Source organism: Desmodus rotundus, chromosome 12, assembly GCF_022682495.2.
Source record: "Desmodus rotundus isolate HL8 chromosome 12, HLdesRot8A.1, whole genome shotgun sequence".
NCBI lineage: Eukaryota > Metazoa > Chordata > Mammalia > Chiroptera > Phyllostomidae > Desmodus > Desmodus rotundus.
The window spans coordinates 39,018,324-39,089,508 of NC_071398.1; the positions used below are offsets into that span (position 1 = coordinate 39,018,324).

Below are 71,185 nucleotides of genomic sequence, written 5' to 3' on the forward strand. Positions count from 1 at the left end.
TAAATACAATGTAAAATTGTAAAACAAAGAAAAAAGAATATTAACATTCTGTTTTCCAGCTTCTGGTAAAGATGGAGAGGTAGGGAAACATGGCTCTCCTCATCACACAACCACAGCAAAAGTTCAGCTAAACTACAGAACAACTATCACTCACAACCATCAGAAAACGTGAGCTGTATGGAAGTCTGACAACTAAGAAATTAAAGAAACAACCTTCATACAGATGGATAGGAAGGGCGGAAGGGCAGAGACAGGGAGATATGGAATGGGGCTGGTCCCATTCCCATATGTGGTGGATATAAATTGGGGTGACATCTCAGGAGTGAGGCATCCCAGTCCCACACCAGACCAGCCAGCCCAGGGTTCCAGTGCCAGGAGCTAAGTCCACATAACTTCTGGCTGTAAAAACCGGTGGGGCTTGGGTCAGTGAGGTATTCAGGCTTCTCCTGTGGGAGGGCCGCAGACACGGACTTACTCAGACTCACTCCTTCCAGGCTCCACCATGGGGACAGCACCTTGAAGGGCACCAGTGATATATGAGGCAGAACTGAAGTGTCTGGCAACAGGACAAGAACTGGGGGAGAGTTTCTTCCCAGACAGAACTGCAGACAGCAGCCATGTTCCTTTTCCGAGCCCTCCTCCACACAGAGCCACTAGCAGGAGCCCAATATCTTAGACTCCATCACCTGGCTCACACGGTGAGCCTTCTCTGACAACTCTGCCCTGGCATATAAAATGTGCACGAATGAGCAAGAGCATAGGCGAATGTGTGGAAGCAGGTTGGCTGCCTGCCAGGACTCTGGGAAAATCCTTGGACAGAGCCGTTTATGTCCTATAATACTACACTAAGTTGTTGTTTCTTACTCGAGGAAGAGGTGCCTTTTAAGAACCTACCCAAAGTTCAATAGGCTAAGGGTAGCCATCCCTGCGCAGATCTGAGTTCAAGGAACTGCTGAGCATTTATTGTGTTCTGTCAGATCTCAGAGAGAGCCTTGCTGAGCATCAGCTGTATCTCTCATAACATGGGCATACACACAGTTGCCGTTTCATAGGTTTGTGACTATCAAGGGCAGCGAGTGTGTCATGATTTGAGCATAGAGCTGACACAGAGTACATGTCAATAGATACTAGCTGTTATTATTGTCATTTATAGTACTGCGTAAAGTTTCCCTTCCTTTCATCCCAGCTCTGAAAGCTCTCTCTCCAGCAAGGTGAACAGACAGCCCATCAGTTTTTTCTTCCTCTCCTATCCACCTTGCACCTTCCTTTCCTCCAGCCCATTGCCTAGCATTCTTAACCCCGCCCCTACTTCTAGCCCCACCCAGGCCACACCCCTCCCCAGTTTGCTCTCCCACTAGCCCTGTACATTTGTAGGGGAAGTGGCAGGTCTAGCTCAGCGGGGCAGGAAGCTCATGGTGTAGTTAGGAGGGATGGTGGCAAAGCCCACATGTTTGGGGGACACATTGATGTCCTGGGGTGGCTGCGGGGACTTGAAGTGGAAGTTCTGCATGATGGTGCTGAGGAAGAGAAAGAGCTCCATTCTAGCCAGGCCTTCTCCAAAACAGTACCGCTTTCCTGAAAAGACAGGGTGGGAGGAGGTGAGGCCCACTCTCTTGGCCACCTCTCTCCTCTCCCCATCCAGGCTGCATCCTCCCGGGGAGGAGGGGACTGAATGTCAAGGCCTGAGAGACTTTCAGAGAAGTCCCATAACCTCCCTTAACCTCAAGTTTCCCTTGTACATGGCATGGGGATGAGTCAAATCAGGATGTAGCAATAGGAATTTACATGACCCTTCCTCAGAAACACACTAATATGGCTACTGTGCTGCCATCTCCTTCTTAGGAATTTGAAGAATTTAAGTCACCTTGGAGAAGCCTCTGAGTCACTCTGGGCCTTGACTTTTCTCATGTCTGAAATGGGTACAATCATCCCTTTCTTTCTGCCTGGGCTTAGGTAGTTGGTAGTTATGAGGTTTGCAGTTGGTTGGCTGCAGGGTAGATCATAAGAAAGACTTCCAAGCTGGAGAAAGATACTAGGCTACACCTCAGAGAGGGGAACTGGGATGAAAGGGCCCCTTTTGGTGTGACTGGTGGCTTGGCATCACACGGTGGTCTCTTACCTATGGAGAAGGGCACAAAAGCATCATTCTTCTTAAACTGCCCCTTCTCATCTAGGAAGTGCTGAGGGTTGAAATCAAGAGGGTTGGAGAAAAACTTGGGGTCCCTCAGCACGGAGCCCAGCATCGGAAACACTTCGGTGCCCTGGTGGGGAGGTGGGAGGGATTTTGATAAGCAGGAGGGGAAAGTGTGTGCTGATAGCTCATGGAGTTAGAGGGGGTATTTGGGTGCCTAGGTGAGGAGAATGGAGGCATGGGAGTTGGGATCTTCCTTGGGGTAGGAAGTTTGGGGGACATGGGGTCAAGTATCTCAAGGCAGAATGTTTGGGGGCCATAAGAGTCATGTCCCAGAGATAGGCAAGCCTGGGGAAGTGAGGATAATGTCTCCACGACACAAAATTTGGGGGACATGGAGTTCATATGTACCTAAGATTTAAGGGAAGAGGTCTTAGGTACAAATGGGATTCAGGTGCCTCTGAGGGGGAAAGTTGAAGGGACATGTGATTGAGGAAGTCTACAGTTGAGGGAGTCAGACAGGCAATGGGAAGCCTGTAAGGAGTGTGGGGTGGTGGTCTCAGGGAGCAGGTTTGAGGTCCCTGAGAATACATGTCCTTGAGGTTACTTGTAGAGTAATACCTTGGGGAGCAGGAAGTTCCGAAACTTGGTGTCCTTGGTGACTCTACGGGCCAGGCCCATGGGGATCATGTCTCCAAATCTTTGGATCTCGTGGATTACTGCCTCTGTGTAGGGCATCTTGGCTCGGTCTTCGAACTTGGGCTGCCGGTTCTTGCCAATCACCCGGTCAATCTCTTCATGGACCTTGGCTGGGGATAGGGGAGAATATGTTTAGGGACCTAGGGGTCTCTGGGCAGGGAAGATAATCCAAATCTATACAGCTGGATATATGACAGGCATGACTTAGTGTGTGTCACGGACACAGATCATTCAAAACAGGTTGTCCATAGACATTGTTGGCACTGGGTCCTGATAACCTGGTTGTGCCAGAATCCTGGGGGAAGCTGGGAGGAAGAAGACTTGGGGAATGGTCTGGAGGGGCCGGTAGTGGGCCCTTGGTGGGCTCAGCACACGAACTATTTACTAAGCACTTCAGATTGTTTTAGCTGAATGTCATGACCTAGTGTCTGGTTAGCAGGATGTATTTGAGGGCCCAGGGATTTGAGGGGTGAGGAGGTACAGTGGGCTCAGAGGAATTATGAGAGTCTGTGGCCTTTGCTTCCTTGCACCGTCCAGCCTTACCTGCCACATCTGGGTGCTTCATGAGCAGGAGGAAGCCATAACGCAGGGTTGTGCTGACCGTCTCGGTGCCCGCAAAGAAAAGGTTCAGTGTGGTCATTACCAGGTTCTTCAAGTAGAACTCTGTGTTGGGGTTCTTCTGTTCCTGCAGGGAGGGACAGCTTCAGGCCTAGCCAACTCACCAGTGCTCTCAGATTCCAAAGGTGGGAAGAAGGACCCTAGTTGTGTCAGGCCTTTTCCCAGGCTGCTGTCTCTGCCCCGATGCTCTTCTAACACTCTTTACCCAGCTGACTTTCTGTCCTTTAATTACTAGCTGAGTTGCCACTTTTTAATTGTAGAAATATGTAGAAAGGATGGGTAGACACAGACTGAAAATGAGAAAGAGAGGTAGACAGATCATGATAGATTGCCTCACAGAGAGTTGAAGAGATATTTTCTGAAACACAGACAGATATTTAAGCAGCTGTACTCTATTCTTTCCCAAAAAACCTTGCAACTTATGAAGGAGAATCCACCCTTTGATCCTCTCACGTTGAACTTCAGACTCCATAAAGCCCCGTCTCCTTTCTTCACAGAATGGAGACTGACATCCAGCTAGGAGTGGGGACCCTGAGATGTCACATGGTAAAACCAGGTCACCTGTCCACACAGGTTACCTGATAACCAGGGAATGAAAGGTAAGAGCATGGTGGCCAAAAGCACCAGCCTTAGAGTCTGAGAAACCAGGGTTTGAGGTAGGTTCCACTGCTTCCTCACTGTGTGGCCTCAGGCATGGCACTTATACCCTCTGGGTCTCAGTTTCCTCATTCCTAAAATCGAGATCACATTAGAGCCTCTACAACAACTGGTGTGAGTGTTACATAGGTGAAAACCTTAAAGTTGTTAAACCAGTGCCTGTTGCATGACAGTGTTATAGATGTGATTGTGCTTATGATTTGCACACACAATTCCAGCCCATGGCTGAGGGCTCAGGGCTCAGTAGAGAGAGCAGTGATGGTTTTTTCATGGAGTTGTGGGGATTATTGTGATGTAATGGGCAAAATGAGTGGGCCTCTTTCTCTCCCACCTGCACTGTGACTTCTCTCTGCTTGGCTTTGGACCTCTCAGCACTGGCTGCTGACTTGTACCTCCTGCATGCGGATGAGGAAGGAGTCAATAAAGTCCCGCGGGGAGTTGGGATCCAGCGTGCGTTGGTTCTGCTCCACCTTCTTGGCTATAAAGTCCTCCAGCCCCTGAAGCTCCTTAAATGCCTGTTGCTGTGGCCCTGGCAGGTGTTTCATCACTGAGTAGAACATCTCATAGAGCTGAGGGAGGGGCATGGAGAAGGGCAGGAAAAGGAAGGACACGTGTTGATGGACATCATCAAATGGGAGTGGGACTTGTCCTAGGGCAAGGGAGGCACTGGTTTAAAGGCACCTGTCCTGATGTTTAGGTATTTACCTGGGGTTGGATGGAGTACATATCTAAGTGTTCATGTGAATTAAGTGTGAAGTCCCTTGTCCTAGAATTTAGGTCAGTTGGGTTGGGATACATATCTAGAATTCCTTCCTCCCTCCTTTTCTTCCTTTTTCCTTCTTCCCTTCAGTGCCTTTCTGTTTTTGCAGGGGAAGTATAGCTGAGATAGCCAGGTATTGGAGAATGGGTTTGGGGCACCTCTTCTGGGTTGGGTTGTGCAAGGGAGAAGACTGGATTTGAGGGGACCCTGCCTAGAAAGGATAGGATTTGGGGCACCTGAATCCATGTGGGAGAGCAGTTGGTTGGTTGTGGGGGGGTCAGCGATGAGCCAGGGTGGGACTGGTTACCTGCCCTGTAGATGTAGCTGTGAACTGGAAGCTTCCCAGCATCATGCGCAGCAGTGACAGGAACTCTTTGTCCTCATAGTCAAAGCGGTCCCCAAAGACAATGGAGCTGATGACATTGGAGACAGTTCGGCTCAGGAAGAAGGTGGGGTCTATGAAGGCGCCTGGGAGGTGGTGTGGGGTCGGTGAGTGAGAAGCGATTTGGGGGAGTGAACTTGGTGATCTGATGCCAGTCTGTGAATTCGAGGCACACCGTCCCCCAACCCAGTTCCCTTCCGAGGTGAGAAAGCGCCTGTCCACGCAGGGCGTTTTCTTCCTCTGTCCCCTGGGGTCTCCGGCTCACCGCCTGTGTCCCGAAAGGCCTGGAGGAGAAAGCCTGCCTCCTCCTGGATTCGCTCTTCGATGCCCCGCTTGCCCACTCCGAAGTCCCGCAGCGTTGTGATGGAGAAGCGCCGGAGCTGCTTGGCGCGCTCCCCATTTGCGAAAGCCACGCCTGGTGAGGGAGGGTAGGAGTCGGGAGTGGGCTTAGAGAGGGGCGGGGCCTGACAGGGGTGGGCAGAGAGAGAGAGACAGGTAGAGAATGGCAACAGAGAAATACCAAAAGAGACAGAGACCAAGTTGGAAGGAAATCAGAAGGAAAGGTGAAAGATGGTTGCCCATGGAAACAGTGCGATGCAGAGACACTGACGGGTAGAGAGAGAGCGAGAGTGGAGGGAAGTGGGAAAGTGAGATCTCCGGAGATCTGGGAGGTAGAAGTAAAAATTGAGAAGGATTCTAAAACTGAGGTGGGGAATGACGAAAAATATACACGGAGGAACAGAGAAGGTCTGGAGTCAAGAGATTATTACAAAGAAACGGAGGTATGAGGATCTTGAAACACATAATGTGAGTTTCTAGGACAGAAAAAAAGAGAGGCAGGAAGATGGAGATAGAATCATGGAGAAGCATAAAAAATGAGAAGGAGAATAGACAAGAAGGAACATGTGGATACCGGACCAGCTCTCCAAAGCAAAAACCCAGGGCTTCTAGGAGATACAGAGAAAAGAGACGTGTACTGAGAGAGCTGGGAGATGGGGCAGAGAGAAGCAGGGAGATGCAGACACACTGAGAAAGGTCAGAGGGGTCACAGGGATAAACAGTGATAGAGACAGGGATGGAGAGGAAGGGCTGTGATACAGCCCTGAGTGGCTGGGTCAGTTGGCAGAAGAACGCTGGGGAAATAGAGGCCATTAGTCTGCTTGACCACATTGCCCCCACACAGGATCCATCTCACCATAGCCTTTGAAGAGCCAGTTGAAGGTGGCCTGCTCGCCTCGCCCACTGAATTCGTCCGCCTGGTCCACCAGAGCCTCCTTCACAGCCTCGTGGCCACACAGCACCACAACACGCCGGGGGCCCAAGTGGACCGTGAACACGGGACCGTAGCGCTGGCTGATCTGATGGAGGGGGGCGGGAGCGGTGAGTGCACGCAGCCTCAAGTCTCAACTGGCTCTGTACCCAGCCCTCACAGAGTGGCATGCATTTTGCCCAAGTTCTGATAGTCAAGGGACTGGACATCCCAAGAGCTGGTCTTTCCTGGCTAGGACCCTGACACTAAACTTTCAAAACGCCCCGTTCCTAAGATTTCAGTCCACCCTTTCCAATCCCCTGCCACCAAGTCCCAGCCAGACTGCAGAGGGCCCCAGCCCCACCCTACCACCCATCTCCCTGCCTCCTGACACCTTCATGAGGGAGTTGTACATCTGCTCTGTGTTCAGCTGCAGGTAGTTGCCGATGAAGGGCAATGCAGGTGGGCCAGGAGGCAGCTTTCCCCAGAGCTTCCTTTGTTGCCAGACAGACATCAAGATCATTATAGTGAGGCAGGCCAGCAAAGCCACCAGGAGCAGCCCTGAGGCCAGCATGGTGGCACTGAGAGTGACAGTGAGATGGTGATGGCTGGGATACTTTGCCTTTATACTTCCTGGGACGGAGGGGTGGATTTTGTTTCTGATTATGTAACTGTCTCATGTCACGTTCCAACTACACTCCCCGCTGTGCTCCACTGCATTGCTTGGGATGCTGCCAACCTAAGAGGAGGCAGGTCCTCCTTGGGGGAATAACAGGGCGTGGGCCCAAGACTGAATCTGTGGCTCCTTGTGTGGTGTCTTGCCATGGCTGTTGACTTGGGGGGACAATAGACAAATTGAAGAAGGGAAGATTCTGGAGTATTTGCATGTGTGAGCCCCCGAGCTTGTGATTTTGGGTCTCAGAGTGAGATGGGACCCTAAAGTTGTGAAGTTTAGGTTCTGGAGAGAGAAGAATCAAAGATTTAAGGGTATTGGAATGAGAGAAAATGTGTGGCTGCAGATTTGGGTGTGTTTTGTTGAGGGATGATGTAGGTTTAAACATGTGAGGAGGAGAGAGAGAGAGAGATAGAAAGAGGGAGAGAGAGAGAAACAACTTCAGATACTGAGATCAGTACTTCTGAGAGTGGACTGCTTAACAGGAGCCTAATACGTGTATTTCTCTGCTGCTGCTGCCCATGCCTATCCTGCCACAAGATTCTGATCCCCATGGTTATAAGGAAAAACATTCATTGCACTCCTTGGGACAGTTAAGGTATTATATCAAAGTGGTAGTTTTATTTCAAACATTCTGCCATAACATAGCATGGACAGCCAGCGAAGCAGCAGGAGTATATATGGGTCCTGGTGGGTAGTCTGTTCCTAGAAGCACAGAGCTCAGCAGCTAAATGCAGTTGCTTTGTCTCTCCCACCCCCTTAGTTTCCTAAAGAAGGACCTTTCATGAGGGGCCACCCTAGGGGTCCATATGGCATACAGCATAGAGTGCTCCATAGACGAGGGTCAAAGTCTGTTTGGGACACCCAAGTGATTGATTGGTCACAGGCTATGGTCTTTGTCCTGAGCCCAGTGTGAGTCACAGCTTCATTCTAAGACACACAAATAGGTCCAGGCCAAGACAAATGACCCAAGCTCACATTGAGGAGGCCCCAAAGCCTATAGCCCTGTCCCTAAATGCTAATTAACTAGTAGAACTTTCACCTCAGGTCAGCCTAATGTACAACAGAAGCTCGGTAGGACTCAACAAGGCAACACAAGGCAGCTAAGCTCTGATTAACATCAGCTTACCTCCTTGGGGAGCCTGAGCCTGTATTCTAACTTAGTTAGCAAGGTTTAGATTACCTGGGCACGGATCAAAACTTCAATTGACCCAAGCACCAGTCTGGCACCTAGAATACCAAATCCCACCCTGGCAAGGATGAGAAAGACGGCAATTCCCTTCTAGGAACTTGCAACACCACATCAACCACCCGCAGTCCCTAGGGCGGCCTGTAAAAGGGTCATGATGAAATCCAGCATGTGGTTTGTTTATTCACCTCTGGGTCACTGATCTGAGCAGCAGAATCAAGGGATAGAAGCAGAATGGGGAGCTGATGAGGCAAGAGAAAAGTCAGGCCAGAGAAACAGGGTATTTGAACCATGGTGACTCAGAAAAAGCTGGATAAGCAGATCCCTCTCCACAGCACCTGGAGTGCGGACTCCCACGTGTATTCGTGCATGCCCATGGAGCAGTCAGCATGCCACCAGTGTGTAGTGGAGACGTGATGGCCGAATGGGATCATCAGCCCATCCGGAAATAGGTATCAGGAGAATTTGGGAAGAGGATGAGCCAAAAGAAGTAAAACAGGCAGATGCAAACAAACACAGTCTCTGAGGTGTGACTGAAAGACAGAGGAAGGGACTAAGCATGGACCAGAGACTCCCTAAGCACAGTCAAGTGGAGGAGTATGGATACAGCCACTGGGGCTACAGTCGAGGGATACGTGAAGTGAGGCCAGCCGAAGGCCGACTCTGGAACAGGGTGGGACAATTCGCAGAGATCTCCCAGAGAGAACTGGGTAAGGGATACTCATGGTGTGGGTTAAATTGTGTTCCCCAAGTGCTCACACGTGGAAGTCCTAACCTACAGTGCCTCACATGTAGACTTATTTGTTAACAGGGTCATTACAGTTGCAATTAGTTAAGACGAGGTCATACAGAATGGTGGGTCCCTAACCCAACATGTCTGATGTCCTTATGAAAAGGAGAAATTTGCAGGAAGTCACACACATACACAGATAGTGACACGTGAAGATGGAGGGAAAGATCAAGGTGATGTTTGTCAACACCAGGATTGCCAGCAAGCCACCAGAAGCTTGATCTGTGACTGGTAGCTGCCAGAACTGAGACAGCACATTTCTGTTGTTTGAGCCACTTAGTTGTACTTAGTTCCAGCAGCCCTAGCAAACTGGTACACCTAGCATGATGCCGGGGAGCAATAACTCAGTAGGAGGCCCCCAGACTTCCCTCCCTCATTGTCCCCCTGGGGCTGGTGCGAGCAGGCCTGGGAGCCACTGACGGTGGTGCTGAAAGAGGATGAAGCACCTGGGGACTGCTGTGTGTCTGACCCTTGTACTTGACTACTCATTTAATTCCGTTTGATCAGAAGCATGCTCTGCATGATTTCAGTCCTAACTTATTGAGATTTGTTTTACAAACTAGTGTATGGTCTGTCGGTGAATAAACCTAAGTCTTTTTTATGTGATTATAGTTTATGGTGTTTATGGTCTTTGCTGACCTTTTGTCTAGTTGTTTGTTCAATTACTAAAACTTGGATGTTAAAATCTCCAGCTATAATCATGGCTTGTCTATTTCTCACTTCATTTCCGTCAATTTTTTCTCATGTATTTTGAGGCAGCGTTGCTAGGCACATACACACTTATGAGTACTAAGTCTTCCTGATAACTTGCCCTTTTCACTGTTATAAAACACTCCTCTTTACACTTGGCCATACTCTTTGTTTTTATTCTGTTGACATAGCCACTCCAGTTTTCTCATGCCTATTATTTGTATGGTGGATCACTTTCCATCCATTCACTGTCAACCCTCCTGGGTCTTCATATTTGGGGAGTCTCTTGTAGACAGCATACAGCAGGGACTGCTTCTTAATACTTTCTGATTGTCTTTGACTTTTTATTGTGAGTGTTTAGGCTCTTAACTTTTAATGCAATTATTGATTCATCTGTATTTAGAGTTCCTAATTAAGTACTTATTTGTGTTTGAACCTGTTATTAATTGCTCTTCTCCCTTACTCACTTTCTCTTGGAGATTTAAAGTTTTATACCCATAAAACTTAAATGCATAAAATGACATTTTTATTTTTCAACTGCATTTTAGCTATACATCTCTTTTCTTTGTTTCTCAGTGGTTCTCTTGAGATTACAAAAACAGCTCCACTCTTTCCAACCTACTTGGAGTTAAGGTCACACCAGTTCTGGGTTCATAGAGTATTTTTTTCAGCGTGTTAAAGATGACTTTTCACTGTGTCGTGGCCTCTATGTTTTCTAATGAGAAAGACAGAGACATTCAAATCATAATGAACTCTATCATTTTTTAAATATTTATTTTTTTATTTGTTTGTTTGTTTCATTTTTAGGGAAAGGGGAAGGGAAGCGAGAAAGAGAGGGAGAGAAACATCAGTGTATGAGAGATATCTCAATCGGTTGCCTCTTGCATGCCTCCAGCCAGAGACCTGGCTTGCAACCCAGGCATGTGCCCTGACTGGGAATCAAACTGACAAACCTTTGGTTCCCAGTCCAGCACTCAGTCCACTGAGACACACCAGCCTGGGCATAAACTCTGGTTTTAATATGTCATTTTTTTTTCCTCTGGCTGCTTTCAGGATTTTTCTTTTTCTTTGGTTTTCTGAAGGTTGACCATAGGTGCCACATGTGAGTTCTTTATCTCGTTTGGTGTGTGCTAAGCTTCTGCTATCCATAAATGTGTGTCTTTCAACCAATTTGGGGAAACCTTAGGCTCTTATTTCTTCAAATATTTTTCTCTCCTGTTCCCCTTACCTGTACCTCTGAGATTTCCATTATGTTTGTTAGTGTGCTTGATGGTGTTCCACAGTTCTCTGAGGCTCTGTCCCCTTTTCTTCTTTCTTTTTTTTCTATTTTTCAGATTGGATAATCTGTATTGACCTATCTTCAAGTTCATTTATACTTCTTTCTTGCCATCATGAATCTGCTGTTGAGTCCCTCCACTACAGTTATTTCAGCCCTGACTGGTATAGCCCACTTGGTTGGGCATCGATCCACAAAGTGAATCATTGCTGGTTCAATTCCTGCTCAGGGCACATGCCTGGGTTGCGGGTTCGGTCTCTGCTTGGAACGCATACGAAAGGCAGCTGATCGATGTTTCTCTCTCACATCACTGTTTCTCTACCTCTCTCTCTCCCTCCCTTCCTCTCTTTCTAAAATAAATAAATAAATAAATAAATAAATAAATAAATAAATAATCTTCTAAAAATTTATATCAATTACTGTACTTTTCAACACTAGAATTTCCACTTGGTGTTTTTAAAATATTTTTTTATTTGTTGATGAGAGAGAGAGAGAGACCGAGAGACAGACAGACATCGATGTGCCCTGACTAGGGACTGAACCCAAACCTTGGCACCTGGCTAGGGCCTCATAATTTGTATTATCAATTTATATTGATAATGCCTATTGATATTATCTAGTTAAGGAATAATTACTATAATACTTTCCTTTCATTCTTTAAACATAAATATGTCTTTTATTTCTTTCAGTGGTTACTTCAAAGTCTTTGTCCCCTATGTCCAACCTCTGGACCCCTCAGAGACCATTTCTATTCCTGATCTGTTAGCCTTGCTATATCTCAAATTTTCCACTAATACAATATATTTAAAGTGTCTCAATGAGTTTTATGGCACCTCTAGGCCAAGAGAAATATATACGAGTTATTAAGTAGTTAGGTTCAAGCAACACAATAGTCATTTATGTTCTAACAACTTAATGGCTATTGGGGAAAAGACACATATATTAAATAAAAAATAATATTTTGAACTTCTGGACAAGATGGAGGTGTAGGTAGATATGCTTCACTTCCTTGCCCAACCAAAGGAAGGATAACCACCAATTTAAAAAGGAAAAAACAACCAGAACTGCCAGAAAATTGAACTGTATGGAAGTCCGACAACCAAAGAGTTAAAGAAGGAACATTCACCCAGACTTGTGGGAGGAGTGGAGATGCGCAGCTTGGGTGGAGAGGACACCCAGCAAGGTGGTGGGTGTGTGAGGCAGCAGCTGGCAGGACAGGAGGTCCCACATTCGTGTGTGGATAAGCTGGGAGGAACAACTGGGGAGTGAGTTGTTCCTCGCAACCCAGGGTTCCACCTGGGACAAGAAAGCTTCAAAACCTCTGGCTATAAAAATCTCTTGGGGTTGTGGTGATGGGAGAACCTGCTGGTGTCACAGGAGAGTCTGCTAGAGGGGCCCATGGAGCCCAAGAACATACACCAGCCCAACAACCTGTGAATCTGTGCCACTGCAGCACATGAAAGGGCTCAATTCACTTGTGAAAAGCAAGGGAAGTAACTGAAAGGGGGTGGTGAGCCAAGCAAGTGGCATTGTTCCCTTTCTGACCCCTCCCTCACATACAGCACCACAATGCAGAGATGTGGGTTGCCCCGCTCTGGCACATATATTGTAAGGCTTTGCCCCTTACAATATAACAGGTGCACCAAGAAAAATAAATATGGCCCAGATGAAAGAACACATCAAAACTCTAGAAAAAAGTAAGTGACAAGGAGAGAGCCAACCTATCAGTTGCACAGTTCAAAACACTGGTAATAAGGATGCTCACAAAAATGACTGAGTATTGTCACAAATTAAAGGAAGAAGCGAAGGCTATGCAAAGTGAAATAAAGAAAATTATACAGGGCACCAACAGTGAAGGGAAGGAAACCTGGACTCAAATCAACGGTTTGGAACACAAGGAAGAAATAAACATTCGACCAGAACAGAATGAAGAAACAAGAATTCAGAATACTGAGGAGATGCTTAGGAACCTCTGGGACAACTTTAAACCTGCCAATGTCAAAGTCATAGGGGTGCCAGAAGAAGAAGAAGAGCAAGAAATTGAAAACTTATTTCAAAAATAATGAAAGAAAACGTCCCCAGTCTGGAGAAGGAGTCATTCAAGTCTAGCTCAGAGAGTCCCAAAGCAGTTGGACTCAAAGAGGGTCCCACAAAGGCATATCATAATTAAAATGGCAAATATTAAAAATAAAGACAGAATCTTAAAAGCAGCAAGAGAAAAGCAGACAGTTACCTACAAAGGAGTTCCCATAAGACTGTCAGCTGATTTTTCAAAAGAAACCTTGCAGGCAAGAAGGGGCTGCAAAGAAATATTCAAAGTCATGAAAGGCAAGGACCTCCATCCAAGATTACTCTATCCAGCAAAGCTGTCATTTAGAATGGAAGGGCAGATAAAGTGCTTCCCAGGTAAGAAAAGCTAAAGGAGTTCATCATAGCCAAGGCCTTATAATATGAAATGAATAAAGGGACTTACCTAAGAAAAAGAAGATCAAAACTATGAACAATAAATAAATAAGAAACTCACAACTACCAACCACTGAACCTACACACACAAAAAAAAACCCAAACAAAAATGAACTAAGCAAACAACTAGAAGAGGAACAGAATCATGCAATTGGAGGTCACGTGGAAGGTTATCAGTGGGGAGAGGGAAGGAGAAGAATGAGGGAAAAGCTAGAAGGAATAAGAAGCATAATTGGTAGGTACAAAATAGACAGGTTAAGAATAGTATAGAAATGGAGAAGCCAAGGAGCTTAATATGTACGACCCATGCACAGGAACTAAAGGGGGGATGGGGGGAGAATGCTGGAGGGAATGGGGAAACTGGGCAGAGGACACAAAGGGGAGAAAAATGGGGCAAACGTAATGGCATAATCAGTAAAATATAGTAAAAAATAAACTAGTAAACAAGCAGTAAAAACAAAGAAGAAGAGAATAAAAGTATGAAAATAAAATGGCAAAAAATACATATCTATCAACAATTGAATCTAAAAAGCAAAATAATCAAGTAAAACATAATGACAGATACACAAAATGTTTTGATGATTTCCAGATGGGAGGGAGTTAGAGGGATGGGCAAAAATACAAATGAGTAGTTACAAAATAGACATGGGAACATAGAGTACAGCATAGGGAATACAGTAGCCAAAGAACACAGATGCATGACTCATGGATGTTGACAACAGTGTGGGGTAGCCTGAGGGAGTGGAGGGTGGTGGGTAGAGGAGAGCAAAGAGGAAAAATTGGAACAACTGAAATAGCAGAAACAATGAAATATAATTAAAGAAACAGAAATAAGGCAAGATCTGAACTCAATAACATAGTTGAAGAGGCAGCAGAATTTGTCAAACAGAACAGTGTGATATCCAGTGGACTGTGGGAAGCTTTTTGCTAGGCCTGGCATCTGAAGGATATGAACGTCCTACCACAGTGGAGTCACCTGTGAGAAGAGCAGTGGTGGTGACAAAGTGGCCTCTCAACATGACATGCCACCAGACTCTCCAGGGCGACAAGAAACAGCTAGCTGGACAATATCAAGCTCACAACTCAGTGTTTGCCATCTGAAGTGTGACCACCTAGATCTGCTGTAAAACCACCTATGTAGTATGTGTACAACAGTATTCCTGAGCAAAACATGGCTTTCATTTAAATCAGCTGTTCTGCATTGTGCGTCATAGTATAGTGCTAACAATTAAACGTTTGTATTATAGCTTCAACATTAGGGCTGACTTCTTTTAAAGCTATGTTTGCAGTAAACTGAAAAACTGCAGTGTCCTTTTGTGGAAGGATTTAGAAATAGTGGAATTATTAAAGCTATTAACCTGATTTTGCATCAATTTTCAGGTTGTTTTTCCCTGCAATTTTTACTTTGCTTATATAATAACTGTAGAAAACAATTTCAAGGAAGGCTCTTCTAAGAAAAATTACATGTTAATTTTTTAAAAGATTTTATATATTTATTTTTGGGGGGAGGGAGAAAAAAGGGGGAGAAACATCAATGTTCAAGAGACATCAATGAATCCTTTGCCTCTCTTACACGCCCAGCTGGGGACCTGGCCCGCAACCCAGGCATGTGCCCTGACTGGGAATCGAACCAGAGGCCTTTCAGTTCACAGGCCAGCACTCAATCCACTTAGCCACACCAGCCAGGGCAAAATATTACATGTTTTAAGCTCTTTTTCTTTTCTTTATTTTTTATGTCTGTAGTTGTAAAAATATATCTTCCTGTATAGAAGCTTCTAATTTTTTAATTAATTTATTTATCCTGGCAGCCTGAGCAGAAATAATTATTTGGAGGGTACATATAGTTGGGTCACTGATTCATTTTTATTAACTTTAAGTGAGCCTCCTTTCTAATTCCTAAAAGTCCTATTTATTATTCTGGCTTCCTCTTCACAAAGAGGTAAAAATCACCTTAACAATGCTTAGTAGTATAATATGAATTTACTGTCTGAAGAACAGTGACTTTCTATGTAGTTACAAAATTGTAGCTTAAAGAGAACTGTTTCCTTGCAGTAAATACTACAGCCTTCCTATTTTTGGCAGCATTATGTTGGCTGAACCCTAGGCTGTTTGACTTGATTCTCAGGGCCAACAACATACTGCCTCTGAGGCTCCTTAGCCCAGACAGCTGTATTGTTTGTTTTGTCCATAGAGCTCTAGGTTGGAATTGGGAGAAACACCAGAAGAACACATGTTGGAGACAGCAGATAGGAAAGACTTTGCAGATATTCAGACTCTCCTTTTGATAGAAAGATGACACAGTATATTTTGTGTATTATAAAAATAAAGCATTTGATGCTTTCAAGATTGGCTAAAATCTGTGTGCTCTCCTTATGGCAAGACTCCTTAAAATTGAATGTGGGTCTGATCTCCATGTTCTTTCTTTATTCTCAGAGTGCCTCAGATACAATGCTAAATAGGAAAAAAAGTAACAAAAAAGGCTTGGCCAGGTGGCTCAGTTGGCTAGAGCATCATCTTGTACACCAACGGCTGAGGGTTCAATTCCTGGTCAGGGCACATAACTGGGTTGTGGGTTCAATCCCTGGGTCAGGGTGAATAGGGGAGGCAACCGACCAATGTTTCTCTCTCACATCAATATTTGATTCATTCTCTCTCTCTCTCTCTCTCTCTTTCTCTTCCAGCCTCCTGGTCTCCCTCCCTCCCACCCTGTCCCTCTAAAATCAGTAAACATATCCTCAGGTGAAGATCTAAAACAATGGAAATAACAAAGAAGAGAACAACAAACACCAAAATGCTTAGAAAATTTGAAACGTACTGCTGTATAATGGATAGATCAAGGAAAAATCATAGTGGAAATTAAAAATATTTACTTGGGAGTCTTCGGGCCAAGATGTAGGTGTAGGTAGATATACTTTCCCTCCTTGCACAACCAGAAGAAGGACAAAAACAAATTTAAAAACAAAAAATATCCAGAACTGCCAGAAAAATCTAGTGGTATGGAAGTCGGATACCTAGGAGTGAAAGAAGAAACATTCATTTTTCCTGGCAGGAGGGGAAGTGTCGTGTAGGTGGGGCATAGAGGATACACGGCCAGGCGGTGGCTCCAAGAGCAGGCAGGTGAGGCAGCAGCTGGCAGACTGGGCAGTCCCACATTTGCATGCGCATAAACCGAGAGGAACAACTAGGGGTGAGACAGACTGTACAACCCAGGGTTCCAGCACAGTGCAATAGAGCCCCAAAACCTCTTGCTGCAAAAACCCTGTGACAACTGTGGCGGCAGGAGGAACTTTGTGCTTCATAGGAGAGTTCCTTCCAGAGACCCACAGGGTCCTAGAACATACACAAACACACCCACATGGGAATCAGCACCAGATGGGACCAATTTGCTTGAGGGTAGTGAGGGAAGTGACTGAAAGCCCACTGAGAGACGAGCTAGCAGCATTAATCCCTCTTGGACCCCTCCCCCACATACAGCAGTACATACAGTGACCTGGGTTGCCCCACCCTGGTGAACACCTGGGTCTCCACCCTTTACATTGTAACAGGCACGCCCAACAAAGGTATATGCTCCCATGAAAGAACAGATCAAGCACAAAAAATAGAACTAAGTGATGAAGGGATAGCCAACCTATCAGATGCACAGTTCAAAATACTGGTAATCAGGATGCTCACAGAAGTGGTTGGCTATGGTCGCAAAAGGAGAAAAAGTGAAGGCTATGCAAAATAAAATAAAGAAAAATATACAGGGAACCGACACGGAGGGGAGGAAACCAGGACTCAAATCAACGATTTGGAACATAAGGAAGAAATAAACTTCCAACCGGAACAGAATGAAGAAACAAGAATACAAAAATGAGTAGACGCTTAGGAACCTCAGGAACAACTTTACATTTTCCAACATGTGAATCATAGGGGTGCCAGAAGGAGAAGAGGAAGAGCAAGAAATGGAAAACTTATTTCAACAACTAATGAAGGAGAACTTCCCCAATCTGGAAAAGGAAATAGACTTCCAGGAAGCCCAGGAAGTTCAGAGAGTCCCAAAGAAGTTGGATCCAAGGAAGCACACACCAAGGCACATCATAACTACATTAGCCAAGATGAAAGATAAGGAGAGAATCTTAAAAGCTGCAAGAGAAAAGGAGAGATTGACCTAAAAAGGAGTTCCCATACAGTATGAGCTGATTTCTCAAAAGAAACCTTACAGGCAAGAAGTGGCTGCAAAGGAATATTCAAACTCACAAAAGGCAAGGACCTCCATCCAAGATGACTCTACCCAGCAAAGCTATCATTCAGAATGGAAGGGCAGATAAAGTGCTTCCCAAGATAAGATCAAGTCATCATCACCAAGCCCTTATTATGTGAAATGTTACAGAGACTTATCTAAGAAAAAGAAGATGATCAAATATATGAAGAGTAAAATGACAACAAACTCAAACTATCAACAACTGAACCTAAAACAAACAAAAAACCAAACTAAGCAAACAACTGGAAGAGGAAGAGAATCACAGAAACGGATATCACATGGAGGGTTATCAGCAGGGAGGGGGAGGGGGGAGAATGGGGGAAAAGGCACAGGGAATAAGAAGCATAAATGGTAGGTACAAAACAGACAAGGGGAGGTTAAGAATAGTATAGGAAATGGAAAAGCCAAAGAACTTATATGTTCTTCCCATGGGCATGAACTAAGAGGGGGTGGGGGAGGAATGCAGGTGAGACAGGTGGTGTATGGCAGAGTGGAATAAAGGGGAGAAACAAAATGCGACAACTGTAATTGCATAATCGATAAAATGTATTTAAAAATATTAACTTGGCCATAAAAAGAGTGAAATCTTAGCCATTTGCGACTACATGGGTGGACCTAGAGGATATTATGCTAAGGGAAATAAGTCAGAGAAAGCCAAACATCGTATGATTTCACTTATATGTGGAATCCAGTGAGCAAAATAAACAAACAAACAAAACAGAAAGATACTCATAGATGCAGAGAACAAGTGATGATTACCAGCGGGAAGGGGACTTGGGAGCTGGGTGAAAGGGTGAAGGGATTAAGAAGTACAAATTGGTAGTTACAGAACAGTCACAGGGACGTAAAGTACAGCATAGGGAATATGGTCAATAACAGTGTAATAACTATGTGCGGCGCCAGGGGGATACTTGAACTACCAGGGAGATCGCTTTGTAAAGTATGTGAATATCTAACCACTATGCTGTACACCTGGGACTAATATGAATAATACAGAACAGCAACGGTAATCAAAAAACAAAAACAAACAAAAACAGTTTAGAGCTGAGTACTAAGAGGATTCAGGTAAAGCATACTTGAGAAGGAAGTGGCCATATGTGAAACTAAGAAAACTGAAATTAGCTGGCTGGTGTGGCTCAGTGGATTGAGTGCCAGCCTGTGAGCCAAAGGGTCGCTGGTTTAATTCCCAGTCAGGACACATGCCTGGGTTGCAGGCTAGGACCCCAGTAGAGGGCATGCGAGAGGCAACCACAGATTGAAGTTTCTTTCCCTTTTTTATTTTCCTTTCCCCTCTCTCTAAATATAAATAAGGAAAATCTTTTTTGTAAAAAAAGAAATTGAGAATTAATGAGCACTGCACCTAAGCCAGGAAGCAGCCTAAGAAACAGCAGACCAAGCCATTTAAAAAGGTGAAAGTAGCTCTGGCTGGTGTGGCTCAGTGGATTGAGCACCAGCCTGCAAACCAAGGAGTCGCTGGTTCGATTCTTTGTAAGAGCATATGTGTGGTTTGCAAGCCAGGTCCCCCGTGGGGGGCGTGTGAGAGGCAACCATACACTGATGTGTCTCTCCCTCTCTTTCTCCCTCCCTCGCCCTCTCTAATAATAAAATAAATAACATCTTTAAAGAAAGTTAAAAGTAAAATTAATAAACATAGTAGCATAAATGATGGAAGCCCAAAACAACAGCAGGAAAAAAGTACGATCTATGTAAACAAAAACTGCTCCTTTGGGAAGAAATAAAACTGTTTACCTTTTTGCAATATTTGTGGTAGTCAGCATTCTAAAAACGAACCCCCATGACCATGCCCTTGTATAATCCCATTTCCCTGAGTAAGGGTGGGATGTGTAAATATGGTAGAATATACTCCCTTGACTGTGTGGCATTGCCTGACTAAGGGATTTTGCAGATGTACTTAGAGACCCAAATCAGTTGATACAGTCACTCCTAAGTGAGGTCATCTCTGGAGGTCCTGAGCCAGTCAGGTAAGATTGTAAAAGGGGCTGAGCCCTTCCAAAAAATGATTAGACTAAATAACAAACTTCTCTAAACAAGTAGAATAAAAACAAATATATTAAGAGGCAGCTCACAGAGGAGGAACTTAAATGGACTGACTACACACAGGAAATGTTCAACACAACAGCCATTTGGAGAAAAGTAAATAAAAATGAGATAACAATTTCCCACTCATCAGACTGGCAAAATTTTATAATTGATAGGATCAAGTATTGAAGGACAACAGAGGATCTTTGTACACGGTTGGTGGGAGTGTAAAGTACTTCAGCCACGTCGCAGAGCACTTTGCAATACCTAGCTGAGTCGAAGTTGCACACACACTGTGACCCAGCAATTCCACTTGGGCACTGACCCAGAAAATATTCTCACCTACACAGGGCATAGCCCAACTAGAATGTCGGCTCTGTGAAAGCAGGGCGTATTTTTCTGTTTCATTGTTTGCTGTATGGCCAGTGCTGTAGATAGTTGGTCCTCGATCAGTATCAGTTCACTTCATTAGTGAATGCATTAAAGACACAGTCATATTAGGAAAGCCTCCTCTGGCTTCATTGAGGAGGTGAAAACTAGAGGCAGGAGGAGGAGGTGTGCAGTGAAGCAGTGATGCAGTGATGCAGTGGTTCAGGAGGAAAGTGACAGGGTTGTGATCACGGAGCCCAGTTCAGACAGAGGAGCCGCCCCTCCCCTGTTGCACCTCTCACTTGCTTCCCAATAAACTCGGCTCTCCTGTCCTCTGATCACAGACAACCTGAGGGTTTCTGCCTCAATCTCAGCCAGGAGCTTCCTCAGCTCATCTCTACTAGTCACTGGAGAGTTGAACACTGAGCAATGAGACCCAATGCTCAGCAACCTTGTTCAGGGACCTAGGAAACAGATCTAGGCCCCACAGACTAGCATTCAAAGCCCTGTGATACCCAAGCCCCACACTTCAATTCTCCTGGGGACCTGACAGGTAGGTCAGCAGCAAGTGATTTGGGCTGGGAGGGGACTGGAGCTCAGAGCAGTGCCCCATCTAAAGTAGGCAGCACTGTCAGCTCCAGCAGACAATAGCCACGGCCTTGGCCGGTCCTCCTGACCATGGCTGTTGTCTCTCCTCTGGTTCCTGGGGCCCCCTTCTCCATCTGTCTTTCACTCCCACCTCTGGAACCTTCCACTTCCAGGAGCTTGAGTTTGCTGCCCATGTGTGATGTCTCCCTTCCTGATGTCTTCCAGCTGTGCTTCTCTCTTCACTGCCCCCACCCCCAGGCAGTTCTGCAAAGCTTCTGTGCTTATACCCAGGGTCTCTGGTGCTTCCTGCTATGCAAGCTGCCTTTACTCATAGTCCTTCAGTAATACTCCCTGACAGCCCTGGCTGGGTGGCTGGACTGAGTAGAGTGAAGTCCTATACACCAAAAGGCTTCAAGTTGACTCCCATCAGTGCATCTACCTAGGTTGAGAGTTCGAGCCCCCAGGCACATATGGACCTGTGGGAGACAACCAATTAATGTTTCTCTCTCTCTCTCTGTCAAATCAATAAACATACCCTTGGGTGAGGATTAATAATAATGGTAATAACAGTAATAATAATAATAACACTCTCTGTCAACTCTGCCACTGAGGTGCAATATCTGGAACTGTTCCATTTTGCCTATGACTTTCTTCCAAGTGTGCCCTCCCCCCAATTTCTCCTTTGTCTATTCTTCTCCAGTCCAGCATTGCTGAAACTAGGGGACCTGCTCAGTGGTGTCTTCTCACCCACGCTGATGTGCCCATGGGAGGAGGCTCCTCTCCTGCTCCACCAAAATCTCCAGCATCTTAAGTCTGCCTTCAGTTCCCCTATCTCTGCTTCCAGCCCCAGGTCAACTCTCCAGGTCTGTGATTGATAAAGAAGCCACTTTCCCAATGCCATGAACTGTTTGCATGTCAGCCCAAGTGTCTCTGAGTCCCCAGGGTTGTAATGGAGAAGGCTCGGGGCAATATGAGTGTTCTCTTCTGCATGGAGCTCCTTGTGCCCAGAAATGGAGGAGGAGAGAGGACCACCATTCATCCCAGCATGAGGACAGGTAGAAAGTGGACTCAGGAAAGGATTTGGAGGAGGTGGGGTAATTTCTTTGTTCTTTCTTCTGCAGGAATCCAGGTATATCAGTCTTAATAAGGTGGGTCTGGGATTCTCAGGTTCTAGAATGCAATGATTCTAACCCCTTCTAAACCTTTCATGGGTTAACAAGGGACTCTCAGAGTGGAGAGGCCCTTGGTAGACAGGAGCTCTCATTTCGATCCACCCAAACTCCTCTCCCTCACCTGTCACTAGCTTAGAGGAGACAGGACTCCTTGGAGAAGTGCTTGATTCCAGACTGGGGCAGGAAAAATGGAAGGTGATACAGGAACATATTGCAGTGCCAGAAAGTAAAGTGGTCAGAGTCTGCTGCCAACACTACCGCTGCCGCTGGCCCCAGGCAGTCTCGGTGCAGATGGAGGCCCCCTGCCAGGACAGCTGCACTGCCAAGCATCCTCAGGCGGCATATTGGAAGTCCTAGAATATTATATCCAATCCCTGCCAAATACATCCCACTGTGCACACATCTAGTGTGAGATCCCCCCTGGGGCTGGGTGAGCACCATGGCTGAGAAACTCGCCTGCCACCACCACAGGGACCCCCGGCAGGGGAAGAAGTGCTTGCAGAAGGATGCCCACCACTGTTGCTGAAGTGCTCGGACACATTCTGTGCCAGCACCTGCATGGAACATGGCAAGCCCACTGGTGCCCACTCCAAGGAGATGCATTATAACAACGGCTAGTGGCATGACACCTGCTACCACTGTGACAGGGGCCTGCACCCCTTGGCCAAAGTGACCTTTGTGTCCAAGGACAACAAAAGCCTGTGCAACAAGTGCACCATGCAAGAGGACTCCCCCAAGTCCAAGGGCTGCTTCAAGCCCCTTGTAGCAGCAGATTAGAGGCAGGGTCTAAGGGGACCATCTGGCACAAAGACTCCTTCACCAGCAGCAAGTGCAAGCCAGTCGTTGAGACTGGGAGCTTCTTCCCTAAAGGGGGGACTTCTATTGCATGACTTGCCATGAGGCCAAATTTGCCAAGCATTGCGTGAAATGCAACATGGCCATCACACCTGGAAGAGTCACTTACGAGGGTGAACGCTGGCATGCCGAGTGCTTTGTGTGTGTTACCTGCTCTAAGAAGCTGGCTGGGCAGTGTTTCACCACTGCGGAGGACCAGTATTACTGTGTGGATGTCTACATGGACCTTGTTTCCAAGAAGTGTGCTGGATGCAAGAACCCCATCACTGGGTTTGGTAAAGGCTCCAGTGTGGTGGCCCATGAAGGTCAATCCTGGCACTACTACTGCTTCCAGTGCAAAAGAAAAAAAATAAAAAAGCCCCATGAATCTGGCCAACAAGTGCTTTGTTTTCCATCAGGTGCAAGTGTGTTGCCGACTGTGCCAGAAAGCGGGAAAGTGACAGGAGCTCCTATCCTGTAAAATGGAATTAAGTCTCGTTCTCTGTGTCGTCACCCACTGCCCTACACCACCCATAGGGAAAGAGCACTTTTACCCTTTCAAAGTTGTTCCTTCTCTCTTTTCTCAAATAAGGGAATTATTACTCAATAAGGGAATACATTCATCGTAGTATAATTTAGCCAAATGCACGCTGCCTGGTGTGGCTCAGTGGATTGAGTGCTGCCCTGTGAACCAAAAGGTCGCTGGTTGGATTCTCAGGCCAGGTCCCCACAGGGCATGTGGGACAGTCAACTACACGTTGACCTTTCTCTCCCTCTCTTTCTCCCTCCCTTCCTCTCTCTCTAAAAATAAATAAATCTTTAGAAAAATGAAGTGTAGGAAAACACAACTCTGCAGCAAAGTTAACCTTTCAATGGCTGCAGTTAAAAATATCACTCTTAGAAATATTGACTTTTCTGCATGTTCATCATACAGCAGAAAAGAACTGACCATTTGGCTGCTTAGTGATGTAAGCAAGAAGCCTAACATAAAGCTCCCACTGAGATGCCCTTTGTGACTCAGCTGGGACCCACCGTGTCACAAGAGTTGCAGGGGCTACTCCAACTGGCTTCTCCAACCTGCGGCTCACCCTGTGTTCTGTGACCAGAAGAACTTACTGAAATGCATGGTTTAACTTCCTCATCAAAACTTTCCTTCTGTTCCTTTGTGCTTTTGATCAACTAACAGGAATTTCTAGAAAATTAACCTTTGAACATAGTTGTGATTGTAAACTCACCTTTTACCTGTACTAATGTTGGAGTTCCCCGTGTGCCGTATTTTCTGAACGCTCCCACTTTCAAGCATGAAACACGCAGGTGATTTGGAAAGTGTAGACAGGTCTGAGAGAATGAGCCTGATTCAGAGGAACATCATCACATTGAGTATTTCTGGAAGGTAACGAAACTAACCCAGCTTTTGTTTCTGTCTTTCAAATAATGATATTTTGTTTTGCCCTGGTGAGTGTGGCTCAGTGGATTGAAGCCAACCTTTGACCAAAAGTTTGCAGGTTCAATTCCCAGTCACAGGCACAGGCTTGGGTTGTGGACCAATTCCCCAGTGGGGGGCATTCCAGAGGTAACCGATCAGTGTTTCTCTCTCACATCAGTGTGTCTCTCTCTTTTCTCTTCCCTTCCCCTCTCTCTAAAAACTAATAAATACAATGCAATAATTTAAAGCAAACAAACAAGAATAATAACATTCTGTTTTCCAGCTTCTGGTAAAGATGGACAGGTAGGGAAACATGGCTCTCCTCATCACACAACCACAGCAAAAGTTCAGCTAAACTACAGAACAACTATCACTCACAACCATCAGAAAACGTGAGCTGTATGGAAGTCTGACAACTAAGAAATTAAAGAAACAACCTTCATACAGATGGATAGGAAGGGCGGAAGGGCAGAGACAGGGAGATATGGAATGGGGCTGGTCCCATTCCCATATGTGGTGGATATAAATTGGGGTGACATCTCAGGAGTGAGGCATCCCAGTCCCACACCAGACCAGCCAGCCCAGGGTTCCAGTGCCAGGAGCTAAGTCCACATAACTTCTGGCTGTAAAAACCGGTGGGGCTTGGGTCAGTGAGGTATTCAGGCTTCTCCTGTGGGAGGGCCGCAGACACGGACTTACTCAGACTCACTCCTTCCAGGCTCCACCATGGGGACAGCACCTTGAAGGGCACCAGTGATATATGAGGCAGAACTGAAGTGTCTGGCAACAGGACAAGAACTGGGGGAGAGTTTCTTCCCAGACAGAACTGCAGACAGCAGCCATGTTCCTTTTCCGAGCCCTCCTCCACACAGAGCCACTAGCAGGAGCCCAATATCTTAGACTCCATCACCTGGCTCACACGGTGAGCCTTCTCTGACAACTCTGCCCTGGCATATAAAATGTGCACGAATGAGCAAGAGCATAGGCGAATGTGTGGAAGCAGGTTGGCTGCCTGCCAGGACTCTGGGAAAATCCTTGGACAGAGCCGTTTATGTCCTATAATACTACACTAAGTTGTTGTTTCTTACTCGAGGAAGAGGTGCCTTTTAAGAACCTACCCAAAGTTCAATAGGCTAAGGGTAGCCATCCCTGCGCAGATCTGAGTTCAAGGAACTGCTGAGCATTTATTGTGTTCTGTCAGATCTCAGAGAGAGCCTTGCTGAGCATCAGCTGTATCTCTCATAACATGGGCATACACACAGTTGCCGTTTCATAGGTTTGTGACTATCAAGGGCAGCGAGTGTGTCATGATTTGAGCATAGAGCTGACACAGAGTACATGTCAATAGATACTAGCTGTTATTATTGTCATTTATAGTACTGCGTAAAGTTTCCCTTCCTTTCATCCCAGCTCTGAAAGCTCTCTCTCCAGCAAGGTGAACAGACAGCCCATCAGTTTTTTCTTCCTCTCCTATCCACCTTGCACCTTCCTTTCCTCCAGCCCATTGCCTAGCATTCTTAACCCCGCCCCTACTTCTAGCCCCACCCAGGCCACACCCCTCCCCAGTTTGCTCTCCCACTAGCCCTGTACATTTGTAGGGGAAGTGGCAGGTCTAGCTCAGCGGGGCAGGAAGCTCATGGTGTAGTTAGGAGGGATGGTGGCAAAGCCCACATGTTTGGGGGACACATTGATGTCCTGGGGTGGCTGCGGGGACTTGAAGTGGAAGTTCTGCATGATGGTGCTGAGGAAGAGAAAGAGCTCCATTCTAGCCAGGCCTTCTCCAAAACAGTACCGCTTTCCTGAAAAGACAGGGTGGGAGGAGGTGAGGCCCACTCTCTTGGCCACCTCTCTCCTCTCCCCATCCAGGCTGCATCCTCCCGGGGAGGAGGGGACTGAATGTCAAGGCCTGAGAGACTTTCAGAGAAGTCCCATAACCTCCCTTAACCTCAAGTTTCCCTTGTACATGGCATGGGGATGAGTCAAATCAGGATGTAGCAATAGGAATTTACATGACCCTTCCTCAGAAACACACTAATATGGCTACTGTGCTGCCATCTCCTTCTTAGGAATTTGAAGAATTTAAGTCACCTTGGAGAAGCCTCTGAGTCACTCTGGGCCTTGACTTTTCTCATGTCTGAAATGGGTACAATCATCCCTTTCTTTCTGCCTGGGCTTAGGTAGTTGGTAGTTATGAGGTTTGCAGTTGGTTGGCTGCAGGGTAGATCATAAGAAAGACTTCCAAGCTGGAGAAAGATACTAGGCTGCACCTCAGAGAGGGGAACTGGGATGAAGGGGCCCCTTTTGGTGTGACTGGTGGCTTGGCATCACACGGTGGTCTCTTACCTATGGAGAAGGGCACAAAAGCATCATTCTTCTTAAACTGCCCCTTCTCATCTAGGAAGTGCTGAGGGTTGAAATCAAGAGGGTTGGAGAAAAACTTGGGGTCCCTCAGCACGGAGCCCAGCATCGGAAACACTTCGGTGCCCTGGTGGGGAGGTGGGAGGGATTTTGATAAGCAGGAGGGGAAAGTGTGTGCTGATAGCTCATGGAGTTAGAGGGGGTATTTGGGTGCCTAGGTGAGGAGAATGGAGGCATGGGAGTTGGGATCTTCCTTGGGGTAGGAAGTTTGGGGGACATGGGGTCAAGTATCTCAAGGCAGAATGTTTGGGGGCCATAAGAGTCATGTCCCAGAGATAGGCAAGCCTGGGGAAGTGAGGATAATGTCTCCACGACACAAAATTTGGGGGACATGGAGTTCATATGTACCTAAGACTTAAGGGAAGAGGTCTTAGGTACAAACGGGATTCAGGTGCCTCTGAGGGGGAAAGTTGAAGGGACATGTGATTGAGGAAGTCTACAGTTGAGGGAGTCAGACAGGCAATGGGAAGCCTGTAAGGAGTGTGGGGTGGTGGTCTCAGGGAGCAGGTTTGAGGTCCCTGAGAATACATGTCCTTGAGGTTACTTGTAGAGTAATACCTTGGGGAGCAGGAAGTTCCGAAACTTGGTGTCCTTGGTGACTCTACGGGCCAGGCCCATGGGGATCATGTCTCCAAATCTTTGGATCTCGTGGATTACTGCCTCTGTGTAGGGCATCTTGGCTCGGTCTTCGAACTTGGGCTGCCGGTTCTTGCCAATCACCCGGTCAATCTCTTCATGGACCTTGGCTGGGGATAGGGGAGAATATGTTTAGGGACCTAGGGGTCTCTGGGCAGGGAAGATAATCCAAATCTATACAGCTGGATATATGACAGGCATGACTTAGTGTGTGTCACGGACACAGATCATTCAAAACAGGTTGTCCATAGACATTGTTGGCACTGGGTCCTGATAACCTGGTTGTGCCAGAATCCTGGGGGAAGCTGGGAGGAAGAAGACTTGGGGAATGGTCTGGAGGGGCCGGTAGTGGGCCCTTGGTGGGCTCAGCACACGAACTATTTACTAAGCACTTCAGATTGTTTTAGCTGAATGTCATGACCTAGTGTCTGGTTAGCAGGATGTATTTGAGGGCCCAGGGATTTGAGGGGTGAGGAGGTACAGTGGGCTCAGAGGAATTATGAGAGTCTGTGGCCTTTGCTTCCTTGCACCGTCCAGCCTTACCTGCCACATCTGGGTGCTTCATGAGCAGGAGGAAGCCATAACGCAGGGTTGTGCTGACCGTCTCGGTGCCCGCAAAGAAAAGGTTCAGTGTGGTCATTACCAGGTTCTTCAAGTAGAACTCTGTGTTGGGGTTCTTCTGTTCCTGCAGGGAGGGACAGCTTCAGGCCTAGCCAACTCACCAGTGCTCTCAGATTCCAAAGGTGGGAAGAAGGACCCTAGTTGTGTCAGGCCTTTTCCCAGGCTGCTGTCTCTGCCCCGATGCTCTTCTAACACTCTTTACCCAGCTGACTTTCTGTCCTTTAATTACCAGCTGAGTTGCCACTTTTTAATTGTAGAAATATGTAGAAAGGGATGGGTAGACACAGACAGAAAATGAGAAAGAGAGGTAGACAGATCATGATAGATTGCCTCACAGAGAGTTGAAGAGATATTTTCTGAAACACAGACAGATATTTAAGCAGCTGTACTCTATTCTTTCCCAAAAAACCTTGCAACTTATGAGGGAGAATCCACCCTTTGATCCTCTCACGTTGAACTTCAGACTCCATAAAGCCCCGTCTCCTTTCTTCACAGAATGGAGACTGACATCCAGCTAGGAGTGGGGACCCTGAGATGTCACATGGTAAAACCAGGTCACCTGTCCACACAGGTTACCTGATAACCAGGGAATGAAAGGTAAGAGCATGGTGGCCAAAAGCACCAGCCTTAGAGTCTGAGAGACCAGGGTTTGAGGTAGGTTCCACTGCTTCCTCACTGTGTGGCCTCAGGCATGGCACTTATACCCTCTGGGTCTCAGTTTCCTCATTCCTAAAATCGAGATCACATTAGAGTCTCTACAACAACTGGTGTGAGTGTTACATAGGTGAAAACCTTAAAGTTGTTAAAACAGTGCCTGTTGCATGACAGTGTTATAGATGTGATTGTGCTTATGATTTGCACACACAATTCCAGCCCATGGCTGAGGGCTCAGGGCTCAGTAGAGAGAGCAGTGATGGTTTTTTCATGGAGTTGTGGGGATTATTGTGATGTAATGGGCAAAATGAGTGGGCCTCTTTCTCTCCCACCTGCACTGTGACTTCTCTCTGCTTGGCTTTGGACCTCTCAGCACTGGCTGCTGACATGTACCTCCTGCATGCGGATGAGGAAGGAGTCAATAAAGTCCCGCGGGGAGTTGGGATCCAGCGTGCGTTGGTTCTGCTCCACCTTCTTGGCTATAAAGTCCTCCAGCCCCTGAAGCTCCTTAAATGCCTGTTGCTGTGGCCCTGGCAGGTGTTTCATCACTGAGTAGAACATCTCATAGAGCTGAGGGAGGGGCATGGAGAAGGGCAGGAAAAGGAAGGACACGTGTTGATGGACATCATCAAATGGGAGTGGGACTTGTCCTAGGGCAAGGGAGGCACTGGTTTAAAGGCACCTGTCCTGATGTTTAGGTATTTACCTGGGGTTGGATGGAGTACATATCTAAGTGTTCATGTGAATTAAGTGTGAAGTCCCTTGTCCTAGAATTTAGGTCAGTTGGGTTGGGATACATATCTAGAATTCCTTCCTCCCTCCTTTTCTTCCTTTTTTCCTTCTTCCCTTCATTGCCTTTCTGTTTTTGCAGGGGAAGTATAGCTGAGATAGCCAGGTATTGGAGAATGGGTTTGGGGCACCTCTTCTGGGTTGGGTTGTGCAAGGGAGAAGACTGGATTTGAGCGGACCCTGTCTAGAACAGGATAGGATTTGGGGCACCTGAGTCCATGTGGGAAAGCAGTTGGTTGGTTGTGGCTGGGGGGGGGGGGTGGGGGGGGTCAGCGATGAGCCAGGGTGGGACTGGTTACCTGCCCTGTAGATGTAGCTGTGAACTGGAAGCTTCCCAGCATCATGCGCAGCAGTGACAGGAACTCTTTGTCCTCATAGTCAAAGCGGTCCCCAAAGACAATGGAGCTGATGACATTGGAGACAGTTCGGCTCAGGAAGAAGGTGGGGTCTATGAAGGCGCCTGGGAGGTGGTGTGGGGTCGGTGAGTGAGAAGCGATTTGGGGGAGTGAACTTGGTGATCTGATGCCAGTCTGTGAATTCGAGGCACACCGTCCCCCAACCCAGTTCCCTTCCGAGGTGAGAAAGCGCCTGTCCATGCAGGGCGTTTTCTTCCTCTGTCCCCTGGGGTCTCCGGCTCACCGCCTGTGTCCCGAAAGGCCTGGAGGAGGAAGCCTGCCTCCTCCTGGATTCGCTCTTCGATGCCCCGCTTGCCCACTCCGAAGTCCCGCAGCGTTGTGATGGAGAAGCGCCGGAGCTGCTTGGCGCGCTCCCCATTTGCGAAAGCCACGCCTGGTGAGGGAGGGTAGGAGTCGGGAGTGGGCTTAGAGAGGGGCGGGGCCTGACAGGGGTGGGCAGAGAGAGAGAGACAGGTAGAGAATGGCAACAGAGAAATACCAAAAGAGACAGAGACCAAGTTGGAAGGAAATCAGAAGGAAAGGTGAAAGATGGTTGCCCATGGAAACAGTGCGATGCAGAGACACTGACGGGTAGAGAGAGAGCGAGAGTGGAGGGAAGTGGGAAAGTGAGATCTCCGGAGATCTGGGAGGTGGAAGTAAAAATTGAGAAGGATTCTAAAACTGAGGTGGGGAATGACGAAAAATATACACGGAGGAACAGAGAAGGTCTGGAGTCAAGAGATTATTACAAAGAAACGGAGGTATGAGGATCTTGAAACACATAATGTGAGTTTCTAGGACAGAAAAAAAGAGAGGCAGGAAGATGGAGATAGAATCATGGAGAAGCATAAAAAATGAGAAGGAGAATAGACAAGAAGGAACATGTGGATACAGGACCAGCTCTCCAAAGCAAAAACCCAGGGCTTCTAGGAGATACAGAGAAAAGAGACGTGTACTGAGAGAGCTGGGAGATGGGGCAGAGAGAAGCAGGGAGATGCAGACACACTGAGAAAGGTCGGAGGGGTCACAGGGATAAACAGTGATAGAGACAGGGATGGAGAGGAAGGGCTGTGATACAGCCCTGAGTGGCTGGGTCAGTTGGCAGAAGAACGCTGGGGAAATAGAGGCCATTAGTCTGCTTGACCACATTGCCCCCACACAGGATCCATCTCACCATAGCCTTTGGTGAGCCAGTTGAAGGTGGCCTGCTCGCCTCGCCCACTGAATTCGTCCGCCTGGTCCACCAGAGCCTCCTTCACAGCCTCGTGGCCACACAGCACCACAACACGCCGGGGGCCCAAGTGGACCGTGAACACAGGACCGTAGCGCTGGCTGATCTGATGGAGAGGGGCGGGAGCGGTGAGTGCACGCAGCCTCAAGTCTCAACTGGCTCTGTACCCAGCCCTCACAGAGTGGCATGCATTTTGCCCAAGTTCTGATAGTCAAGGGACTGGACATCCCAAGAGCTGGTCTTTCCTGGCTAGGACCCTGACACTAAACTTTCAAAACGCCCCGTTCCTAAGATTTCAGTCCACCCTTTCCAATCCCCTGCCACCAAATCCCAGCCAGACTGCAGAGGGCCCCAGCCCCACCCTACCACCCATCTCCCTGCCTCCTGACACCTTCATGAGGGAGTTGTACATCTGCTCTGTGTTCAGCTGCAGGTAGTTGCCGATGAAGGGCAATGCAGGTGGGCCAGGAGGCAGCTTTCCCCAGAGCTTCCTTTGTTGCCAGACAGACATCAAGATCATTATAGTGAGGCAGGCCAGCAAAGCCACCAGGAGCAGCCCTGAGGCCAGCATGGTGGCACTGAGAGTGACAGTGAGATGGTGATGGCTGGGATACTTTGCCTTTATACTTCCTGGGACGGAGGGGTGGATTTTGTTTCTGATTATGTAACTGTCTCATGTCACGTTCCAACTACACTCCCCGCTGTGCTCCACTGTATAGCTTGGGATGCTGCCAACCTAAGAGGAGGCAGGTCCTCCTTGGGGGAATAACAGGGCGTGGGCCCAAGACTGAATCTGTGGCTCCTTGTGTGGTGTCTTGCCATGGCTGTTGACTTGGGGGGACAATAGACAAATTGAAGAAGGGAAGATTCTGGAGTATTTGCATGTGTGATCCTCTGAGCTTGTGATTTTGGGTCTCAGAGTGAGATGGGACCCTAAAGTTGTGAAGTTTAGGTTCTGGAGAGAGAAGAATCAAAGATTTAAGGGTATTGGAATGAGAGAAAATGTGTGGCTGCAGATTTGGGTGTGTTTTGTTGAGGGATGATGTAGGTTTAAACATGTGAGGAGGAGAGAGAGAGAGAGATAGAAAGAGGGAGAGAGAGAGAAACAACTTCAGATACTGAGATCAGTACTTCTGAGAGTGGACTGCTTAACAGGAGCCTAATACGTGTATTTCTCTGCTGCTGCTGCCCATGCCTATCCTGCCACAAGATTCTGATCCCCATGGTTATAAGGAAAAACATTCATTGCACTCCTTGGGACAGTTAAGGTATTATATCAAAGTGGTAGTTTTATTTCAAACGTTCTGCCATAACATAGCATGGACAGCCAGCGAAGCAGCAGGAGTATATATGGGTCCTGGTGGGTAGTCTGTTCCTAGAAGCACAGAGCTCAGCAGCTAAATGCAGTTGCTTTGTCTCTCCCACCCCCTTAGTTTCCTAAAGAAGGACCTTTCATGAGGGGCCACCCTAGGGGTCCTTATGGCATACAGCATAGAGTGCTCCATAGACGAGGGTCAAAGTCTGTTTGGGACACCCAAGTGATTGATTGGTCACAGGCTATGGTCTTTGTCCTGAGCCCAGTGTGAGTCACAGCTTCATTCTAAGACACACAAATAGGTCCAGGCCAAGACAAATGACCCAAGCTCACATTGAGGAGGCCCCAAAGCCTATAGCCCTGTCCCTAAATGCTAATTAACTAGTAGAACTTTCACCTCAGGTCAGCCTAATGTACAACAGAAGCTCGGTAGGACTCAACAAGGCAACACAAGGCAGCTAAGCTCTGATTAACATCAGCTTACCTCCTTGGGGAGCCTGAGCCTGTATTCTAACTTAGTTAGCAAGGTTTAGATTACCTGGGCACGGATCAAAACTTCAATTGACCCAAGCACCAGTCTGGCACCTAGAATACCAAATCCCACCCTGGCAAGGATGAGAAAGACGGCAATTCCCTTCTAGGAACTTGCAACACCACATCAACCACCCGCAGTCCCTAGGGCGGCCTGTAAAAGGGTCATGATGAAATCCAGCATGTGGTTTGTTTATTCACCTCTGGGTCACTGATCTGAGCAGCAGAATCAAGGGATAGAAGCAGAACGGGGAGCTGATGAGGCAAGAGAAAAGTCAGGCCAGAGAAACAGGGTATTTGAACCATGGTGACTCAGAAAAAGCTGGATAAGCAGATCCCTCTCCACAGCACCTGGAGTGCGGACTCCCACGTGTATTCGTACATGCCCATGGAGCAGTCAGCATGCCACCAGTGTGTAGTGGAGACGTGATGGCCGAATGGGATCATCAGCCCATCCGGAAATAGGTATCAGGAGAATTTGGGAAGAGGATGAGCCAAAAGAAATAAAACAGGCAGATGCAAACAAACACAGTCTCTGAGGTGTGACTGAAAGACAGAGGAAGGGACTAAGCATGGACCAGAGACTCCCTAAGCACAGTCAAGTGGAGGAGTATGGATACAGCCACTGGGGCTACAGTCGAGGGATACGTGAAGTGAGGCCAGCCGAAGGCCGACTCTGGAACAGGGTGGGACAATTCGCAGAGATCTCCCAGAGAGAACTGGGTAAGGGATACTCATGGTGTGGGTTAAATTGTGTTCCCCAAGTGCTCACACGTGGAAGTCCTAACCTACAGTGCCTCACATGTAGACTTATTTGTTAACAGGGTCATTACAGTTGCAATTAGTTAAGACGAGGTCATACAGAATGGTGGGTCCCTAACCCAACATGTCTGATGTCCTTACGAAAAGGAGAAATTTGCAGGAAGTCACACACATACACAGATAGTGACACGTGAAGATGGAGGGAAAGATCAAGGTGATGTTTGTCAACACCAGGATTGCCAGCAAGCCACCAGAAGCTTGATCTGTGACTGGTAGCTGCCAGAACTGAGACAGCACATTTCTGTTGTTTGAGCCACTTAGTTGTACTTAGTTCCAGCAGCCCTAGCAAACTGGTACACCTAGCATGATGCCGGGGAGCAATAACTCAGTAGGAGGCCCCCAGACTTCCCTCCCTCATTGTCCCCCTGGGGCTGGTGCGAGCAGGCCTGGGAGCCACTGACGGTGGTGCTGAAAGAGGATGAAGCACCTGGGGACTGCTGTGTGTCTGACCCTTGTACTTGACTACTCATTTAATTCCGTTTGATCAGAAGCATGCTCTGCATGATTTCAGTCCTAACTTATTGAGATTTGTTTTACAAACTAGTGTATGGTCTGTCGGTGAATAAACCTAAGTCTTTTTTATGTGATTATAGTTTATGGTGTTTATGGTCTTTGCTGACCTTTTGTCTAGTTGTTTGTTCAATTACTAAAACTTGGATGTTAAAATCTCCAGCTATAATCATGGCTTGTCTATTTCTCACTTCATTTCCGTCAATTTTTTCTCATGTATTTTGAGGCAGCGTTGCTAGGCACATACACACTTATGAGTACTAAGTCTTCCTGATAACTTGCCCTTTTCACTGTTATAAAACACTCCTCTTTACACTTGGCCATACTCTTTGTTTTTATTCTGTTGACATAGCCACTCCAGTTTTCTCATGCCTATTATTTGTATGGTGGATCACTTTCCATCCATTCACTGTCAACCCTCCTGGGTCTTCATATTTGGGGAGTCTCTTGTAGACAGCATACAGCAGGGACTGCTTCTTAATACTTTCTGATTGTCTTTGACTTTTTATTGTGAGTGTTTAGGCTCTTAACTTTTAATGCAATTATTGATTCATCTGTATTTAGAGTTCCTAATTAAGTACTTATTTGTGTTTGAACCTGTTATTAATTGCTCTTCTCCCTTACTCACTTTCTCTTGGAGATTTAAAGTTTTATACCCATAAAACTTAAATGCATAAAATGACATTTTTATTTTTCAACTGCATTTTAGCTATACATCTCTTTTCTTTGTTTCTCAGTGGTTCTCTTGAGATTACAAAAACAGCTCCACTCTTTCCAACCTACTTGGAGTTAAGGTCACACCAGTTCTGGGTTCATAGAGTATTTTTTTCAGCGTGTTAAAGATGACTTTTCACTGTGTCGTGGCCTCTATGTTTTCTAATGAGAAAGACAGAGACATTCAAATCATAATGAACTCTATCATTTTTTAAATATTTATTTTTTTATTTGTTTGTTTGTTTCATTTTTAGGGAAAGGGGAAGGGAAGCGAGAAAGAGAGGGAGAGAAACATCAGTGTATGAGAGATATCTCAATCGGTTGCCTCTTGCATGCCTCCAGCCAGAGACCTGGCTTGCAACCCAGGCATGTGCCCTGACTGGGAATCAAACTGACAAACCTTTGGTTCCCAGTCCAGCACTCAGTCCACTGAGACACACCAGCCTGGGCATAAACTCTGGTTTTAATATGTCATTTTTTTTTCCTCTGGCTGCTTTCAGGATTTTTCTTTTTCTTTGGTTTTCTGAAGGTTGACCATAGGTGCCACATGTGAGTTCTTTATCTCGTTTGGTGTGTGCTAAGCTTCTGCTATCCATAAATGTGTGTCTTTCAACCAATTTGGGGAAACCTTAGGCTCTTATTTCTTCAAATATTTTTCTCTCCTGTTCCCCTTACCTGTACCTCTGAGATTTCCATTATGTTTGTTAGTGTGCTTGATGGTGTTCCACAGTTCTCTGAGGCTCTGTCCCCTTTTCTTCTTTCTTTTTTTTCTATTTTTCAGATTGGATAATCTGTATTGACCTATCTTCAAGTTCATTTATACTTCTTTCTTGCCATCATGAATCTGCTGTTGAGTCCCTCCACTACAGTTATTTCAGCCCTGACTGGTATAGCCCACTTGGTTGGGCATCGATCCACAAAGTGAATCATTGCTGGTTCAATTCCTGCTCAGGGCACATGCCTGGGTTGCGGGTTCGGTCTCTGCTTGGAACGCATACGAAAGGCAGCTGATCGATGTTTCTCTCTCACATCACTGTTTCTCTACCTCTCTCTCTCCCTCCCTTCCTCTCTTTCTAAAATAAATAAATAAATAAATAAATAAATAAATAAATAAATAATCTTCTAAAAATTTATATCAATTACTGTACTTTTCAACACTAGAATTTCCACTTGGTGTTTTTAAAATATTTTTTTATTTGTTGATGAGAGAGAGAGAGAGACCGAGAGACAGACAGACATCGATGTGCCCTGACTAGGGACTGAACCCAAACCTTGGCACCTGGCTAGGGCCTCATAATTTGTATTATCAATTTATATTGATAATGCCTATTGATATTATCTAGTTAAGGAATAATTACTATAATACTTTCCTTTCATTCTTTAAACATAAATATGTCTTTTATTTCTTTCAGTGGTTACTTCAAAGTCTTTGTCCCCTATGTCCAACCTCTGGACCCCTCAGAGACCATTTCTATTCCTGATCTGTTAGCCTTGCTATATCTCAAATTTTCCACTAATACAATATATTTAAAGTGTCTCAATGAGTTTTATGGCACCTCTAGGCCAAGAGAAATATATACGAGTTATTAAGTAGTTAGGTTCAAGCAACACAATAGTCATTTATGTTCTAACAACTTAATGGCTATTGGGGAAAAGACACATATATTAAATAAAAAATAATATTTTGAACTTCTGGACAAGATGGAGGTGTAGGTAGATATGCTTCACTTCCTTGCCCAACCAAAGGAAGGATAACCACCAATTTAAAAAGGAAAAAACAACCAGAACTGCCAGAAAATTGAACTGTATGGAAGTCCGACAACCAAAGAGTTAAAGAAGGAACATTCACCCAGACTTGTGGGAGGAGTGGAGATGCGCAGCTTGGGTGGAGAGGACACCCAGCAAGGTGGTGGGTGTGTGAGGCAGCAGCTGGCAGGACAGGAGGTCCCACATTCGTGTGTGGATAAGCTGGGAGGAACAACTGGGGAGTGAGTTGTTCCTCGCAACCCAGGGTTCCACCTGGGACAAGAAAGCTTCAAAACCTCTGGCTATAAAAATCTCTTGGGGTTGTGGTGATGGGAGAACCTGCTGGTGTCACAGGAGAGTCTGCTAGAGGGGCCCATGGAGCCCAAGAACATACACCAGCCCAACAACCTGTGAATCTGTGCCACTGCAGCACATGAAAGGGCTCAATTCACTTGTGAAAAGCAAGGGAAGTAACTGAAAGGGGGTGGTGAGCCAAGCAAGTGGCATTGTTCCCTTTCTGACCCCTCCCTCACATACAGCACCACAATGCAGAGATGTGGGTTGCCCCGCTCTGGCACATACATTGTAAGGCTCTGCCCCTTACAATGTAACAGGTGCACCAAGAAAAATAAATATGGCCCAGATGAAAGAACACATCAAAACTCTAGAAAAAAGTAAGTGACAAGGAGAGAGCCAACCTATCAGTTGCACAGTTCAAAACACTGGTAATAAGGATGCTCACAAAAATGACTGAGTATTGTCACAAATTAAAGGAAGAAGCGAAGGCTATGCAAAGTGAAATAAAGAAAATTATACAGGGCACCAACAGTGAAGGGAAGGAAACCTGGACTCAAATCAACGGTTTGGAACACAAGGAAGAAATAAACATTCGACCAGAACAGAATGAAGAAACAAGAATTCAGAATACTGAGGAGATGCTTAGGAACCTCTGGGACAACTTTAAACCTGCCAATGTCAAAGTCATAGGGGTGCCAGAAGAAGAAGAAGAGCAAGAAATTGAAAACTTATTTCAAAAATAATGAAAGAAAACGTCCCCAGTCTGGAGAAGGAGTCATTCAAGTCTAGCTCAGAGAGTCCCAAAGCAGTTGGACTCAAAGAGGGTCCCACAAAGGCATATCATAATTAAAATGGCAAATATTAAAAATAAAGACAGAATCTTAAAAGCAGCAAGAGAAAAGCAGACAGTTACCTACAAAGGAGTTCCCATAAGACTGTCAGCTGATTTTTCAAAAGAAACCTTGCAGGCAAGAAGGGGCTGCAAAGAAATATTCAAAGTCATGAAAGGCAAGGACCTCCATCCAAGATTACTCTATCCAGCAAAGCTGTCATTTAGAATGGAAGGGCAGATAAAGTGCTTCCCAGGTAAGAAAAGCTAAAGGAGTTCATCATAGCCAAGGCCTTATAATATGAAATGAATAAAGGGACTTACCTAAGAAAAAGAAGATCAAAACTATGAACAATAAATAAATAAGAAACTCACAACTACCAACCACTGAACCTACACACACAAAAAAAAACCCAAACAAAAATGAACTAAGCAAACAACTAGAAGAGGAACAGAATCATGCAATTGGAGGTCACGTGGAAGGTTATCAGTGGGGAGAGGGAAGGAGAAGAATGAGGGAAAAGCTAGAAGGAATAAGAAGCATAATTGGTAGGTACAAAATAGACAGGTTAAGAATAGTATAGAAATGGAGAAGCCAAGGAGCTTAATATGTACGACCCATGCACAGGAACTAAAGGGGGGATGGGGGGAGAATGCTGGAGGGAATGGGGAAACTGGGCAGAGGACACAAAGGGGAGAAAAATGGGGCAAACGTAATGGCATAATCAGTAAAATATAGTAAAAAATAAACTAGTAAACAAGCAGTAAAAACAAAGAAGAAGAGAATAAAAGTATGAAAATAAAATGGCAAAAAATACATATCTATCAACAATTGAATCTAAAAAGCAAAATAATCAAGTAAAACATAATGACAGATACAGAAAACATTTGATGATTTCCAGATGGGAGGGAGTTAGAGGGATGGGCAAAAATACAAATGAGTAGTTACAAAATAGACATGGGAACATAGAGTACAGCATAGGGAATACAGTAGCCAAAGAACACAGATGCATGACTCATGGATGTTGACAACAGTGTGGGGTAGCCTGAGGGAGTGGAGGGTGGTGGGTAGAGGAGAGCAAAGAGGAAAAATTGGAACAACTGAAATAGCAGAAACAATGAAATATAATTAAAGAAACAGAAATAAGGCAAGATCTGAACTCAATAACATAGTTGAAGAGGCAGCAGAATTTGTCAAACAGAACAGTGTGATATCCAGTGGACTGTGGGAAGCTTTTTGCTAGGCCTGGCATCTGAAGGATATGAACGTCCTACCACAGTGGAGTCACCTGTGAGAAGAGCAGTGGTGGTGACAAAGTGGCCTCTCAACATGACATGCCACCAGACTCTCCAGGGCGACAAGAAACAGCTAGCTGGACAATATCAAGCTCACAACTCAGTGTTTGCCATCTGAAGTGTGACCACCTAGATCTGCTGTAAAACCACCTATGTAGTATGTGTACAACAGTATTCCTGAGCAAAACATGGCTTTCATTTAAATCAGCTGTTCTGCATTGTGCGTCATAGTATAGTGCTAACAATTAAACGTTTGTATTATAGCTTCAACATTAGGGCTGACTTCTTTTAAAGCTATGTTTGCAGTAAACTGAAAAACTGCAGTGTCCTTTTGTGGAAGGATTTAGAAATAGTGGAATTATTAAAGCTATTAACCTGATTTTGCATCAATTTTCAGGTTGTTTTTCCCTGCAATTTTTACTTTGCTTATATAATAACTGTAGAAAACAATTTCAAGGAAGGCTCTTCTAAGAAAAATTACATGTTAATTTTTTAAAAGATTTTATATATTTATTTTTGGGGGGAGGGAGAAAAAAGGGGGAGAAACATCAATGTTCAAGAGACATCAATGAATCCTTTGCCTCTCTTACACGCCCAGCTGGGGACCTGGCCCGCAACCCAGGCATGTGCCCTGACTGGGAATCGAACCAGAGGCCTTTCAGTTCACAGGCCAGCACTCAATCCACTTAGCCACACCAGCCAGGGCAAAATATTACATGTTTTAAGCTCTTTTTCTTTTCTTTATTTTTTATGTCTGTAGTTGTAAAAATATATCTTCCTGTATAGAAGCTTCTAATTTTTTAATTAATTTATTTATCCTGGCAGCCTGAGCAGAAATAATTATTTGGAGGGTACATATAGTTGGGTCACTGATTCATTTTTATTAACTTTAAGTGAACCTCCTTTCTAATTCCTAAAAGTCCTATTTATTATTCTGGCTTCCTCTTCACAAAGAGGTAAAAATCACCTTAACAATGCTTAGTAGTATAATATGAATTTACTGTCTGAAGAACAGTGACTTTCTATGTAGTTACAAAATTGTAGCTTAAAGAGGACTGTTTCCTTGCAGTAAGTACTACAGCCTTCCTATTTTTGGCAGCATTATGTTGGCTGAACCCTAGGCTGTTTGACTTGATTCTCAGGGCCAACAACATACTGCCTCTGAGGCTCCTTAGCCCAGACAGCTGTATTGTTTGTTTTGTCCATAGAGCTCTAGGTTGGAATTGGGAGAAACACCAGAAGAACACATGTTGGAGACAGCAGATAGGAAAGACTTTGCAGATATTCAGACTCTCCTTTTGATAGAAAGATGACACAGTATATTTTGTGTATTATAAAAATAAAGCATTTGATGCTTTCAAGATTGGCTAAAATCTGTGTGCTCTCCTTATGGCAAGACTCCTTAAAATTGAATGTGGGTCTGATCTCCATGTTCTTTCTTTATTCTCAGAGTGCCTCAGATACAATGCTAAATAGGAAAAAAAGTAACAAAAAAGGCTTGGCCAGGTGGCGCAGTTGGCTAGAGCATCATCTTGTACACCAACGGCTGAGGGTTCAATTCCTGGTCAGGGCACATAACTGGGTTGTGGGTTCAATCCCTGGGTCAGGGTGAATAGGGGAGGCAACCGACCAATGTTTCTCTCTCACATCAATATTTGATTCATTCTCTCTCTCTCTCTCTCTCTCTCTCTCTCTCTCTTTCTCTACCCTCCCACCCCCCACTCCGTCTCCCTCCCTCCCACCCAGTCCCTCTAAAATCAGTGAACATATCCTCAGGTGAGGATCGAAAAGAACGGAAATAACAAAGAAGAGAACAACAAACACCAAAATGCTTAGAAAATTTGAAACATACTGCTGTATAATGGATGGATCAAGGAAATACCATACTGGAAATTTAAAATATTTACTTGGGAGATCTCAGCCAAGATGGAGGTGTAGGTAGATATACTTTCCCTCCTTGCACAACCAGAAGAAGGACAACAACAAATTTAAAAACAAAAAATATCCAGAACTGCCAGAAAAATCTAGTGGTATGGAAGTTGGATACCTAGGAGTGAAAGAAGAAACATTCATTTTTCCTGGCAGGAGGGGAAGTGTCGTGTAGGTGGGGCATAGAGGATACACGGCCAGGCGGCGGCTCCAAGAGCAGGCAGGTGAGGCAGCAGCTGGCAGACTGGGCAGTCCCACATTTGTGTCCATATAAACCGAGAGGAACAACTAGGGGTGAGACAGACTGCACAACCCAGGGTTCCAGCACAGTGCAATAGAGCCTCAAAACCTCTTGCTGCAAAAACCCTGTGACAATTGTGGTGGCAAGAGGACCTTTCTGCTTTATAGGAGAGTTCCTTCCAGAGACCCACAGGGTCCTAGAACATACACAAACACACCCACCTGGGAATCAGCACCAGATGGGACCAATTTGCTTGAGGGTAGTGAGGGAAGTGACTGAAAGCCCACTGAGAGACGAGCTAGCAGCATTAATCCCTTTCGGATCCCTCCCCCACATACAACACCACATACAGTGACCTGGGTTGCCCCACCCTGGTGAGCACCTGAGGCTCCACCCTGTAACAGGCACGCCCAACAAAGGAATATGCTCCAAATGAAAGAACAGATGAAAGCACCAAAAATAGAACTAAGTGATGGAGGGATAGCCATCCTATCAGATGCACAGTCCAAAATACTGGTAATCAGGATGCTCACAGAAGTGGTTGACTATGGTCGCAAAAGGAGAAAAAGTGAAGGCTATGCAAAATAAAATAAAGAAAAATATACAGGGAACCGACAGTGAGGGGAAGGAAACCAGGAGACTCAAATCAACGATTTGGAACATAAGGAAGAAATAAACTTCCAACCGGAACAGAATGAAGAAACAAGAATACAGAAATGAGTAGACGCTTAGGAACCTCAGGAACAACTTTAAATTTTCCAACATGTGAATCATAGGGGTGCCAGAAGGAGAAGAGGAAGAGCAAGAAATGGAAAACTTATTTCAACAACTAATGAAGGAGAACTTCCCCAATCTGGAAAAGGAAATAGACTTCCAGGAAGCCCAGGAAGTTCAGAGAGTCCCAAAGAAGTTGGATCCAAGGAAGAACACAACAAGGCACATCATAACTACATTAGCCAAGATGAAAGATAAGGAGAGAATCTTAAAAGCTGCAAGGGAAAAGGAGAGATTGACCTAAAAAGGAGTTCCCATACAGTATGAGCTGATTTCTCAAAAGAAACCTTACAGGCCAGAAGTGGCTGCAAAGAAATATTCAAAGTCATGAAAGGCAAGGACCTCCATCCAAGATGACTCTACCCAGCAAAGCTATCATTCAGAATGGAAGGGCAGATAAAGTGTGTCCCAGATGAGGTCAAGTCAAAGCAGTTCATCATCACCAAGCTCTTTTTATATGAAATGTTAAAGAGACTTTGTGTGATAAGCAACCATACATTGATGTCTCTCTCCCTCTCTTTCTCCCTCCCTCGCCCTCTCTAATAATAAAGTAAATAACATCTTTAAAAATGTTAAAAGTAAAATTAATAAATGTTATAGCGTAAATGATGGAAGCATAAGACAACAGCAGGAAAAAAGTACAATCTATGTAAACAAAAACCGCTCCTTTGGGAAGAAATAAAACTGTTTACCTTTTTGCAATATTTATGGTAGTCAGAATTCTAAAAATGATCCCCCATGACCAGGCCCTTGTATAATCCCATTTCCCTGAGTAAGGGTGGGATGTGAAAATATGATGGAATACACTCCCTTGACTGTGTGGCATTGCCTGACTAAGGGATTTTGCAGATGTACTTAGAGACCCAAATCAGTTGATACAGTCACTCCTAAGTGAGGTCATCTCTGGAGGTCCTGAGCCAGTCAGGTAAGATTGTAAAAGGGGCTGAGCCCTTCCAAAAAACGATTAGACTAAATAATAAACTTCTCTAAACAAGTAGAATAAAAACAAATATATTAAGAGGCAGCTCACAGAGGAGGAACTTAAATGGACTACACACAGGAAATGTTCAACACAACAGCCATTTGGAGAAAAGTAAATAAAAATGAGATAACAATTTCCCACTCATCAGACTGGCAAAATTTTATAATTGATAGGATCAAGTATTGAAGGACAACAGAGGATCTTTGTACACGGTTGGTGGGAGTGTAAAGTACTTCAGCCACGTCGCAGAGCACTTTGCAATACCTAGCTGAGTCGAAGTTGCACACACACTGTGACCCAGCAATTCCACTTGGGCACTGACCCAGAAAATATTCTCACCTACACAGGGCATAGCCCAACTAGAATGTCGGCTCTGTGAAAGCAGGGCGTATTTTTCTGTTTCATTGTTTGCTGTATGGCCAGTGCTGTAGATAGTTGGTCCTCGATCAGTATCAGTTCACTTCATTAGTGAATGCATTAAAGACACAGTCATATTAGGAAAGCCTCCTCTGGCTTCATTGAGGAGGTGAAAACTAGAGGCAGGAAGAGGAGGTGTGCAGTGAAGCAGTGATGCAGTGATGCAGTGGTTCAGGAGGAAAGTGACAGGGTTGTGATCACGGAGCCCAGTTCAGACAGAGGAGCTGCCCCTCCCCTGTTGCACCTCTCACTTGCTTCCCAATAAACTCGGCTCTCCAGTCCTCTGATCACAGACAACCTGAGGGTTTCTGCCTCAATCTCAGCCAGGAGCTTCCTCAGCTCATCTCTACTAGTCACTGGAGAGTTGAACACTGAGCAATGAGATCCACTGCTCAGCAACCTTGTTCAGGGACCTAGGAAACAGATCTAGGCCCCACAGACTAGCATTCAAAGCCCTGTGATACCCAAGCCCCACACTTCAATTCTCCTGGGGACCTGACAGGTAGGTCAGCAGCAAGTGATTTGGGCTGGGAGGGGACTGGAGCTCAGAGCAGTGCCCCATCTAAAGTAGGCAGCACTGTCAGCTCCAGCAGACAATAGCCATGGCCTTGGCCGGTCCTCCTGACCATGGCTGTTGTCTCTCCTCTGGTTCCTGGGGCCCCCTTCTCCATCTGTCTTTCACTCCCACCTCTGGAACCTTCCACTTCCAGGAGCTTGAGTTTGCTGCCCATGTGTGATGTCTCCCTTCCTGATGTCTTCCAGCTGTGCTTCTCTCTTCACTGCCCCCACCCCCAGGCAGTTCTGCAAAGCTTCTGTGCTTATACCCAGGGTCTCTGGTGCTTCCTGCTATGCAAGCTGCCTTTACTCATAGTCCTTCAGTAATACTCCCTGACAGCCCTGGCTGGGTGGCTGGACTGAGTAGAGTGAAGTCCTATACACCAAAAGGCTTCAAGTTGACTCCCACTCAGTGCACCTAGCTAGGTTGTGACTTTCAGCCCCAGGCACATATGGACCTGTGGGAGACAACCAATTAATGTTTCTCTCTCTCTCTCTCTCTCACCAATACACATACCCTTGGGTGAGGATTAATAATAATAGTAATAACAGTAATAATAATAATAACACTCTCTTACTGAAAGCTGTGCCACTGAGGTGCAACATCTGGAACTGTTCCATTTTGCCTATGACTTTCTTATAAGTGTGCCCTCCCCCGTTTCTCCTTTGTCTATTCTTTTCCAGTCCAGCATTGCTGAAACTAGGGGACCTGCTCAGTGGTGTCTTCTCACCCACGCTGATGTGCCCATGGGAGGAGGCTCCTCTCCTGCTCCACCAAAATCTCCAGCATCTTAAGTCTGCCTTCAGTTCCCCTATCTCTGCTTCCAGCCCCAGGTCAACTCTCCAGGTCTGTTATTGATAAAGAAGCCACTTTCCCAATGCCATGAACTGTTTGCATGTCAGCCCAAGTGTCTCTGAGTCCCCAGGGTTGTAATGGAGAAGGCTCGGGGCAATATGAGTGTTCTCTTCTGCATGGAGCTCCTTGTGCCCAGAAATGGAGGAGGAGAGAGGACCACCGTTCATCCCAGCATGAGGACAGGTAGAAAGTGGACTCAGGAAAGGATTTGGAGGAGGTGGGGTAATTTCTTTGTTCTTTCTTCTGCAGGAATCCAGGTATATCAGTCTTAATAAGGTGGGTCTGGGATTCTCAGGTTCTAGAATGCAATGATTCTAACCCCTTCTAAACCTTTCATGGGTTAACAAGGGACTCTCAGAGTTGGAGAGGCCCTTGGTAGACAGGAGCTCTCATTTCGATCCACCCAAAATCCTCTCCCTCACCTGCCAGTAGCTTAGAGGAGACAGGACTCCTTGGAGAAGTGCTTGATTCCAGACTGGGGCAGGAAAAATGGAAGGTGATACAGGAACATATTGCAGTGCCAGAAGTAAAGTGGTCAGAGTCTGCTGCCAACACTACCGCTGCCGCTGGCCCCAGGCAGTCTCGGTGCAGATGGAGGCCCCCTGCCAGGACAGCTGCACTGCCAGCATCCCCAGGTGGCACACTGAAAGTTCCTGACAACTATATCCAACCTTTGCCCAATACATCCCACTGTGCACACATGTAGTGTGAGATCCCTCCTGGGGCTGGGTGAGCACCATGGCTGAGAAGCTTGACTGCCACCACCACATGGACCCCCAGCAGGGGAAGAAGTGCTTGCAGAAGGGTGGCCACCACTGTTGCTGAAGTGCTCGGACACATTCTGTGCCAGCACCTGCATGGAACATGGCAAGCCCACTGGTGCCCACTCCGAGGAGATGCATTATTACAACCGCTAGTGGCATGACACCTGCTACCACTGTGACAGGGGCCTGCACCCCTTGGCCAAAGTGACCTTTGTGTCCAAGGACAACAAAAGCCTGTGCAACAAGTGCACCATGCAAGAGGACTCCCCCAAGTCCAAGGGCTGCTTCAAGCCCCTTGTAGCAGCAGATTAGAGGCAGGGTCTAAGGGGACCATCTGGCACAAAGACTACTTCACCAGCAGCAAGTGCAAGCCAGTCGTTGGGACTGGGAGCTTCTTCCCTAAAGGGGGGACTTCTATTGCATGACTTGCCATGAGGCCAAATTTGCCAAGCATTGCGTGAAACACAACATGGCCATCACACCTGGAAGAGTCACTTACGAGGGTGAACGCTGGCATGCCGAGTGCTTTGTGTGTGTTACCTGCTCTAAGAAGCTGGCTGGGCAGTGTTTCACCACTGCGGAGGACCAGTATTACTGTGTGGATGTCTACATGGACCTTGTTTCCAAGAAGTGTGCTGGATGCAAGAACCCCATCACTGGGTTTGGTAAAGGCTCCAGTGTGGTGGCCCATGAAGGTCAATCCTGGCACTACTACTGCTTCCAGTGCAAAAGAAAAAAGATAAAAAAGCCCCATGAATCTGGCCAACAAGTGCTTTGTTTTCCATCAGGTGCAAGTGTGTTGCCGACTGTGCCAGAAAGCGGGAAAGTGACAGGAGCTCCTATCCTGTAAAATGGAATTAAGTCTCATTCTCTGTGTCGTCACCCACTGCCCTACACCACCCATAGGGAAAGAGCACTTTTACCCTTTCAAAGTTGTTCCTTCTCTCTTTTCTCAAATAAGGGAATTATTACTCAATAAGGGAATACATTCATCATAGTATAATTTAGCCAAATGCACGCTGCCTGGTGTGGCTCAGTGGATTGAGTGCTGCCCTGTGAACCAAAAGGTCGCTGGTTGGATTCTCAGGCCAGGTCCCCATGGGGCATGTGGGACAGTCAACTACACATTGATCTTTTTCACTCCTTCTCTTTCTCCCTCCCTTCCTCTCTCTCTAACAATAAATAAATGAAATCTTTAAAAAAAATGGAATGTGGGAAAACACAACTCTGCAGCAAAGTAAATTTTTCAATGGCTGCAGTTAAAAATCTCAATCTTGGGAGAACCAAGATGGCGGCGTAGGTAACACACTGCATCTCCTCCCAAAACCAGACCTGACAGAAAATCGAACGGCAAGGACTTCCGACACCATGTAGATAAAGGGGAAGCATCCATCCAGACCGGTAGGAGGGGCGGAGACGGGCACCGGGGCGGATAGGACTCTCGTGGCAGTGGCAGGACCGAGACTGGCAGAGTGTGGCACAAACGGGGCAGGCAGTCTGACCACTAGCAGACCCTGCGGCCCCACATTCGCGCACAGATAAACTGGGACGAACAGCGGGGAGCAAAGCAGACTGCGTAACCCAGGGCTCCAACACGGGGAAATAAAGCCTCAACCTCTGATTGAAAGCGCCCATGGGGGTAGGGGCGGCAGCAGGAGAAACTCCCAGCCTCACAGGAGAGGTCGTTGGAGAGACCCACAGGGGCCTAGAGTGTACACAAGCCCACCCACTCGGGAGCCCACCAGAGAGGCCCAACTTGATTGTGGGTAGCAGAGGGAGTGGCTGAAATCCGCTGGAGAGTGGGGCGGGCAGCATTGCTCCCTCTTTGCCCCTCCCCCACATACAGTGTCACAGCACAGCAACCAGAGTTACCCAGCCCCAGGGAACACCTAAGGCTCCGCCCCTTTAAGTAACAGACACGCCAAGACAAAAAAAAAATGGCCCAAATGACAGAACACTTCAAAGCTCCAGAAAAAATACAACTAAGCGAGGAAGAGATAGCTAACCTATCAGATGCACAGTTCAAAGCACTGGTTATCAATATGCTCACAGAGTTGGTTGAATCTGTTCGAAAAGTAGATGTAAAAATGAAGCCTATGCTAAGAGAAACAAAGGAAAATGTACAGGGAACCAATAGTGATGCAAAGGAAACTGGGACTCAAATCAATGGTGAGGACCAGAAGGAAGAAACAAACATCCAACCAGAAAAGAATGAAGAAACAAGAATTCGGAAAGATGAGGAGAGGCTTAGGAACCTCCAGGACATCTTGAAACGTTCCAACATCCGAATTATAGGGGTGCCAGAAGGAGAAGAAGAAGAACAAAAAATGGAAAACTTATTTGAACAAATAATGAAGGAGAACTTCCCTAATCTGGCAAAGGAAACAGACTTCCAGGAAGTCCAGGAAGCTCAGAGAGTCCCAAAGAAGCTAGACCCAAGGAGGAACACACCAAGGCACATCATAATTACATTACCCAAGATTAAATGTAAGGACCTACATCCAAGATTACTGTATCCAGCAAAGCTATCATTTAGAATGGAAGGGAAGATAAAGTGCTTCTCAGATAAGGTCAAGTTAAAGAAGTTCATCATCACCAAGCCCTTATTGTATGAAATGTTAAAGGGAGTTACCTAAGCAAAAGAAGATAAAAAATAGGAACAGTAAAAATGACAGCAAACTCACAGTTATTAATGACCACACCTAAAACCAAAACAAAAGAAAACTAAGCAAACAACTAGAACAGAAACAGAATCACAGAAATGGAGATCACATGGAGGGTTGTCAATAGGGGAGTGGGAGGGGGAGAGGGGGGAAAGGTACAGAGAATAAGTAGCATAAATGGTAGGTAGAAAATAGACAGGGGGAGGGTAAGAATAGTACAGGAAATGTAGAAGCCAAAGAACTTATATACATGACCCATGGACATGAACTATAGGGGGGAAATGTGGGAGGGAGGGGGTTGGCAGGATGGAGTGGAGTTGGGTGGGGGAATGGGACAACTGTAATAGCATAATCAATAAATATATATTTTTTAAAAAGCCCATTCTTTCATGTTAAATACTTGGGGTGGGGGAGGGAAGAAGGGGGATCCTTTTCTTAAAATGAAAATAATTACTGCTATTTTCAAGTCTCTTGATCATTGAATGTGAGACATTTCTAACATGATTTGAGAAGCTCTATAAGTATAGGCAGAGTTATTTTCCTGTTTACATTTTTTGGTTTGTTTGGGAGGAAAATTGGTAGGTGTCTAATTACTGTTTACTTCCTTGTTACATTGCAGTAAAAGTTTTAAAACCACCATTGCATGTTTGCTTTTGATGTATCCCTTTGTGAAATTAGCGCTTTGGGGCCAATGGAGCAGTGCAGCCTTCACGCTCCCTCTATCTCCTCCCCTCCCCTCCGCAGAAACGTGTTTGTCAGCAAGTTGTGAGTTCAAACTGCTCCCTTTTTAAAACCCCACAAAATGCTGATTTCAGTTTAAAATTAATGCAAATGTTTCAAAACCGGGTTTCTGATACTTGAAAATGTTTTTCCTTATTAGATAAGAATATATGACCATTAAAGTCATTAGGATTACACTGCTTTCAAAAAGAGAAGGTGGACAGAACTATAATCCTGCATCTTTTATTGCATTGTAAAGACTGATGAAATCTTTTGGAAGGGTTGGGAGATGTGGCTAGAAAAGAACTTTGGAAAATATGCAATCAAGATATCTTGTGGCCTATTAAAAGAAAAATCTTTTAAAAAAACCAAAACAAGTAGTTCCTTATGTTTCAGAGTATTTACCTCCCCCAGTTTTCAAGGCTAACACTAGGAAGGAGGAGCCTCCATAAAACAGGTACTTGTTAACGGCATTCCAAAGTAAGTCACTCCCATTGGATCAATTTAAGTACCCTCTCAGAAAATTCTCCCTCCCATGGTATCACCCCCCCTCCACCAGACTCCTAAGCCATTCAACAAATTTAACAGTCATTCAACCAGTTTTCACTGAACCCTCTACTTTTGCTAGCCTGTGGTGGGTGATGCTGAGGACACAGGGGTGACCAAGACAGTCCTGGGCCCTGACCTTATGCAGCTTTCACTCCAGAGGGGAGACAGACCAGTCACAAGACAATGACAGCTTAGAATGTATAGTGCTGGGATGAGAAGGCCCAGGCAGAGAGGTCAGCGTGGGTTAAGGGTGCACAGACAAAAGGATCAGGGCAGGATAGTGGGCATAGGCAGCAGACTCAGGGTGGGAGGGGAGGGCACAGGTAGAGGGCTCAGGGCTTGGGTGGGGCACCTTGGCAGAGGGGTCATGGCAGAAGAGGGGGACACAAACAAATGGGTAAGGGCCAGGAAGGGGGACACAGGGAACTGTGAAACCCAGAAATGGCACCTGGTCAACCTTGCAGGTTCAGGGTAAGCCTCTAAAGGGCCAACAAGGATTTTCAATGGAAGGATAGAGAGCATTGTGAGGGAGAGTTGCAGGCAGAGGAATAAACTTGTATAAATAGGTAAGAGCCCCAAAGAGGATGGTGAGCGCTCTTAGAGTAGAGGTCTGGGGCCCTGTTGACCCTTGAAACTGGAGCCATCAGCAGAAGTCAGACCATATGGAGCCTTATGCAGCTTGGTGGGGAGTTGGTATTCTGTCTGGAAGCAGTAGGAAGCCACAGAAGGGTTTTAAGCACAGGAAGAAATATTTCTGGGGAAGATGAGGCCATAAGCTGAGAGATTTGGAAGTGGCGGCTATAGGTAAGAGAGGAGATGAGGCCATGAGCAAGGGGAGGCCAAAGTGAATTGGAGAATGATGTAGAAGGAAGAAGGAATTCTTACTTGGTTGTATGGAGGTAAGGGGGAGAGGGAGGAGTCCAGTGGGCAGGATAGATGGAAGTGTCATTTACTGTTTTGGAGACACAGATCAGGAGCGGGTTTGAGGCAGATAATGAGTTCAGCTTTGGACATGGTGAACTAGGCACAGTTCTTGTTCTTAGGGATTTCTTAGTGGAAGAGCAGACCCGAATAAATTAAAGTCCGAATTAAATTCATTATTAGTATTAATTAGTAATTATTAGTGACAATATACTACTTTAGGTTGAGGACTGGGAAGACTTTTTACAAGAGGTGTTATTTGAACTGGATCTTGTGGGATGAGTTCACCAAGTAGGGGAACAGAGGAGGAAAGTTCAGGCAGAGGCCCACAAGCCAAGTCTTGGACATGTGAGATGGAGGAAACAGAACAAACATATTTGACAGCTACATCCTGCCCCCTCCACCAACCTCATCAATCAATGTTCCATCCTCTACTCTCCAGCCTGACTCAAAAGTCTCAGGAAAAACTTGGCTCATGCTCAGAAGTGTGCCTGAAATTTATGACCCTGTTCCAAATGAGAATCTTTTTTTATGGCAAATTCACATAACATAAAATTAAGCATTTTAAAGCAAAACAGTTCAGTTACCTTTAGAACATTCACAGTGTTATGAAACTACCCTCTTTAACTCTTTCCAAAACATCTCCAAATCAGGATCTTTAGTAAACTTTCCTGTTTTAAATGTAAATAATACTGCTAGTGATGTCATTCATTGGGCATGTTACCTAACTGTGTGAAGTTTTTCCGAGCACAGTCCTGTTAAACTCTTCACTACAAGTCTGTGAGGTTGGTTTTATCATTCCCATTTAGCAGTTGAGTTAAGTAACTCCCAAAGAGTGGGAAATAAGTTGCTTTGGGTTGTACAGCCAAGGGTAGAGCCTGACACGTCCTTGTGTGACTGTCAATTTCACCCACACTGTGGACTGCCAAGCCCTGCCTTTTCTCTTTATGAAATATAAGGAAACTGTCCCTGACATTTTGTTGTTCTTGAAAACCTTCCCTATAAGCCTGATACAAAAGATTCCAAAATGCTTTCATTAACATTCTCTTAACTGGAGTTAACTGGAGGCAAACTTGACCTTCTATCATTTCTTCATTTCTTGGAACATTAACTGATGACCTGCTTAACCAGTGCTGCTGTCCAGGCCAGTGGCAATGAGGTGGTGAGGGAGCTGGGAGAACAAGGGATTGAAGAATTGTGGTCAGAGTAAAATGTTTGTCTTTCAGATTGCAGGGTGATCAGGATTACAGTGAGACTGTTGGAGTCTTGGCTAAAATGGCGTGAAGGAGAGGGCCAAAGAAAACAAGAAAGTCAAGGTACTTTCGACTTGTCTGGACAACTCATGTCCATGACCACTGAAGTGCTTCTTACCCATGAAAATGGCAGGACTTGGGGGTGGAGGGGACAAGTTTGGTAGATAACAGGGATGAAGGATACAGACTCAAAGGAGAAAGGATTTTTGTATGAGGGTAGAGGAGTCATATTCTGGCAGTTGTCTGAGGAGCTTCTGATTCTGGTAGAGACTGAGTAACTCCGATTGATCAAGTATCCTGAAAATAACAGCCATAAACTGAGACTAAAATATCTTTAAAAAACCAATACCCTGGAATTACTGTTGGATGAACAAAATCGGTCAGATACTAAAAGGGGTTGGAAGAAGGGAATTTCCTGCTTATTATAGCTTTGGGCCTAAAGGGAGGCCCTGGACAGTGCCTTGGGTATGGCTAAAACCCAAGTAAAAACTTTGTGGTTTTCTGACTTGAAGAATCAGAGGACAGAGACCAGGACAATTATAGCGCCTGGTGATAGTGGTGGTAGAATCTCAAAATTGAGAGAGCTGGGGGTGGGTGTTGGGACCCCTAAATTCTATGTATAAACTCTGTCCAAATTTCTTTTTCTTTTCATTGATTGATTGATTGATTGATTGATTGTTGTTCAAGGACAGTTTCCTCCATTTCCCCCCACCATTCCTCTTACCCCATCCATCCCCACATCCCACCCTCAATCCTACCCCCTTTGGCTTTGTCCATGTGTCCTTTCTACTGATAACTGAACTACCAATATGCTAGAAACCTCCACGGTGCCAAATAAGACCAAAAGAACTGAAATAAGATTTCAGAGTTGAGCATTTGATCTTAGTCAAGTGAACTCCCTGAAACAAAACAAAACAAAAATCAATATTCTTCAAAAGAATATAACCGAATCCAGTGTCTCTACAGGGTATCACTCTAACTATTCAGGATAAAATCCAAAATTTCTAGGCACATGAAGATAGAGAAAATATGACCATAATCAAGAGAAAGACATAAGTCATGGAGACTGACCCTGGCATGACCCTCAGGTTGGAATTTAGCTGACAAGGTGTTAGTTTAAAAAAAAATTAACATTTTTTATTGTGGTTCAACTACAGTTTTCTGCCTTTTCCCCCCCATCCCTCTCTACCACCCCAGCACTCCACACCTCCCTCCTCTGTTTCTACCCCCTCCTTGTTATTGTCCATGTGTCCTTTATAATTGTTCCTGCAAACCCATCACCTTTTCCCCCTATAATCCTCACCCCTCTCCCCTATGGTCACTGTCAGCCTGTTCTCAATTTCAGTGTCTTTGGTTATATTTTGCTTGAATGCTTGTTTTGTTGATTAGGTTCCTGTTAAAGGTGAGATCATATGGTATTTGTCCTATACCTCCTGGCTTATTTCACTTAGCATAATGCTCTCCAGTTCCAACCATGCCGTCAAAAAGGGTAGGAGCTGCTTCTTTCTCTCTGCTGTGTAGTATTCCATTGTGTAACTGTACCATGATTTTTGATCCATTCATTTACTGATGGGCACTTAGGTTGCTTCCAGCACTTGGATATTGTAAATTGTGCTGCTATGAACACTGGGGTGCATAGGTTCTTATAGGTATTGGTATTTCAGGGTTCTTAGGATAAAATCCCAGCAGTGGAATTGCCAGGTCAAAAGGCAGTTCCATTTTTAGTTTTCTGAGGAAATTCCATACTGTTTTCCACAGTTGCTACACCAGTCTGCAATTCCACCAAGAATGCACTAGGGTTCCCTTTTCTCCACATCCTCTCCAACACTTCTTTGTTGCTTCGTTTATGATGACCATTCTGACTGGTGTGAAGTTGTATCTCATTGTGGTTTTAATTTGCATTTCTCTGATGACTAGTGATGCTGAGCATTTTTTCATGTCTGAAGACCGTCTTTATGTCCTCCTTGGAGAAGTGTCTGTTCAAGTCCTTTGCCCATGTTTTAAATCAGTTGTTTGTCTTCCTGTGGTGGATTTGTGTGAGTTCTTTATATATTTTGGAGATCAAACCCTTGTTTGAGGTATCATTGGCAAATACGTTTTCCATACAGTTGGTTCTCTTTTCATTTTAATGCTGTTTTCTTTGGCCATGTAGAAGCATTTTATTTTGATGAGGTCCCATTTATTTATTTATTTTTCCTTTATGCCCCTTGCTCTAGGGGACATACCAGTGAAAATACTGCTGTGTAGAATATCTGAGATTTTCCTGCCTATGTTTTCCTCTAGGACTTTTATGTTGTCACAACTTATATATACCCAACGCAATTTATAGATTCAATGCAACCCCTATTAAAGTACCAATGACATATTTCACAGACATAGAACAAACATTTCAAAAACTTATGTGGAACCATAAAAGACCCTGAATAGCTGCAGCAATTTTGAGAAAGAAGAACAAACTAGGAGGGATCACAATACCTGATATCAAACTGTATTACAAGGCTAGTGTAATCAAAACAGCCTGGTACTGGCATAAGAACAGACACATGAATTGATGGAACAGAACAGAGAGCCCAGAAATAAACCCAAGTCTCTATGGTCAGTTAATATTTGACAAAGGGGGCAGAAGCATAAAACGGAGTAAAAATTGCCTCTTCGACAAATGGTGTTGGAAGATTTGGACAGCTACATGAAAAAAAAAATGAAACTCGATCACCAACTTACACCATACACTAAAATAAATGCAGTTTCTGTGCCATATTTCAACTCTGAGTCAGCCTTGGTTTTAAGGAAAGTCAGAGAGTTTGGACCTTGGAATCTTATAAAAATATAAATGTACTCCCTGTAATTTGAGGATTAGCAATGTCATTTTATCTCTCTCTGTCTTTATGTCTTTTCTGTTGATCTCAAGGAGATGGGTAGAAAGAAGTCAGGGTGTGAGAGAGAAACAGCCCCTGGATGGCGTAAAGTTAAGTATTAAAAAATCTAATTATAAGACTCTTCAAAATCAATAATAAAATGTTTAACATATGGGCAAACACAAAGGGGAATAGGACTGAGGTTGAGTCGTGGGAATGCGTGTGTGTGAAGGAGTGTGTGGGGGAAAATGGAGACAACTGTACTTGAACAACAGTAAAAAATAACATGACCTTGGGGAAAATATTAATAACAAAAAAGACAAGCCAGGGTTAAAATGGGCAAAAACCACAAATTATCATTTCACAGAAAAGAAAATATAAATGACCAATAACATGTGAAAATATTTAACTTCATTAGCAATCAGGGAAATGCAAATTATAATCAAATTGAGACACCATTCTGATACCCACCAAATCAGCAACATCTAAAAGTATCTGATAATAGCAACTGATAGAGAGGATGCATACCTCTTTACACCAACAGTAGAAACTATAAATTGTGTGATATGGTTGGAAAAGCTTGTCTTTACTGAGCTAATTTGACTCAACAATATCCCTTCTAAATGTGTATACCTTAAAGATGTTCTTGCAAGTTTACACCAGGAGACATAAAAATATCATGAAACAACCCCAAATGTCCATCAACAATAGAATGAGTAAATAGACTGTAGTGTTTCCATAAACTGGATTCATTCACATGACATATTCATCCATGAATTAAAGTGAATTATAGCCACGTGCATCAACATGGATAATTGCAGAAACATAATACTAAGTGGAAAAAACCCAAATCACAGAAGAATACATATGGTGTGATTCTATTTTTATAAAGCTTAAAACAGGCAAAACTAATGTAATATAACACTGTATTGTTTAAGGATGATTTATATTTGGTAAAACTATGAAAAAAAGCGAGAGATTGATAAATAAAAAATGGAGAAGGGGAATTGTTTCTGGGAGAGAATAAACAGGGGAGAAGCTTAGAAAGGGATGGACAAAGTGGGCTTCTCCAGTATTCATAATGTTTTATTTCTTAGGCCAAGTGGTGAGTGTTCATTTTCTTTTCTTGAAACAATTCATACATATTTTATACACTCCTTTGTGTGTATTATAAGTATAGTGGCTTGGATGATGGCCCTGGGAGACAGTCCAGTTCTGATGACTTGATTTCAGACTTCTGGCCTGCAGAGCTGTGAGAGAATATATTTTTGACCCAGTTTGTGGTAATTTGTTATGGCAATCTTTGTTTCTAGAAAGATTAACCATTTAAAAACAGAACAATAATGTGTGTGTGTTATGTGCTGTTGAGTCAGCTAAGACTCCTGTGACCCTGTGAATGAGTGATGTTCACTGCATCCTGTCCTCAGCAGCCCTGCTCAGCTGCTGGAGACTCGTGCCTCTGGCTTCTTTTGTGAAATCAATCCATCCCCATATTTGCTCATCCTCTTTTCCTGATACATCTTTCTCCCTCCCCCCGCCCCCAGCTTTATTGTCTTTTCCAAAGAGCCCGCCTTCTCATGATGTGCCTGAGGTAGGACAGCTTCAGTTTTGTCATTTTGGCCTGTAGCAACATTTCAGGCTTAACTTGCTCCAGGACCCGTTTGCTTGTTTTTCCTGTGATCCAGGGTAGCGGTAGAGCTCTCCTCTGACACATTATTTCAAAGGAAGCAATTTTGTTCTCATCAACTTTCTTCACTGTCTGACTTCCACATCCATACATCGCAATTGGGAATGTGAGGGTGTGTGTGACCTTAACTTTGGTTTTTAGTGACACATCTTTGCTCTTAGTGATCTCTCCCTAATTCTCCCATTGCTGCCCTTTTGAGTTTCAGCCTTCTCTGGAAAGGCTGACATTTCTTGGCTGCTGTCTCGATTTGAATGGGTGACTGAGCCAAGGTAAGCAAAATCGTGAGCAATTTAAATGTCTTCGTTGTCTGTGTTGAAGTTGTGTACTTCTTCTGTGGTCATGGTTTTGTTTTCTTGGTGTTCAGCTGTAGTCCTGCTTTGACACTTTCTGCTTCACTTTCATTAGAAGTCATTTCAGAGCACTGCCAGTTAAGTACATCATCTTCATATCTTAAGTAACTGGTATTTCTTCTAATTTTCACTTCTCCTTCCTCTGAGTCTAGCTCAGTTTTTCATAAAGTATATCAGTTCTGGGTTCAGATTAAATAAACAGGGAGAAAAAACACACTTTGTCTGATGCCTTTGCCTAGAGGAAACCATTCTGTCTCTCCATATTCTGTCTGCCTCCTCTCTACAGCCTCCATAAGGGGAGAGGCACACCCATTTCTTTGAGGCACACCCAACTCATAGCTGTTCATGATCCACACAAAGGCTTTACTAGTCTATAAAACATAGACAATTTTTTTCAAATTCTTTGGAGCACTCCAGTGTCCAACAAGTGTTTGTAATTAGTTCTTGAGCACCTCTTCCTTTTCTGAGTCCGGCTTGAACATCTGCCATTCCTTGCTCCCTCTCAGGCAGAAGCCTTTGTCGCACCACCTTGAACATTGCTTACTTGTGTGAGAAGTTAGAGCAATGGTCCTACAGTAACTGCACTCCTTGGCCTCTCCTTTCTTGGAAATTGGACTGTATATTAAACATTTCCAGTTTGTAGGCCATGGTTTTGTTTTTCATAGTTATTGACCTATTCTTGTCAGGATCTTGACGGATTTAGTCTCTGTGGCTTGAAATAATTCTCTCAGTATCCCACCTACCCCTGGTGATTCATTTCTTCCCTATACTTTCAGGGAAGATTTCACTTCACATTTTAAAAAATCTGTTTCCTCCTCATAGGAATCTTCTTCAAAGATATCTGTCATCCTTTTTCCTCTTTTTTTAAATAATAATTCACTATCCTGTTTCCACCTTCTCTTTGTTTTCTCCTGTATAGGAGGAGATAATGAGCTTTGTTTTCGGTCATTCAGCATTCCTCATCTAGGTTTGAATTTCTCCTTCATTTTTTTTTATTGTTGCTCAAGTACAGTTGTCTTCATTTTCCCCCACCACTCCCTCCACCCATCCTCACTTCCCACTCCCGATTCTACCCCCCTTTGGCTTTTTCCATCGGTCCTTTTTATATGTTCCTCACCTCTTCCAATTTCCCCACCCCCATTATCCCTCTCCCCTCTGCCCTCTGGTTACTGTTAATTTGTTCTTTATTTCCACGTCTCTGGTTATATTTTGTTTCTTTCTTTGTTTTTTTGTTTTGTTGATTAGGTTCCACTTATAGGTGAGATCATATGGTATTTGTCTTTCACGGCCTGGCTTATTTCACTTAGTATAATTCTCTCCAGTTCTATCTATGCTGTCATGAAGGGTAGGAGCTCCTTCTTTGTTTCTGCTATATGTAAATGTACCATAGTTTTTTGATCCATTCATTTACTGATGGGCACGTAGGTTGCTTCCAGAACTTGGTTATTGTAAATTGTGCTGCTATGAACTGTGAGTGCATAGGTTCTTTTAAATTGGTGTTTCAGGATTCTTGGGGTATAATCCCAGCAGAAGAATTGCTGGGTCAAAAGGTATTTCCATTTTTAGTTTTCTGAGGAAATTCCACACTGTTTTCCTCAGTGGTTTCACCACTTCTATTTAACATAGTATTGGAAGCCCTAGCCACCCCGATCAGACAAGAAAAAGAAATAAAATGTATACAAGTTAGAAAGGAGGAAGTAAAACTGTCACTGTTTCTAGACGACAAGATAGTATACATAGTAAACCCTATAGACTTCTCCTTTATTTTTTGAATCTTCTTCTAGATAGCTTGTGTTCCTCCTTTTGTGTTGTTCTCTTCTGTCTCCTTACATTGACCATTAAAATAGTTCTCCTTCTCTGCAGTTGTTGAAGAACCTCATTCAGGATTCTAACCCTGCTTTTGTCACCTTTACTTTGGCCTCTCGCCTGTTTTTAACAATTCTTAGTGCTTCTTCTGTCATGTATTTCAATTTATCTTTCCTTTTTATTTCTGACTTTGTCTTTTTGCATTCTCTCCTAATAATATTTCTGGTTTCAGTTCATATATAGTTCTGATTCTCAGTCAGTTAAGTTAAACAGTGTACATCTGTTTTTCATGTGGACTTCAAATTGATCAGGAACTTTTTAAAGGCAAATTTTCACAGATATGATCTCACCTATAAAAGGAACATTTTTTACATTATATTTCGGTACTATGATTCTTTTGCTGCTCTTCTTCAGCTTTACTCTAATGTTCATATTAACATCTAGTGGTCAAGTTCTGGCCAAGATGGAGGCATAGGTAGAAACCCTTCGCTTCCTTACACACCCAAAAGGAGGATAACAACCAATCTAAAAAACAACAAACCACCAGAAGTGCCAGAAAATCAAACCCCATGGAACTCCAACAGCCAAGGAATTAAAGAAACAGTCGACCAGACCAACCAGACTGGTAGAAGGGAGACAAGGGAGACGGGCAGATGGAGAGGACCCACTGCAAGGCATAGACCTCTCAAGTGGGTCTGCCTGACTGGGAAACTGAGACTCAGAGCTGACTATGGACTATGGTGGGCGTTGCCATGGTGGGAGAAACTCCCAGTGTCACTTGAGAGTTCATTGGAAACTGGGGCTAGAGCTGAGCAAGCGAGCTGCATTGTTCCCTCTCTGCCCCCTCCCCCACAGACAGCACAACAATGCAACAAAGAGGGTTGCCCTGCCCTGGTGAATACCTAAGACCCTGCCCTCTTACAACTTAACAGTTGTGCTGAGACAAAGAAATATGGCCCAAATGAAAGAACAGAGCAAAACTCCAGAGAAAGAGCTAAGCGATGAGGAGATAGCCAACCTATCTGATGGAGAGTTCTAAACAGGATGTTCACAGAACTGATTGAGCTTGGTCACAAAATGAAGGAACAAATGAAGCACATCCAAAGTGAAATAAAATATTCAGGGAACCAACAGTGACAGGAAGGAAACCAGGACTCAGAACAACGATTTGGAACAAAAGGAAGAAATAAACATCCAACTGGAACTGAATGAAGAAACAAGAATTCAAGAAAATGAGGAGAGGCTTAGGAACCTCTGTAACAAATTTAAACATTCCAATATCCAAATTATCGGGGTGCCAGAAGGAGAAGAGCAACAGCAAGAAATTGAAAACTTATGTGAACAAATAATGAAGGAAAACTTCCCCATTCTGGTGAAGGAAACAGACTTCCAGGAAGTCCAGAAAGCCCAGACAGTCCCAAAGAAGTTGCAACCAAAGAGAAACACAACAAGGCACATCATAATTACATTACCCAAGATTAAAGATAAGGAGAGAATCTTAAAAGCAGCAAAAGGAAAGGAGAGAGTTGCCTACAAAGGAGTGCCCATAAGACTATCAGCTGATTTCTCAAAAGCAACCTTGCAGGCAAGGAGGGGCTGGAAAGAAGTATTTGAAGTCATGAAAGGCAAGGACCTACATCCAAGATGACTCTATCCAGCAAAGCTATCCATTTATAATGGAAGCTGCCCTTCCATTTAGATTGGAAGGGCAGATAAAGTGCTTCCCAGATAAGGTGAAGTTAAAGGACTTGGTCATCATCACCAAGCCATTATTACATGAAATGTTAAAGGTAATTATCTAAGAAATAGAAGAAGATTAAAAACTACAAACATAAAAATGACAACAAACTAACAACTATCAACTGAACCTAAAATAAAGAAAAACAACAAAAACGAAGCAAACAACTAGAACAGGAACAGAATCAGAGAAATGGATATCACATGGAGGGTTTTCAGTGGGGAGGTAGAGGGGAGGAATGGGGGGAAGATACAGGGAATAAGAAGAACAATTGGTAGGGATAAAATAGACGGGGAGAGGTTAAGAATGGTATAGGAAACTTATATGTACATCCCATTGACATGAACTAAGTGGCGGGAATGCTAGAGGGTTTGGGGTGCAGGGTGGAGGGGAGATAAAGGGGGAAAATTGGGAAAACTATAATAGCATAATCAATAAAATGCACTTAAAAAAACAGTTACTGGTCAATACTACAATCTGTTCCTGGTCTCACTTTGGCAGAGCGAACACAGGAAAATAATAGATATTGTCTCTTCTCCTTTGTTGTAAACCCAAATGGTGGCTTTATTATTTTTTCTGATGCTAAAATCATATACACTGGTTATTAAAATGAATAATAAGAATCACAGAAAAGTATATAGAAAAAAGTAAAAGTCACCTTTATATACAATTACATTACTGTTTAGAAGTATTTGCTTTGTCCTCTTCACAATCCCCATGGACAGTGTGTATATCTTCACACCTTGATTTTGGCCATGGCCCTTTGACCTGCTTTGAGTAATGGATGTGGAGAAACCACAGCCATAAAAAAAGCACTTGTACAATTTGTCTTTCACTCTTACCCCCCTGCCATCACTGCGAGAACAGAACTAGGTTAGGATATAGACAAGAGGAAGATAAGAGGCATGGAGAGTGGAGCCACTCAGCCAAGCTAAGCCTACACTAGCCAACCCCCAGAAACATTAGTTAAATATATACTTACTGTTGAATGAGATGTTGTTCTCTGGTTACCCAGGAAAAGATAAGGGACACAACCCTAAATCCACTCCCATAAAAATAAGACTTTCTACTTAGGTATACTTTTTCTTTCAGACATTCTTGAATGCAAATAAACATAAATAAATAAACATATGCAACAACATTTACTGTTCTCTTTGCCTTCCCCCACATTTTGTGACAGGCTACTTTATAATATTTAAGGATTATCACAAGTCAAGTTTCACCACAGCTTTGTTGAGATATAATGACATGTAACATTGTAAGTTTAAGGTGTACAAAATGATAATTTGATACACATATATTTCAATTCATTGTAAAATGATTATCACAATAGGGTTAGTTAACACTTATTTCTTTTTCCTTCTTAATTGCTCTGGTTAGGACTTCTAGTACTATGTTACATAGAAATGATGAGATTATTGGGCATCTTCTCTTCTTGAACTTAGAGGAAAATCTTTCTACATTTATGATATTAGCTATGGGATAGTCATATATGGCCATTACTTTGTTTAGGTACACAGCTTCTATACCAAGGTTGTTGAGAGTTTTTATTATGAAAAGGTGTATAAAATATGTAAGGTATTTTTATCATACATATTTTATCTTTCTGTTAGTGTGGTGTATCACATTAATTGATTTATGTAAGTTCTTATTTTCTAGAGTTAGGAGTTGTTTTATTAAAATCTTGCATTTACAGTTGACATTCAATATTATATCACTTTCAGGCATACACCATAGTGGTTAAACATTTATGTAACTTATGACGTGATCTCCCCAGTAAGTCTAGTACCCACCTGGCACCATGCATAGTTGTTACAATGTTATTGACTCTATTCCCTATGCTGTACTTTACAGCCTCTGGATGTACCCAAGTTGCATAAGGTAGATTCAAAGTGAGTCACCAGGTAGGGGTGAGTGGTTGTCCTGTGAGGGGGAGGTGCTGGTATAGCAGGCACTGTCTAGGAGCTGGAGGTGGAAAGGTGAAGAGGCTGCTGGGTCACAGATTCCAAATCCACAACAGCCCTATCTGTTACTCACTCAGCAAATGCCAAGAATCGCAGTGGTAAGGACAACACACTCAGCGCCCATCCTGTGCCAGATGTGGCACCAAGTATTATCTCATTTAATCCACTTCTCCTCATTGTCTCCAACTGAAGAAAATACAGTTTTAAGCAAACTATCACATTGTGGCTTATTTGTGCAAGAATAAGTCACAAAAGTGTTTAGAGTTTTATATTTAAAAATAGTTTTCAAGATGATTAAGGTTAAATACAAGAAATACATTAATTTAAGGCTTGTGTCTAATTTGCTTTTTAAAAATATGTATGTATATTATTGATTATGCTATTAGAATTCTCCCAGTTTCCGCCCTCTTCCCTCCTCCAGACAGCACCCACCACATACTCAGGCAATCCCCACATAATTGTTCGTGTCCATGTGTCATGCATATAAGTTCTTGGCTACTCCATTTCCTACTCTGTACTTTAATTTACATCCCCATGGCTATTCTGTAACTACCTATTTGTACTTCTTAATCTCACCTCTTCACCATTCTCTTCTACCCCCTTCCCATGTGGCAACCATCAAAATATTCTCTGTATCCATGATTCTGTCTCTGTTCTTCCTGTTTTCTTAGTATGTTTTTTAGATTCAATTGTTGATAGATGTGTATTTTTTACCATTTTATTTTGATAGATTTGATATTCTTCTTTTTTGTAAAAAAGTCCCTTTAAGATTTCTTATAGTAATGGTTTGGTAATGATGAACTTCTTTAGCTTTTCCTTGTCTGGATAGCACTTTATCTGCCCTTTGGTTCTAAATGATATTTTTGCTGGGTAGAGCAGTCTTGGCTGTAGGACCCTGCTTTTCATGACTTTGAATATTCCTTGCCAATACCTTCTAGCCTGAAAAGTTTCTTTTGAGAAATCAGGTCTTATGGGAACTCCCCTGTAAGTAACTCACTGCTTTTCTCTTGCTGCTTTTAAGATTCTCTCTTTATCTTTAACCTTTGGCATTTTAATTATGATGTGTCTTGGAGTGAGCCTTTTTGCATCCATCTTGTTTGGGACTCTCTGTGCTTCCTGGGCTTGCGTGTGTTTCCTTCACCAAGTTAGGGAAGTTTTCTGTCATTATTTTTTCAAATAGGTTTCCAATTTCTTGTTCATCTCCTTCCGGTACCCTTATGATGAGAATATCGGAATGCTTGAAGTTGTCCCAGAGGCTCCTTACACTATCCTCATTTTTAAAATTCTTTTTCCTTCTTGTTGTTTTGATTAGTGTTGTTTTGCTTCCTTATGTTTCAAATCATTGATTTCATTCTCAGCTTCATCCACTATACTGTTGTTTCCCCATAAATATTTTATTAATTTAATTAGTGAATCCTTCATTTCTGAATGGATCTTTTTCTATACTGTTGAGGTCCTCAACCTTGAGTAACCTTATAACCAGTGTTTTGGTCTCTGGATCTGATAGATTGCTTATCTCCATTTTGTTTAGTTCTTTTACTGGAGTTTTGATCTGTTCTTTCATTTGGGCCATGTTTCTTTGTCTCCTTGTTTTGGCAGCTCCCTGTGTTTGTTTCTGTGTAGTAGAGATGCTATGACTACCTGTCTTGGTAACATGCCCTAATGTAGTAGGTGTCCTATAAGGTCCAATGGAACAGCCTCCCCTATCATCCAAGCTGAATACTCTAGGTGTGCCCTTCATGTGGGCTGAGTACACCCTCTTACTGTAGTTGAGCCTTGATTGCTGTTGGCAGATCAGTCGGAGGGATTTATCAGGTCAGTCAGCTGCAAGGACTGGCGGTGACCACTGACCACCAATCGTTGCCCTCTGTGGAGGATCAGCAGTGCAGGGGCAGGGTGGTGGTGGCCTATCGAGGTCTGTAGCCACTCACTAGGTGCGCCTGCTCTGGGGTTTCCTGGGTGGTGCCAGCCAAGGTCCACTCCCACCTGTGTTTTGCCTGGGGCCACCTGCAAGAGCAATCTGCAGTTTGTGCTGGGCTTGGAGATTCCCAGAGGAAGTACAGCTGTGAAACTACTCTGGCTGCTGCTAATGCCCTGCCTGGGGCTCACTGAGGCCAGCTGTTGCTTGTGTGATAAGATTTAGGAAGCTTTGAAGCCTGAGCCAAGACCAGTTATTCATATGGAAAAGCACCTTGAGTGGGCCTGTAAGTTGGGTGGGGCAGAGTCTCTGGGGATTTCCAATGTGGGTCAAAAGTGTTAGCCAGGTTGATGGAGTCTCAAATATGGCACCAGCCTGCTGGTTCTGTGGGTCTGTGGTGAGAGGACTCAGAAAATGGACAATGGCTTCTGTTTGCCCCACTGCCAGATCCTTTAGCCTCTCCCGGTATGCCACTGGAGGAGTAGGCACCTCTTCAGGTCTTCACAGACTGACTTAGAAAATCCCATCACCTGTCAGCCCTTGGAGAGAGAGTCTGGGTGGGCCATCTGTCGTGTCCCATGGGTGGGCTTGCGCCTGGAGGCCTTGGGATCTTAGTCTGTGGGTTGTGCCTAGATTCATGGTACAGAGGACATGCAGTTGTGGGGCAGGCTGGGAGTTTGTGGGAGCCAGCTTGATGCAGGCCAGTGCTGGGGTCCATGGGAAAGTTAAGCACTCACTTCACTTTCGCCCCTCCATGGAGAGTGTGTCTCTCTGTGCCGTGGGCTCCTGAGATGAAGGAGGTGATGTAAAACTCTCTTTCATACTCACCTCAGTGCATCTTTTTTTATTTTTCTGCCACACCCAGGTGCTGTAATATCTTACTTGGAATCCTTAGGTCTTGTGAAGATATTTTTCATGTGTGGTTAGCTGTTCAAATTCATATTTCTGGGAGGGGACAAGCATTAGAAACTTAAACCACCATCTGGCAGAGTTTCTTCCAAGAGGTGTTCTTTTGGCTGCCCTTTCATTCTTCTACTGCAAGTTTTTGTTTATGTTTTTTTAAGTATATTTTATTGATTATGCTATTACAGTTGTCCCATTTTTTTCCTCCCCTGTATTCCCCTCCACACTGCACCCCCCCCCTCCCACCAGCATTCTCCCCTCACCCTTTGTTCATGTCCATGGATCGTACATATAAGTTCTTTGGCTTCTCCATTTTCTATACTATTCTTACCCTCCCCGTTTCTTCATTCTGTTCTGGTTGAATGTTTATTTCTTCCTTCTGTTCCAAATAATGGATTTGAGTCCTGGTTATTTCACTTTGCATATCCTTCACTTTTTCCTCTATTTTGCAACCATACTCAACCATTTCTGTGAGCATCCTGATTACCAGTGTTTTGAACTCTGCATCTGGTAGGTTGGCTATCTCTTCATCACTTAGTTCTATTTGGGAGGGGGGTTTGATCTGTTCTTTCATTTGGGCCATATTTCTTTGTCTTGGTGCACTTTTTATCTTGTAAGGGGCAGAGCCTTAGGTATTTGCCAGGGCGGGGCAACCACTCTGTGTGGCGGAGAGTTCAGAGAGGGAACAATGCTGCTTCCAATGCCTCTTGGCTGGCTTTCAGTCAATTTCTCCACTACCCACAGGCAAATCGGGCCCTTCTGGTGCTAATTCCCAGGTGGGTAGGTTTGTGTACATCTAGGATGCCATGGATCTCTCCAGTGAACTCTCCTGTGAGGCTGGGAGTTTCTCCCACCACTGCAACCTCCACAGCTTTTTACAGCCAGAAGTTTTGAGGCTTCTTTCCCATGCCACGACCCTGGGTTGTGTTGTCTGTCTCACTCTCCAGTTGTCCCTCCTCGTTTATCCGCATGCAAATATGGAACCACCGGCTGCCACCTTGCCCTCCTGGTCCTCCAGCTGCTGCCTTGCTGTGTGTCCTTTTCACCCCGGTTGCCTGTCTCCACTCCATCTACCGGTCTGAATGAATTTCATTTTTAGCTCCTTGGTTGTTGGACTTCCATACAGTTTGATTTTCTGGCAGTTCTGGTTATTTTTTGTTTTTGAATTTGCTGTTGTCCTTCTTTTGGTTGTGAGAGGAGGCAAAGTATATCTATCTATGCTTCCATCTTGACCAGAGTCCTGTTTATGTGTTAATTTGCATTAATTTCCTTCTCCTGAGCCTCTTACTAGAATGTATCTTATTCACTGCCAAATCCCCAGTGCCTGAAACAGAATGAATACACAGTAAATAATGAATGAATGAATGAGTACAACTTTACATAAATTGGAACATATAAACATGCAGTTTTGGTGTCTTGGTAAATACATTCACTCTGTGATATTCCTCTTTATCTGAAAGAATACATGTTTTATAAAACTTAAAGTAATATTCTTAGGACAATCTACTATAAGCCTGAGCCATTCCTTTGCCCATATTTAACTTCTATAATGTATGAAAAAGGGAGGAAATAAAAGCATGATGTACTGTGAAAGTTTTATATATTGCTCTCTGTCCTGAGAAAATATGACACATATTGGCTTCTTTGTTATATTTCTTCTAGAGCACATATTGGTCAACAGAAAAATAATGCATGCTGCCTATGTAATCTAAAATTTATTTTAAAATTTACATACAGTAAAATCCATTTTTTTGGCATACAGTTTTAGGAGTTTTGGTAAGTGCATAAAGTTGTGTAATTATGATTACAATCAAGATACAGAAGAGTTATATCACACCCTCAAATTCCGTCTTCCATACCCTTTGTGGTCAAATTCTCTTCTTACTCCCAATCCTGGGTACCACACATCCATTTTCTGTTCCTACTATTTTTTCTTTTCTGTAATTTTATATAACAGAAGCATATAGTATGAAGCTTTTCAGTCTGGATTTTTTCACATGGTGTACTGGATCCACTTCATAAAATGTATCAGTACTTCATTTCTTTTCTATTGCTGAGTAGTATTCTACTACATGTATATACTAAACTCCATTCACCCAACTTGAATAAGGGTTTGATCTACAAAATATATAAAGAACTCACAGGACTCCACACTAGGAAGACAAACAATCCAGTTAAAAAATGGGCAAAGGTCCTGAACCACACTTCTCCGCGGAGGGCACACAAATGGCCCAGAGACATATGAAAGGGTGCTCAACATCATTTGCCATAACAGAGATGCAAATTAAAACCACAATAAGCTACCACTTCACACTGGTTAGAATGGCCATCATAACCAAATCAACAAACAACAAGTGCTGACAAGGTTGTGGAAAAAAGGGAACCCTAGTGCACTGTTGGTGGGAAAGCAGACTGGTGCAGCTATTATGGAAAACAGTATGGAATTTCCTCAGAAAACTAAAACTGGAAATACCTTTTGATTTGACAATTCCACTGCTGGGATTATAACCTAAGAATCCTGAAACACCAATTCAAACACTGCTATGCACCCCAATGTTCATAGCTGTGCTATTTACAATAGCTAAGTGCTGGAAACAGCTTAAGTGCCCATCAGTAAATGAGTGGATCAAAAAACTGTGGCACATTTACACAGTAGAATCCTATGCAGTAGAAAAAAAGGACTGCTACCCTTTGCTACAGCATGGATGGAACGGGAGAGAGTTTTATGCTCAGTGAAATAAACCAGGTGGAGAAAGACAAATACCATATGATCTCATCTACAAGTGGAAACTAATCAACAAAACAAACAAGTGAGCAAAATAAACAGAGAGACTTGGAAATGAAGAACAAACTGAGAGTAACCAGAGGGGAAGGGTGAGTGGGGTAATGGGTGAAAGACGGGGAAGGGGAGGAACTTGTATAAAGGACCCATGGGAAAGACAATGGGGCAGGGGACAGATTGAATGTGGGAGGTGGGGTGTGGGTAGGGCAGGGGAGAGTAATGGGGGAAGAATGGGGATAACTGTAGTTGAATAACAATTCAAAAAAAGGAAAGTATAAAGTCCATTCATCAATTGAAAGACATTTGGGTTGGATTTGGTTTTTGGCAACTAAAAATAAAGTTACTATAAACCTTAGCATACAGGCTTTTTATTTAATTTTTGAAAATCCATACCAGAGGACATGTTTTGTTTTGGTTTTTTTCATTGCTTTTGGAGGGAGAGGCATGGAGAGAGAACCATCGATGCAAGAGATGAGCATAGATTGGTTGCCTCCTGTACACAAGCTGACTGGGGATCACATGCAGCAGGACCTGGGATTCAACCTGCAACCTCGGTATGTGTCCTGACTAGAACTGAACCTGCAACCTTTTGATTACAGGACCACACTCCAACCAACTAAGCCACACCATCCAGGGCATCATACAGGTTTTTGTGTGAACATAGGTTTTCATTTATCTTGTGTAAATACTTCAGAGGGGCATTGCTGGGTCATTTCATAAGTGTATGTTTGATTTTATAAGAATCTAACAAACTCTTTTCCAGAGTGTCTATACTACTATACTCCTCCTCCTTCAGCCAAAATAAGAAACTTTGTAATTAGGTGTCATTAAAGTCACTTATTTCAGTGCTTAAAAACAGAGTCTCGATAGCTCACCCCTTGTGAGCAGTGGAGTGCTCATCCTCCCCCCTCAAACAGTCTGTTTTGCACACTCTTCTTACATTGGGAGGGCCCCCTCCAATGCTCAGGTACTTGAAGCCAAGGGAGGAAAATCCAGAAGCAGAGAACAATGCTCAGGTACTTGAAGCCAAGGGAGGAAAATCCAGAAGCAGAGAACTAACAAAATTGTGCAGTTAAGACCTGGCTGGTATGGCTCAATGGATTGAGCACCAGCATGTGAACCAAAGAGTCACTGGTTCAATTCCTGGTCAGGGCACATGCCTGAGTTGCAGGCTAGGGACCTAGAGTGGGGTGCGAAAGAGGCAACCACACATTGATGTTTTTCTTCCTCTCTCCCACCCTTTCCCTCCGCCTAAAAACAAATAAATAAAGTCTTTTTTTAAAGAATAAAAAAATAAAATTGTGCAGTAAACATCCAATTTTACATGATTATATATTAAGTTAAAATGAAAGAGACTTCATTAAAACATTTTTAGTAATGTCTTTCTCAAGTTCTGAATTTTTCTCTTATTGAAGGAAAAGTACCAATTTATTTAGGGTCTGGTGAGAAACATAGTCTTCTATCATGTTTGTCCAAATATTTCCACAAGGTGGTTTTATAACACAAATATTTCACTAGAAATCATTGTGTAATTTTATGTGTTTAAATTTCAGTTTTTATTTTTTATTGGTTGCACAGCATCTCACTGTGTGACATACAAGTCCCCAGTAGACGAATGTTGGGAAAGGCTGTCTCGTGTGTACACTTTCAAACCCTGCTTAGCCACATAAGAATGTTTCTTGGACACTTTCTTGTTTTAGAAGTATATTTTATTGATTATACTATTACAGTTTTCCCAATTTTTCCCCTGTAATGCCCCTCCACCCTGCACTCCCCAACCCTCCGGCATTCCCCCCTTAGTTCATGTCCATGGGTTGTACATATAAGTTCTTTGAATTCTCTGTTTCCTATACCATTCTTAACCTCTCCCTATTTTATGCCTACCAATTATGCTTCTTATTCCTTGTACCTTTGCCCCCCGATTCTTCCGCTCCACCTCCCCACTGAAAACCCTCCATGTGATGTCCATTTCTCTGATTCTGTTCTAATTGTTTGCTTAGTTTTTGTTTTCTTTTTTTTTTAGGTTCAGTCGTTGATAATTGTGAATTTGTTATCATTTTACCGTTCATAGTTTTTTATCTTCTTCTATTTCTTATATAATTCCCAGTTGGGAACCTCCTTTCCTGTTTTCAGAATCTGTAACCACCCCCCACACCCCACCCCCCGGCCCATAGCTAAGGCTGAGTAAAAAGACCTTGGGACCTTAAGCCACTTAGGAGACAAAGCTTATCTTCCCTGTAGGGGCACCACCTCTGCCCCCTTTCACCTCACCCTGCTTGGCCCCAAGCAGATGACCAGTTAACCACTGACAGGTAAGATTCCTGAAAGGAGGGATGACCTAAGACAAGCATGGTCGTGAAGGGGCCCTCAGGGAAGTACTTGGGGAGCTATAGTAAAAGGGAGTGATGGACCCTCGACCCTCGGCTTTGACATAGCCTGAGTCCTCATTCTGTCTGCAAGAAGTCTCCTAATTTCTTGGCTGCCTTACTTCCCCTCCCTGACTTAAGCCTGAAACTATGACTTAAGCCTGAAACTATGACTAAAGCCTGAAACAATGCCAGAGGTGGGTGCAGCCCTGTGCTGGAAAAGGCAGGTTCCCCAGGTTGATCAGGCCTAAAAAAGAATGCATAAAATCCTATGAAACCTACTTGGCTAATACCCTCAATTTAAATGATAGGGGTCCAAGCATGAAAGGAGTTTGGTTCCCCAAAGTTTTATGGCCCCTCTGCTATCTGACCCTGACTCTAAATAAGCCCTCAAAGTTCTTTGAATGTTATCTATTATTTGATCATCTCTGCCTGACAGTGACTGATGAGCTCTACATATATGCCCTGTATTCCTATGCAAATTAAACCTGGTAAAAGCCTGTCAAGGCAATGGTCGGGGAGCTCTCCCCTTGAGAGAGTCGCGGTGTCATCCCTTTTCCTCCACAGGACTCAGTAGTCTGTGTGAATTTGTCTCATCTCAGCCACAACACTGCAGACACTGCACGCTAGTGCCCACATCAATTCCCTTTAACATTTCCTGTAATAAGGGCTTGGTGATGATGAGCTCCTTTAAGTGACCTTCTCTGGGAAGCACTTTATCTGCCCTTCCATTCTAAACAATAGCTTTGCTTGATAGAGCAATCTTGGATGTAGGCCCTTGCCTTCCATGACTTTGAATACTTCTTTCCAGCCCCTTCTTGCCTGCAAGGTTTCTTTTGGGAAATCAGCTGACAGTCTTATGGGAACTCCTTTGTAGGTAACTGTGTCCTTTTCTCTTGCTGCTTTTAAGATTCTCTCCTTATCTTTAATCTTGAGAAATTTAATTTTGATGTTTCTTAGCTTGGGAGCTACTTGTCTGGGACTCTCTGAGATTCTTGGACATCCTGGAAGTCTATTTCCTTTGCCGGATTGAGGAAGTTATCCTTCATTGTTTTTTCAAATGAGTTTTCAATTTTTTTCTCTTCCTCTTCTCCTTCTGGCACCCTGGGATTCTAATGTTGACGTTTTAAAGTTGTCCC

The 71,185-nt window shown here is 44.3% G+C and overlaps 2 protein-coding genes and 2 pseudogenes across 2 annotated transcripts; 2 read left to right on the top strand and 2 right to left on the bottom strand.

The window, feature by feature from the left end:
* Positions 1–936: 936 nt before the first annotated feature.
* Positions 937–7,113, bottom strand: LOC128779608 (cytochrome P450 2A13). Its single transcript, XM_053914786.2, has 9 exons — positions 6,891–7,113; positions 6,443–6,605; positions 5,513–5,662; positions 5,173–5,333; positions 4,498–4,674; positions 3,374–3,515; positions 2,753–2,940; positions 2,120–2,261; positions 937–1,575 (listed from the first exon to the last, which is right to left on the bottom strand). The coding sequence occupies exons 1-9, from the start codon at positions 7,068–7,070 to the stop codon at positions 1,394–1,396; spliced, it is 1,485 nt and encodes a 494-aa protein (XP_053770761.1). The 5' UTR covers positions 7,071–7,113; the 3' UTR covers positions 937–1,393.
* Positions 7,114–22,357: 15,244 nt separating this feature from the next.
* LOC128779602 (four and a half LIM domains protein 1 pseudogene) lies at positions 22,358–23,598 on the top strand (annotated as a pseudogene).
* A 1,811-nt stretch (positions 23,599–25,409) lies between these two features.
* LOC128779601 (cytochrome P450 2A13) lies at positions 25,410–31,610 on the bottom strand. The gene is made up of 9 exons (XM_053914729.2): positions 31,385–31,610; positions 30,937–31,099; positions 30,007–30,156; positions 29,667–29,827; positions 28,972–29,148; positions 27,847–27,988; positions 27,226–27,413; positions 26,593–26,734; positions 25,410–26,048 (listed from the first exon to the last, which is right to left on the bottom strand). The coding sequence occupies exons 1-9, from the start codon at positions 31,562–31,564 to the stop codon at positions 25,867–25,869; spliced, it is 1,485 nt and encodes a 494-aa protein (XP_053770704.1). The 5' UTR covers positions 31,565–31,610; the 3' UTR covers positions 25,410–25,866.
* Positions 31,611–45,545: 13,935 nt separating this feature from the next.
* On the top strand, positions 45,546–46,696 carry LOC128779695 (four and a half LIM domains protein 1 pseudogene; annotated as a pseudogene).
* The last annotated feature ends 24,489 nt before the right edge of the window (positions 46,697–71,185 follow it).

Bases quoted from the DNA above. Each gene is read 5' to 3' on its own strand.
- LOC128779608 (XM_053914786.2), bottom strand. From the start codon at position 7,070: ATGCTGGCCTCAGGGCTGCTCCTGGTGGCTTTGCTGGCCTGCCTCACT. The intron at 6,606-6,890 runs GTGTCAGGAGGC...CCCCTCCATCAG, and splicing joins TGTACAACTCCCTCATGAAG to ATCAGCCAGCGCTACGGTCC. The intron at 4,675-5,172 runs GTAACCAGTCCC...CCCCTCCCTCAG, and splicing joins CAGCTACATCTACAGGGCAG to CTCTATGAGATGTTCTACTC.
- LOC128779601 (XM_053914729.2), bottom strand. From the start codon at position 31,564: ATGCTGGCCTCAGGGCTGCTCCTGGTGGCTTTGCTGGCCTGCCTCACT. The intron at 30,157-30,936 runs GTGAGATGGATC...CTCCCTCACCAG, and splicing joins CTGGCTCACCAAAGGCTATG to GCGTGGCTTTCGCAAATGGG. The intron at 26,049-26,592 runs GTAAGAGACCAC...CTGTCTTTTCAG, and splicing joins TTTTGTGCCCTTCTCCATAG to GAAAGCGGTACTGTTTTGGA.